This window comes from Talpa occidentalis, unplaced genomic scaffold (genome assembly GCF_014898055.3).
Source record: "Talpa occidentalis isolate TD23 unplaced genomic scaffold, MPIMG_talOcc4v2.1 talOcc4.3, whole genome shotgun sequence".
Taxonomy (NCBI): domain Eukaryota; kingdom Metazoa; phylum Chordata; class Mammalia; order Eulipotyphla; family Talpidae; genus Talpa; species Talpa occidentalis.
The window spans coordinates 24,499,430-24,571,518 of record NW_023603184.1 but is presented as its reverse complement, the minus strand read 5'-3'; the positions used below and the strand labels follow the sequence as shown (position 1 = coordinate 24,571,518).

The 72,089-nt window shown below is 36.2% G+C and overlaps 6 protein-coding genes and 1 pseudogene across 6 annotated transcripts in view; all 7 read right to left on the bottom strand.

Moving 5' to 3' along the window:
• The window catches only part of LOC119254562 (olfactory receptor 491-like), a 933-nt gene extending 672 nt beyond the window's left edge, over window positions 1-261 (bottom strand). Inside the window, exon 1 of the mRNA XM_037521673.1 lies at window positions 1-261. This exon is cut by the window's left edge and continues 672 nt beyond it. Within this exon, the coding sequence (XP_037377570.1) occupies window positions 1-261 (261 nt within the window).
• Window positions 262-9,795: 9,534 nt separating this feature from the next.
• LOC119254561 (olfactory receptor 491-like) lies at window positions 9,796-10,735 on the bottom strand (annotated as a pseudogene).
• Window positions 10,736-21,277: 10,542 nt separating this feature from the next.
• Window positions 21,278-22,051, bottom strand: LOC119254560 (olfactory receptor 491-like). Its single transcript, XM_037521672.2, has one exon. It carries the CDS (start codon window positions 22,034-22,036, stop codon window positions 21,278-21,280), a length of 759 nt encoding a protein of 252 aa, XP_037377569.1. The 5' UTR covers window positions 22,037-22,051.
• A 10,007-nt stretch (window positions 22,052-32,058) lies between these two features.
• On the bottom strand, window positions 32,059-32,991 carry LOC119254559 (olfactory receptor 491-like). The gene has a single exon (XM_037521671.1). It carries the CDS (start codon window positions 32,989-32,991, stop codon window positions 32,059-32,061), a length of 933 nt encoding a protein of 310 aa, XP_037377568.1.
• Window positions 32,992-45,050: 12,059 nt separating this feature from the next.
• LOC119254928 (olfactory receptor 491-like) lies at window positions 45,051-46,005 on the bottom strand. Its single transcript, XM_037521964.2, has one exon. It carries the CDS (start codon window positions 45,981-45,983, stop codon window positions 45,051-45,053), a length of 933 nt encoding a protein of 310 aa, XP_037377861.1. The 5' UTR covers window positions 45,984-46,005.
• A 6,758-nt stretch (window positions 46,006-52,763) lies between these two features.
• On the bottom strand, window positions 52,764-53,696 carry LOC119254558 (olfactory receptor 491-like). The gene has a single exon (XM_037521670.1). The coding sequence runs from the start codon at window positions 53,694-53,696 to the stop codon at window positions 52,764-52,766; it is 933 nt and encodes a 310-aa protein (XP_037377567.1).
• Window positions 53,697-61,927: 8,231 nt separating this feature from the next.
• Window positions 61,928-62,860, bottom strand: LOC119254557 (olfactory receptor 491-like). Its single transcript, XM_037521669.1, has one exon. It carries the CDS (start codon window positions 62,858-62,860, stop codon window positions 61,928-61,930), a length of 933 nt encoding a protein of 310 aa, XP_037377566.1.
• Window positions 62,861-72,089: the final 9,229 nt, after the last annotated feature.

The following is a 72,089-nucleotide window of genomic DNA, read 5'->3' as shown; positions in this document are numbered from 1 at the left end:
TCCAAGGAATCCTGTAAGCATTAAAGGTGTGACTGACGTGGAAAACCCAAGATCTACAAAAGCCAAATGGCTGAGGAAGAGGTACATAGGTGTGTGGAGCTGGGAACAGGTTCTTATTAATGCGATTATGCTAATGTTGCCTACCAAAGTACCAGTATAGATTGCTAGAAATAACACAAATAAAATGGCAGAAATTGCAGGGTCCTTTGTTAACCCCAAGAGGATGAACTCTGTCACACCAGTGTGGTTTCCCACCTCCATCTCTGTGAATGATGCCTGTTGAAGGAAATGCGAATATTATTTAGTCCATGCTTATGAACAATGTGCTGTTTTCTTTGTTTATTCAGACTCCTTGTTACCATTCCCAGCCTATAAATATGTGCTCTACAGGACTTTTGTTTGTTTCTTCTTTGCAAGAGAACACGCTGATTCACCCTCACTGGGATTTTGCTTATAACTTTTTCTCCATCTCTCAACCTTGACATTCAGACAGATCTTGCTCGAAGTCCAGATATATCACTTTGTTTATTGGAAGTCTCAGTTGAAAATCCAACTAATATCTCAAATTAGTGTTCTCCATATCTGGTCATTTTGTTCTTCATTCTCTCTCTCTCTCTCTCTCTCTCTCTCTTTCTTCTCTCTCTCTCTATATATAAATATATATATTTATATATAAATATATATACAAATATATATATATATATTACCCCTCCAACCTTTCTTCTTGTCCACTTATAGATCACAGTGTTACTGCCAAAGTAAAAAGTATATCATGTCAAATTGGGTTTGTTATGTTTTCACTTCCTTCTCACTATGTCACAATAAACCTAGACTCTTTAGGACCATACACTGTGCTAAGTATATATCTTACATGTATTATATCACATATATGTGATTCTTTGCTTGTCCCTGAGAATATTTTCATCCCACATCTGTACTTATCCAACCTTCCCGAACTATTTAGAGTCACCTCAGTATTCTCTACCCTCTCTGGCCTTTGATTTGCTCTGTCTCCTGCTTGGCTATCTCCCACCTCCCACCATCACTATCTTGTGTTACTTCTCCTCATCTATCAAGATTCATTTGTATCCAAGACTCCTATCATTGTATTGACCTCACCTATTAAAGATAGCAGAATTGTTTTTTCTGGTTATGACTTCTGTTATTTGCTTGTTTTTGTTTCATTCTTCCTAACTTGTTCATTTTCTCAATTACTCTGAGTTTTGTATGTTTGACAGACAATCATGCTTAGGTATGAAATGGGCTAAAAAAGCAACATGTTGAGAAGTGAATGCATGATTATTTCAATGGCCTCAAATAACCCAGTCCTGGGGCTTTCTTAGAACAAGGGGTTATGTCTCAGACTATGAAGCTATCAGCAACCACTGAAGCAGGAGTTTGATCCCAGACCAGGGAGCTACACACATGGTGCAGCAGACCTCTCCTTTCTCTCCCGCTGCTCACCTCAGCAGTATATTTCAGTCAATTTGTCACCCTGGCACCGACTCCATCTCTGTGAATCATCTGACCTCCCACAACTCTGGCTTACACCTCAGCCGTTGTATAATTAAAATAAAGCTTAAAAAATAACCCAGTCCTTACAGAGATAAGACATTGAAGACAGTAGAGTCAGATGAAGATGGAAAACACCCTGTGATTTTACTTCTCTGTGGTACATAATGAAACAAATGATTGAATGACCCAAATAAAACAAAAATAAAATTTGAAGCTATAAGATCAAATTAGTGGTTGCCAAGAGAAGGAAGAAAGGGTCGGAATTAAGCTAAAAGATGGCATTTGCTTGGTGAAAGATAGTTAGACCTCTGCAGAGATTATAATAGTATATACAGATTTATAATCATCCACATGGGAAACTTACATGATATTATACTGCAATGTTACATCAATAAAAATATTTATAAAATTAATATAAGTAATATCTTTTTTCTTAACAAATATATAAATATGTTTGAGAAAACACTGGAACGTTCCAAATAAGCATTTGTCTCAAGTCAGGCCACTAACAATATCACAAAATTAACTATTTATTACTGGGTAATTTATTACTGGGTGATTTATTTTCCTTTGTGTATATTTTAATACAGCTTTTAAAACATTTAGATAACTTTTAATTATCACAGTATAATTCCTAAAAACAGAATTTTTGAGATCTGCAAATAAGTCATTCTGTAGCAGACCTTATTTTAAATTAACACACTAAGAGTCAGAAAAAGAGGGTGGAAATTGTATGGGGAATATAACCAAGATGAAAATGCATACATTGTGCAAAATGAAAAATGATGTAAAAAATATTTTTAAAAATTAAAAAAAAATTAATTCACTGGTTTTGATATTTCACTGTTCACAACTTTACACAGTTAAAACTACTGATTTTGCAAATTGGAAAAACATTTGGGGGACAATAAAAGAAACGATGGTATACTTTTAAGATAATGTCATTCCTAGACTTTTTCTTAAGGCAATAATACAAAAGAAGTGTAGTCTGTGGCTCTAAGTAAGATAATCTCCCTGATTTGTTATAATGAAAGTACTAAGTGCTCGCTGTTTCTCATTGTTTTGTTGAGTTCATACCTTCTCCATGTTTGTCCATAGAGTGGTGTCCAACGCAGAGTTCCAGTGATTTCAGGCCGTTCTAAGAAAACAGAATCAGTTGCAGATAATAAGCTCAAAGAAATTACCACAGTCAATAAAATGATTTCAAGGCCTAAAAAGACTCTGAAAATTAGGAAATAAAGTTGCATTTATCAGAGTGATTAAATAGAAGCATGAAAATATTACTAAAATATCTCATTCAAATATTATAAAATCAAAAACACAAATCAGACTTATTTTAGTGACCTAGAAATTTCACTTGTAAACATCATTTCTTTGTATCTACTTCAGCTAAGTAACAACCCTTCAACCCCTGCAGGTAAATTCTACAAATTTGCAGATCTTTTTTGGTATGCATTTAATTTTTTTTCCACATGTAATTAACATCTGAGGGAAGATTCACAATGTTTTAACTGAGCAATACCTCATTATTGATTTTGAGATTTTAGTTTTGGACACTTATAAGTAGAATGCGGTCATACTGCATATTTCGTTTTGTAATTTAAATTTTCAATTAACATCAATAATTATTCCCAATCTCCTGAGCAATCTTTTTAACTGTAATGAAGGATAGAATATAGTTGAAACTCTTAGCATGCTAATCTATCTCTGACTAATTTTTATTACATCTGCCTATATTTGCTTCCTTACAGATTTTGTATTTTGAAGACTCATGTTGGGGGAGAAAAAGAGAAGAAGATAGAATCAGGTTTACATGAATCTGAGATTTTCTGCTCAGTGTTACAGATGCTAATTTTTTGTAAACACAATTTTGTACAAGCAACATTATTTCAGGTCTGAATGTTTTAAGAATCTACTTTGATGAATAGCAGCATAAAACATCTTCAAAATATTTAAAAGCCTAAAAATTAAAAATTTCATGGCAAGAATAATATATGCCAACTGATGATTCCCTTCCCTTCCTCTTGCTGGCCATTAAGGGTTATTTCCAGAGCTCTTCCCTTTGGTGTCCCCTTCATGCTTGACCACTGGGGCAGGGAATCTGATCTCAAATATTCTTTCTCTCAATGCCTGGGTCTTTTTGGATAATAAATAGGACTATGACTCTCATCTAGAAGCATGATGAGGCGGCTCCTTACTGATTTCCTTCTCATACTGTCAGTACCGAAGCTTGCCAGTGGCTTTGGCTCCTGCCGACCATCCATACCGCCCCTGGGACCCTGAGCAGCCTTGGTGGGTGCCCAGAGGGACCGTTCTGCAGGGCATAGGGCATTTCTTGTGGAGGCCACAGTTTTCACAGGGGTCAAGAGATAATATTGGTGACAAATATTTTCAATTTCTCATGGAATAAAAAGGTAAATTATTTAAACACAATCCGTATATTTAAACTCACCGTTCAGAGTCAGAACAGTGTTGTTGAATTCAGTTGTTCCTGAATTCCAAAGAGAACCTTATAAATCAGATCTTCCCTGTTAGTTTTTTAGGGTGCTGTGTGCTGCATACTTGGCATTGAAAACCATGGAAGGCCCCTCTTGGTCAAGAACAGTTACATGCTGTGAGAATATGGGTGGGTGTCTGTGTGTGGTGGATGGAAAATAGGACTTTATAGGACATGACAAGTCTCCTAGGCCTGTTGTTTTTGCCCTTTGAGGAAAGGGTTTTGGGCTCATACAGAAATGACTTCTTGAGCCAGGTAACTCATTAAGCAGGTTGCCTCCCCAAAGGAGCATCTATATGCTATGGTACATTTGCAATCCCTTCCCTCTTGTTATTGAAATGAAGTTGTTGGTTTCTCAGAAAAATCTACCATTGAGAATAATTTGTAACTTGGTAGACTAGGATGAAGTCCAAGTAATTTTCAATTCAAATGACCTTTGATATAAATTAAAGAACATTATAATGAAGGGAAAAAATAGCAAGCAAAGAAATTATTTGATTTAGTGATTGATGAAGTGATTTTACCTAGTGGTTATGTAGTTGTAGAAAAATTAAAGATGATTTTAATAGTGAAATTCATTATACACATTATTGTTCCTTTCATAAATATCAAAATTTTATCCCTTTCCCTCAACAGAACAATTAGAAAAAGCTCTCCGAAGCATCTAGACACATTTCATTGAGGCAGCACATTAAATCTCCTTCCTTTTCATGTCTCTAAGGCTTACTATTGGGATGTATCATTCTTAAGTTCTTTTGAATAGTTCTGGTAAGAAGAGGCATCTCCAGGTGATTTGTTCTGTGCAACCATCATTTTTTATCCTTAATTTCTATTCAGGGTTGAACTCTTCTACTTCTTTCTCATCCTTGTCCCATGCCCCTTCTGAAATTGTGTGCTCCCATGTGGATCTGCCTTCAACCTCAACCACAAAATATTTCTCTGCAATGTATAGCTTCCCAAATTCATCCATTTCATAAAATACTTAAATTATTATAAAGAAGGAAAGAGGTTTCCAACATGAAATAAAAAGAAAGTTTCCCAAATCCAAAACTGTGTCAGCACACCTGAAACTTGCTCAAATCATTCTACAAGATTAAACTAATTTATTGTTCTATGTGGAAAGTGGAGTGACCAGCACTCCATAAGACCTGAGAAGCTGAGAGAAAGCCCATCTTTCATTTCATCACTGATTTATTCAGGCTGTCAAACAATAAAGTTAGTCCCTCCTCAATCCTGGTAATACCATGTGTACCATTGGGAGAACAGTAAAGCCATGGCTGTATGTAGTAGATAAATATAATCAAATTGTACATTTTAAATGGATGTGCTCATTATATTGAAGTTTGTTATACTTCAGAGAAGGTTTTTAAAAGCTCAAATCCAGCAGTTGGGACATATAGTATCATATTTATAGCCTAGAATTATTTCCTACAGCTTATAATTTTTATTTCATCTTTTATGAAATTTCAGCTTCCTGGGTAACAAATTTTCTCAAGTTGGTTTATCTGAAAATTTCTTTATTTTATAATTAATAGAAAATTTTACAGTTTAAAGAATCTTCATTGAATGTTTCTTTTCCCTTATACAAACTTGAATAATCCAATCCATGATTTCTGAAGAGAAACCAGCCTTTAATGATATCAATGGTTCCTGTGTCCAAAAGCAGTTATTTTTCTCTTGTTTTTAAAATTTACTTTTCAACATTTTCCTATTATGTTCACAGCTGTGTGTGTGTGTGAGAGAGAGTGTGTGTGTGTGTGTGTATTCTCTGGCACATTTTACACACACACACACCCCCAATATAATTATTTTATTTTATTGAACATTTTTTAATGTTTTATTTTCTATTTCCTTGTTGCTTATAAATGGTTTTGTTTTCATCAAACTTGCTAGAGATGTCTTTAATTCTGAAAATATATCTGCACTTTCTTATTTTCTACATAGCTATTGATTACCTAATGTGCATCTTGCCTTACCATAGTGACTTGATAGGGACATCATATCAGGAAAAATGGCAATACTGAAAAGAGGCATTTCTTTCTTCTCAGACACAAAGGAAATTTTTTTTGAAATTTCAAACATAAGTAGGTTTTTCCTAGATCAAGTGTGTTTTCTTCAAACTAGAGAAGAAAGACATTTGCTAAGTTTTTTTTAAAATCTTAAATGGAATTTGAAAATTATGTCTATTCTGAATTTACTTATTATCATGTTAATCTACTAGTTTTACAGGCCCAGTAAGCAAACTTTAAAGTTTTTACTCAACCAATAAGCATTTTGTGGGAGACACAGGAAAATAGGATTTTTTTTTACCTACAGAACAGGCCAGAATAGTATCTCAAGGTGGACAAAAGGACAGCCCAGTCCCCCACAGCAGGAAGGCAGTAGAGACATACCAATGATCTCAACACTGGAGCAAAGGTCCCGGCAGCTGCTTGCTGAGAGACCAGGGGCAGCCCCCCACAGCCAGCCACAGTGGGTTGATATGTTTTAATAAAAAGCTTTTAGTCTCATATAGTCATGCTATATCCATTTCCTGTAAACTTAACAAGTGTGAGTGAACTTTGAATACCATATTTAGAAATACCTTTTTTATTTTTCTTAAAAAGAGCCAAGGGCAAAACTAGTGTCGGGGACCCTGGCCTCCTTCTCAAATAGTTAACTGGAAAAGCTTGAAACATTTCTCCCTCCAATTGCTTTTGATGAAACATTTTTCTATGAGTGGCTCGAAATCTACTGGAGACAGTAGTCTTGCTTCTGGGTCTCGGTCGCACCCATACTGTGGTGGGGACTCAAGAAGGGAAGGAGGCCAAGCACTGGGTGAGTTACAGATGGCTGCTTTGGGCTTGTGAAGACGTTTTCATCTAGTGACTGAACAGTTGATTTACACAAATTCCGTGATTCAAAATGAGAGACAGGCATTGCCTCTGAATCTCTCTGTGTCTACCAAGATTTTTCCAAATTTTTAAATTTAAGATTCCTTATTGAGGAATGTTGTCACAATAGGTCTTAATTGCCTTCAGAAATTGAGTGAGCTCTTTATCGGACACATATCCCAGGATCAGTAGAAGAGCTCTAAGTTGTTTCTTATAATTGCTCTGAGGGGGAGTGAGAGTGTTATCTATGTTTTAAGAGAAAATGGAAAGACTCAACTGAAAACTTCACAGACTCTGGGTCTGCAGACCTTTTACCAGACAGTTAAATTGTTTTCATTTTGTCCCATTGTTACCCTGAGAGTTCCCAAGTGCCCTGTGCAAATCATTTTTATTTATTTATTTATTTATTTATTTATTTGCACTAGTTTTATTTATTTATTTATTTATTTTTTATTTTAACATTTGTCATTTTTTACATTTTTTTAAATAATAAATTTTATTTTTATATTCCCCATACAATTGCAACCCCGCCATTCTGACCCCAATCCCTCCCCTCCCGCCTCCCACCCCGCAAAAAGTGTCTCTGGTTCATAGTTTTTTGTTGATTTTGATTTTCACTTTCTTATAGTTATTCATTTTCCTGGTCCCTTATTTAAGTTATCTAGATTCCTGCTATGAGTGAGACCATCCGGGATTTTTCTTTTTCTTTCTGGCTTATTTCGCTGAGCATGATCCCTTCCAGCGCCATCCATGTTGCTGCAAATTACATGTGTTTATCTTTTTTGAATGCTGAGTAATATTCCATGGTATATATGTACCACATCTTCTTGATCCAGTCATCTATTTTTGGGCATTTGGACTGTTTCCAAAGCTTAGCTATTGTAAATAGTGCTGCTATAAACATAAGGGTGCAGGTGTTCTTTGGAACTGATGTTTCTGTGTCCTTTGGGTAAATATCTAGGAGTAGAATTGCTGGATCATATGGAAGCTCTATGTTTAGTAGGTCTAGAAATCTCCACACAGCTCTCCATAGTGGTTGGACCAGTTTGCACTCCCACCAACAGTGCAGGAGAGTTCCTTTTTCTCCACACCCTCGCAAACATTTGTTGTTGCTAGTTTTTTTTAATATGTGCCATTCTCATTGGTGTAAGATGGTATCTCATGGTAGCATTTTTTACATTTTTTTAGACAATATTTGCTTCCTCACACCCCCTCAGATTGAGTCCCCATAGAATTTCCTTCCTCACTGCACTCACAGTGCAACTCATTTTTTTTAAAGATTTATTTATTTATTTATACAAGATCCAGGGTTCAGACCAGTTGTGTGGGAGGGTGAGAGTATTCACCAGAGACAGAGCAGGGAACAGAACAAGCAGACTGACGAAATACACTGCTGAGAGGAGCAGCTGGCGTGACAAGAGAGGTCTGCCGCGCCATGTGGGACCCTCCCCGGCCAGCTGGGATCCAACCGGTGCTGCAGAAGCTGCAGACAGATTCACAGCACCGCACTCAACCACCTGCGCACCAGGGGAGGCCCGGTGCAAGTCTTTTTTATTGAACAAACCGCCTCCTCCCCTCCTTGTTAGTTATTATACAATGAATCATTCTCTTAGTATTTAGCCTTGTCGGGGCACACATTCACTGACAAAGTTCTGCTTTATCAGGTATATTCTACTCCCTCTCTACTCTTGCCTGTTTCTCAGGCTTAGCTTTGCTGACACAAGAAAGGACATCGTGGTCTGGTCACAGGCCAGTCTTCCAGCCTGTGTTGACTAGTCTCCCAGTCAGACCCTGACATTCTCCCTGTCTCAGCACTTCAATCCTTAGGGGTCTCCAACATCCTTTCTGGTACATGATGATGATGTAAATAAGACTAGGTCATTACCCAATTAGAAATCTTAGTACAATATTGATAAGATTTCTAGTTTTTAATGGATTTTTAAATCCAGACTACGGTAGTAGGCTTATGATTAAGAGAGTAAGAGAATAATGTTGTGCTTGGAACATAAAGATACACTTTCTTATTCTTCTTCAACATGAAGACACACAGTGATGAATAATGACAAGCGGATAATTTGTTTTTATTATGTGTGTAACTATGTATAGACATCCCATCAAATCATGTGAGTGTGGTTTCCAGAGCTGATTTCCTAAAAGATGGGAAAGAGTTCAAGTTACCCAGGTTTTATTTTTCCTTGTTTTAGAATCATCACTAGCTAGACCTATGGTGGGTAGCATTTATTCAAAATAGCAGAAAGTAAAATATTGGGCTTCATACCCTATTCAAATGCTCTAGATCAGTAACCTGTGTACTTATGAACAGATCTCTGAATAAACGACGGTGAGTCCCTAAGACTCTGTATTCTATTCTGTCAATCAAGGGATATTTATACTTGATGATGGGTTTGGTGCTACAAATGAATGGAGAATCACAGTGGTTTTGTGTCCAGACTTTAATATTCAAAAACTGGCCTTACAGCTTCTTATCTGCATGATTTTGGGTAACTACTTAATGTCTCTGTGTTCCAGGTGATTGATCCATAATATAGAGATAATAACATGACTTCAAAGAATATTTCTAAGAAATAAAACACTTAATATATGAGATGTGTTTAGAATAGTGCCTTAGAATAGTATAGTTTTCTATGCAATTCTAAAAAAATACTATCTAGGTATCTACTGTTCTAAATACATTATTTTGCATGGTGAGAGAGATCTACTGTTTGGTAAATAGAGTGTTTGGCACCTACAGGTGTTTAAAAATATTTATAGTTATTATCACCACTATCACTGAATCCAAGAATCTATCCATTGGTTTATAAGTGTCTAAAAGAGAGAATTAGAAGAACTACGATTTTCATAAAAGCAATAAGCTTTTGGAAGGTCCTTACTGCAATACAAAGATGGATACTAAGAATATATTCTAACAGTTGCCTTTCTCAAATCCTCCTTGACATCTTTGTTCCTCAGGCTGTAAATCGGGGATTCAACATGGGGATCACCACTGTATAGAACACAGATATGATTTTGTTCTGGATAGATGTGTAAGCAGATTTGGGCAAGACATATATGAAGGTAATGGTTCCATAGTAGAGAGTGACGGCTGTGAGGTGGGAGGTGCAGGTGGATAAGGCCTTGTGCTGTTGTTCTGTGGAGCGCATCTTCAGGATGGTGGTGAGAATGAAGATGTAAGAGAGAGAGAGAGAGAGACGACTACTACAGTAGTCACGATGACAAATGCAACAAAGATGGAAGAGATAATTTGAATGATGGAGACATCGGAACAGGAAAGTTTCACTAAAGGGGCGAAATCATAGAAAAAGTCATCTACCTCATTTGGGCCACAGAAAGACAGACTCTCTGAGCAAGCAGTAAATGTCCCACCAATTTTAAATCCACAAAAGTAGGAAGCTCCCACTAAGAGTTTGAAGTCTCTGGGAGACATTTTAGTGGGGTAGAGCAGAGGGGAGCAGATGGCCATGTAGCAATCACAGGCCATGGCAGCCAGCAGGAAGCACTCAGCTGTACCAAAAGAGACCACAAAACAAAGCTGGGCTTCACAGCTAGCATGAGGGAGTGTCATTCCATATCTAAGGAATCCTGTAAGCATTAAAGGTGTGACTGAAGAGGAAAACCCAAGATCTACAAAAGCCAAGTGGCTGAGGAAGAGGTACATGGGTGTGTGGAGCTGGGAACAGGTTCTTATTAATATGATTATGCTGATGTTGCCTACCAAAGTAACAGAATAGAATGTTAGAAATAGCACAAATAAGACAGCACAAAGCGTAGGGTCCTTTGTTAAGCCCACGAGGATGAATTCTGTCACCCAGGTGTGGCTTCCAACCTCCCTCTCTGTGAATGATGCCTGTTGAGGGAAATGTGAATATTTATTTATTCCATGCTTATGAAACACTTTGCTATTTTCTTTGGTTATTTCTCAGACTCATTTCTTCCACTCCCAGCCTGTAAATATTTGCTCTACAAGACTATTGTTTGTTTCTTTTTTGCAAGAGAACAGGCTGTTTCACCCTCACTGGGATTTTGCTTAGAAATTTCCTCCATCTCTCAACCTTGACATTTAGACAGATCTTGCTCAAAGTCCAGCTACATAGGTTACATACCTTATTGGAAGTTTCCATTGAAAATGAAACTAGTATCTCAAAGTAGTGTCTTCATATCTGGTCATTGTGCTCTTCACTGTCTCTCTCTATATGTATATTTACCCACCCTCAAACTTTCTTCTTGTCCACTTATAGATCATAATGTAATGGCCAAAGTAATTGCTTGCTAAAGTAAAAAGTATACCCTGTCAAATTGGTTCTCCTATATTTTTCCTTCCTTCTCACTACTTCGCAATAAACCTAGACTTTTCAGTACCATACACACTGCTAAGATTACCATTTTATATGTACATATATGTGATTCTTTGCTTGTCCCTGAGAATATTTTCATCCAAAATTTGTATTAACCCAAACTTTTAGAACTATTTAGAGTCACCTCAGTGTTCTCTACCCTCTCTGGCCTTTGGTTTTCTCTGTCTCCTGCTTGGCTGTGTCCCACCTCCCACCGTCATTATCTTGTGTTACTTCGCCTCATCTATCAGGATTCATTTCTATCCAAGACTCCTATCAGTTGTATTTACCTCACCTATTGAAGATATCAGAATTGTCATTGTTTATTCTGGGTTATGGCTTCTGTGGTTTGCTTGTTTATGTTTCACTCTTCCAACTTGTTCATATTCTCATTTACTCTGTGTTTTGTATATATGATAGATAGCTCATCCTTAGGTATGAAATAGGCTAAAAACCCAACATGTTGAGAAGTGAATGCATGATTAGTTTAATGGTTTCAAAAAACCCAGTCCAGGGGCCTCCCTGGTGGAGCAAGGGGTTAAGTCTCAGCACTATGAAGTTATTGGCAGTCACTGCAGTACAAGTTTGATCCCAGGCCAGGGAGCTGACCCACATGGTGCAGCAGATCTTTCCTGTCTTGCACTCTGCAACCCTCAGCAGTGTATTTCAGTCAATCTGTCTATTCTGCCCCCAACTCTGTCTCAGTGAAATATCTCATCCCTCCAGGTCTGGCCTATACCCCAGCCCTTGTATGCTTGAATAAATAAAATAAATCTTAAAAAATATACAGTCCTTGTATAGATAAGACAATGAAGACAGTAGAGTCAAATGAAAACAACAAACACCATGTGATTTTACTTCTCTTTGGTACATAATGAAACAAACAAATGATCTAAATTAAACAAAAATAAAATTTGAAGCTATAAGATCAAATTAGTGGTTACCAAGAGAAGCAAGAAAGGGTGGGAAATTAAGCTACAAGGTGTCATTTGCTTGGTGAAAGATGGATTTAGACATTCAGCAGAGAATATAATAGTATATACAGATTTATAATCATCCACATCGGAAGTCTATGTGATGTTATACCTCAATGTTATGTCAAACTTGTTTCTTAACTAATAACATAACCATATTTGAGAAAACACTGGAATATTCCAAATAAGCATTTGTCTCAAATCAGGCCACTAACAATATCACACAATTAACTATTATCAATTGGATGATATATTTCTAGGTGATTTATTTTTCTTGTATGTATTTTAATATAGCTTTTAAAACAGATAACTTTTAATTCTGAAATGTTTATGTGTCAATATAAAATTTTATTACATTGTAATTCCTATAAACAGAATTTTTGAGATTTGCAAATAAGTCATTCTGTAGAAGACCTTAAATTAAATTAACTGACACCAATTTTGGACATTTCACTGTTCATTGCTTTATACAGTTGAAGCTAGGAATTTTGAAAACTGGATAAACATTTGGGGGACAATGCAAGAAACAATGGTATACTTTTAAGATAATCCCATTCCTAGACGTTTTTCTTAAGGTAATAATTCAAGGAAGTGTACTCTGTGCTCTAAAGTAAGATAATCTCCATGATTTGTTATAATGAAAATACCAAATGCACGCTGTTTCTCATTGTTTTGTTGAGTTCATACCTTCTCCATGTTTGGAGAGTCCCAGTGATTTCAGGCAGTTCTAAGAAAACAGAATCAATTACAAAAAGAATAAGATCAAAGAAATCACCACAGTCAATACAATGATTTCAAGGCATAAAAAGACTCTGAAAATTAGGAAATAAAATTGTATTTATCAGAGTGATTAAATAGAAGTATGAAAATATTACTAAAATATCTCATTCAAATACTGTAAAATCAAAAACTTTAATCAGACTTATTTTAGTGACCTAAAAATTTCACTTGTAAACGTCATTTCTGTTTACTTCAGCTAAATAACAAAGCTTTGATTCCTGCAGGTAAAGTCTACAAATTTGCAGATCTTTTATGGTATGCATTTAATTTTTTCCAATATATAATTAATTTCTGAGGGAGACTCACAATGTTTTAACTGAGCGATACCTCATTATTGATTTTGAGATTTTAATTTTGGGCACATGTAAGTAGAATGTAATCATACTGCATATTTCATTTTGTAATTTAAATTTTCAATTAACATCAATAATTATTCCCAGTCTCCTGAGCAATCTTTGTAATTGTAAAAATGGATAGAAAATAGTTGAAACTCCTTAACAAGATATTCATGGAGCATTATAATCTATCTGTGATTCATTTTTAATTACATCTGCCTATATTTGCTTACTTAAAGATTTTGTGTTTTTAAGACTCATGTTGGGGGAGAAAGGAAGAAGAGATAGAATCAGGTTTACATGAATCTGAGATTTTCTGTTCAGTGTTACTGATGCTAATGTTTTGGAAACACAATTTTGTGCCAGCAACATTATTTCAGGTCTGAATGTTTAAGAATCTACTTTGATGAATTGCAGCGTAAAACATCTTCAAAATATTTAAAAGTCTAAACATTAAAAATTTCATGGGAAGAATAATATGCCAACTTATGATTCCCTTCCCTTCCTCTTGCTGGCCATTAATGCTTATTTCCAGAGCTGTTCACCCTGGCATCCCATTCCAGCTTGCCTAGTGGGAAATGGAATCTGATCTCAAATATTTTTTCCTTTCAGAGCCTGCATCACTTTGGATGATGAATAGGACAACACTCATCTAGAAGGATTATGAGGTGGCTCCACCCTGATTTCCTTCTCATAGTGTCATACCAAAGCTTGCCAGTGGCTTTGGCTCCTGCAGACCATCCACAAACACACACACACACACACCCGGGAACTCCAAGCAGCCTGGGTGAGTGCCCAGAGTGATCGTTCTGCAGGACATCTCTTGTGGAGGCCACAGTTTTCACATGGGTCAGAGCTAATATTGGTGACAAATATTTTCAGTTTCTCATGGAATAAAAAGGTAAATTATTTAAACAAAGTCCATACATTTGCATTCACCATTCAGAGTAAGAATGGTTGATGCTGAATTCCAAAGAGAACCTTATAAATCAGATCTTCCCTGTTAGTTTTGTAGAGTGCTCTGAGCTGCAAGCTTGGCATTATGAACCACTAAAGGTCCCTCTTTGTCAAGGAACAGTTACATGTTGTGAGGATGCAAGTGGGTGTTTGTGTGTGGTAGGATGGAAAGTAGGACTTTATAGGACATGACAAGTCCCCTAGGCCTGTTGTTTTTGCCCTTTGAGGAAAGGGTTTTGGGCTTGTACAGAAATGCCATCTTGAGCCAGGTAACTCAGTAAGCAGGTTGCCTCCCCAAAGGAGCATCTATAGGCTGTGGTTACCTTTGCAATCCCTTCCCTCTTGCATAATGAAATGCAGTTCTTGGCTTCTCAGAAACATCTGCCATTGAGAATAATTTGTAACTTGGTAGACTAGGATGAAGTCCAAGTAATTTTCAATTAAAATGACATTTGAGTTAAAGGAGATCATTATAATTAAGGCAGAAATAGCAAGCAAGGAAATTATTTGATTTAGTGATTGATGAAGTGATTTTACCTAGTGGATGTGTAGTTATAGAAAAATTAAAGGCGATTTTTATAGTGGATTCAGTACTCAGTATTGTTCATTACATAAGTGTCGTGCTTTTTTCCCTATCCCTCAAAGAACAATTAGAAAAACACTCTTCTGAAGCATCTAAACACTCACATCCCATTGAGGCAGCACATTAAATATCCTTCCTGGTAATGTCTCTAAGGCTTCCATTCCTAAGTTCTTTTGGAAAGCTCTGGTAAGAAGAGGCTTCTCCAGGTTTTTTGTAATGTGCAACCATCATTTTCTATCCTTAATTTCGATTCAGGGTTGAACTCTTCTACTTCTTGCGCCAATCCTTGTCCAATGCCCCTTCTGAAATATTGTGCCCCTTCAATGTCAACCATCAAAATAATTTTCTGCAACATACAGATTCCCAAATTCATCATTCCTATTTAAAAGTCCTTAAATTATTATAAAGGGAGATAGAGGTTTGCAACATCAAATAAAAAGAAACAGTTTCCCAAATCCAAAACTGTGTTTGTCAGCAGATCTGAACCTTGCTCAATCCTTCTAGAACAATAAACTAACTTATTGTTCTTTGCAGACAGTGGCAGTGACCAGAGCTCCATAGACCTGAGAAGCTGAGAGGAAGCCCATCTTTTATTTAATCACTGATTTATTCAGCCTGTCAAACAACTGAAGTTAGTCCCTGCTCTTTTCAATCCTGGTAACACTATGTGTAACATCGGGAGAACAGTAAAGCCATGGCTGTATGTAGTAGATAAATATAATCAAATTGTACATTTTAAATGGATGTGCTTACTATATTGAAGTTTACTATATTTCAGGTTTTTAAAAACTCAAATCCTGCAGTTTGGACATACAGGTTCATACTTGAAAACAATAAACTTCATCATATATAATGAGTTGGTTACACAGTTATGTAATTTGTGCAAGCTCCCAAATTATAAAAAAGAAAATATAACCAATTAACAGCTAACACACACACACACACAAACACATTTGATTTCCATTATGTGCCACTCCTTCATATACATCAAATTTTAAGCCTAGAGTTATTTCCTACGGCTGATAACTTTACTTCTTCTTTTATGAAAGTTCAGCTTCCTGGGTAACAATTTTTCTCAAGTTGGTTTATCTGAAAATTTCTTTAGCTTTTTATAATTCATGGAAAATTTTAGAGTTTTTTTTTTTTTTAACATTACCCTTTAAAAAAAAAAAAAAGATTTATTTATTTATTTATACAAGCACTGTGTACAGTCACAAGCACGGGAGGGTGAGAGAATTCACCAAAGCCAGAGTGGGGAACAGAGCAGGCAGACTGACGAAATACACTGCTGAGGGGAGCAGCAGGCACCGCAGGAGAGTTCTGAGTGCCATGTGGGACCCTCTTCAGGGCCGGGGATCAAACTGGCGCTGCAGAGTCGGCGGGCAGCTTCGCAGCCCCGCGCTCATCCGCTGCGCCACCAGTGGAGGCCCTGAAAATTTTCGAGTTTTAAAAATCTTGATTGAATGTTTATTTTCCCTTGTACATGTCTGAAAAATTCATTCCATGATTTCTGAAGAGGAACCAGCCTTTAATGATATCACTGCTTCCTGGTCCCAAAGCAGTTATTTTTCTCTATTTCTTAAGGCTTACTTTTTCAACATTTTCCTATTATGTTCACAACTGTGTGTGTGAGTGTGCATGTGTGAGTGTGTGTGTGTGTGTGTGTGTTCTCTGGGACATTTCACACCCTCCCCCCTGCAATTATTTTATTTTATTTTAAATTGTTTTTAAAGTTTCATTTTCTATTCATTGTTGCTAATATAAAGAAAAATAATCGAATTTTATGTTGGTTTTGTTTTCATCAAACTTGCTAGAGATGTCTTTAATTCTGAAAATATTCCTGTACTTTCTTATTTTCTACATCAATAGTTTTCTTTTCCTATGGCACTGTAATATAGCCTTATGCCCATCTTACCTTACTCTAGTGACTGGATACTGCCACCATACCAGGAAAAATAGCAATACTGATAAGAGGCATCTCTTATTCTCAGACACAAAGGAAAATTTTTTTGAAATTTCAAACACAGACATGCTCTTCCTACATCAATCTGTTTTCTTCTCACTAGAGAAGAAAGATTTTTGGCGAAGATTTTTAAAATCTTACATGGATATTGAAAATTATGTCCATTCTGAATTTATTTATTATCATGTCAATCTACAAGTGTTTGGAATTTAGTTTATTGATTTTCTATATTAAATACATATTACATCCAGAATGAACCCAACTTTCTCTTAAAGAAGTGTCCTTTTCATATACAATTTCCTTCACTATTTGAGGAGCAAATCCCTTTCAAATCTTTCATAAGTATAAATGGCTTAAAGTGAAGAAACAATTACCATAAACAAACAAACAAACAAAGTAAATAGATAAAAGTTTTAGAGCTATCATTGGTGTACAGTGTTGTTTCTCATAGAGGTGTAGGATGTCCCCCCAGGCACTGTTCCCAGGTCCAAGGTGCTCCTCCCCCACTATGTTCTCTCCTCCCGCTATGGCCCTTTCCATCTGGAAGACTCAGTTCCAAAGTTAGATGTCCTGTTTTCTTCTGTTTCTCTATATTCCACATCTAAGTGGCACCATCCATTATATGTCTTTCTCCTGACTCGCTTTGCTTAGCATAATTCCTTCCAGTCCCATCAAAGTTATTACAAAGGCAAGAGTACATCTTTACTGATACTGAGTAGTATTCCTTTGTTTATTTATACCAGACAATGGAACAATTTATACCAAACAATTTATACCAAAATTCCAAATCCAATCATCTGTTTGGGGTGCTTAGGTCATCCACAGGTGGCTATTATAAATAGTGCAGTGAACGTAGGGAGTGCAGATAGATCTTCAAATGAGAGTCCAGGTACATACCAAGGACTGAAGTTGCCAAGTCATATGGTAGCTTCACTTGTAATATTTTGAGAAACCTCCATACTGCTCTCCACAGGGGCTGGACCAGTCTCCATTCCCACCAACAGTGTAAAGTGGTTCCTCTTTCTCTACAGCCTCGCAGCACCTGTTGTTTCTGGTCATTTGAGATGGGCCATTCTGATAGGTGTGAGATGGTATCTCATGTTTTGATTTGTATTTCCCTGATGATAAGTGAGGATGAATATTTTTTTTCATGTGCCTGATGGCCATGCATGTCTTCTTTGGAGAAGGGCTTTTTTTTTAGCTGTCCTGCCCATTATTAGATTGCCTTTCTTGTTTTCTTTTTGTTGAGTTGTATGAGCTTTTTGTGCATCTTTATTATCAGGCCCTTGTCAGATGTTTGATGTGCAAACATCTTCTGTCATTCAGTAGGTGCCTCATCTGTTAGTTACATCCACTTTCACAGGGCATCTCGCCCCTCCCTCCTCTCTATCACTAATGACAGGCAACTGATTTGACCTGGATTTGTCTGTATAAAACACAAATCATACTCCTGCCAGCTTTGAAGACTGCCTTGGAGGGGCTTGGAGTGGTTCTGGTTTTTCCTTAAGACCATACTCTGGAGCTGGACTACATGAGTTTAAACCTTTGCTTCGCCCTTATTTGATCTGTATGACCTAGGACAACTTAACTAATCTTTGGCAATATTTTTAGACTCTTCAGTGGCACTATTTTTTATAAATCCTGACTAAGAACTCTGATTGTTAATGACACATGAATGGCAATGATTAGATAAAAATGTCTTCCTACAAATGAAGATTTCTACAAATGGATATTAACCATTATGCTAGATGGAATGGCTTGTTTTTGACATGTGTTTAAATATGGATTGAATTCCAGGAAATCATGTGATTGTGGTGCTCAGTACTGTTTTCCTATAACATAGAATCAGTCCACATTTTTCAACTTGATACTTATTTGGGGTTTCACAAGGTAGACTTCTTGGGCTTAGAGTATAATTGCTTGATTACCCAGCTCAAATTCTCTATACCAGTAGGTGCACTGACATCATTAGACGGTGACATTACACTAGGGACAAAATATCTGAAATCAGAGAACTTGATTCCTCTATATTCAGAATATTTGAGTACATATCACTCAAAACAAACTATTGCATCTACCCAAGACTCAGTATTCTTATCTATAGATTGTGGTTGTTTTTTTAATAACAGTATCATGCTATTGTTGTGAAAATTAAATAGAACAACACACTAATTTTCGATGTGAATGTCTGCTTTCAAACAATGGTCCCACAACTTCCTAGCTGCATGATTTGGGCAACATTCTATCTTTAGCTATACGCAATTCATTTATAAACTTTTTTTTTTTTTAAGAATAAGTCAGTTATATATATATAGTGTACTAGAATAGGATCTGGAATGGATTAAGTTCACATTACTATTTGGTAAATAAATAAAAGCGTGATTTATTTGCAAAGATCCTGATAAATCTTACTCCAGAGAAACACAAAGAACTTCTGGAATGGAAAGTTGTCTGCAGATGGGTATAAGAGTCAGGATCACTAGGCATCTAATTCCATCTCTGTACGCAAAACTGTCCTTTCATTTGAAGATATCAGGCAGTAGGGAGTAATATCAGTAAACAGAAACAAAGAAATGTCCACTTAACAGTGCACTTAACAATTCGAAACATAGTCGGCAGACAGAGTTTACTCTTAATGTCATTAATTGTTATTGTTTTATTTTTAACCCACGTTGCACTAAGGACATAAGTTGAGGGTAATAATTTATTTTTTATAGAAGTCTGTTATTTTATGTGTCATGTCTAAAAAATAGGGTTTTCTTTTGTATTTTTATTTTTCTTGTGTAATCTTTAGTGGTTCTAGTTTTAATAACTTTTCATAAAAATTTGATTCCTGGAGAGTTGGGATAAAATGATTTTTCACTCTATATAATGGACATAAGCATGGGTACCCTTGGGATCCATTACATGCATCTGGTGTCTACAGTGAAGGAAGTCTTGTGGGACTGAGTCCTTAAATATGTGAAGTCTGAACTACCTGAGTTCATTATTGTCATACATAAATTAAAATGGACATCCAGTTGTGATTCAGACAGTTAGAAAAAACTGGCTTTCCAATCAATTGCTATGGGAAAAAACAAAACGTATTTTTGTCAGAATCATAAATGTAGAAAATGTTTTCTTTTACCCATTCTGTAGTAATTTCCATGATTTCATTTATTTTTGTTATTTTCAATCTTTGTTTTGTACTTTCCAGTAAAATTTGCATAATATCATAGATACACTACATTTTTACTTAAAAGTAATTTTTTTCCATTCTTTAAAATTTTCCATTTTATCTCCCAGTCTTCACTTCTCTCATTCCTTGGCACTGAGATAAGCACTTTTATGATAAAGATCTTTCTTTCAAAGGCTCTAAGTAGGTGTTCTAGTAAAGCTTGAGTTGGGCTTTCTGGTACATGATGATGATGTAAATAAGACTTGGTCATTATCCAATTATAAATTTTAGTACAATATTGATAAGATTTCTAGGTTTTTAATGGATTTTTAAATCGAAGCTATGGTAGTAGGTTTATGGGCAAGAGATTAAATGTTGTGCTTAGAACATAAAGATACCCTTTCTACTTCTGCCCCAAAATGAAGACTCATAGCGATGAATAATGACAAGTGGATAATTTGTCTTTATTATGTGTGTAACTATGTATAGACATCCCATCAAATCATGTGAGTGTGGTTTCCAGATCTGAATTTCTAAAAGACAGAAAGAGTTCAGGTTTCCCAGGTTTTATTTTCCTTGTTTTAGAATCATCACTAGCTAGACCTATGGTGGGTAGCATTTATTCAAAACAGTAGAAAGTAAAATATTAGGCTTTTGGCCCTATCAAATGCTCTGGATCTGTAATCTGTGGACGTACATGCACATATCTCTGAATAAACTACAAAATTCCCTAAGATGCTGTATTCCATTCTGTCAATCAAGGGATATTTATACTACAATTTCATGGAAATGCTGTGACAATTAAATGCAGAACCACAGTGGTTTTGTGTCCAGACTTTAACATTAAACCACTGGTCAAACAGCTTCTTACCTTCATGATTTTGGTTAACTTCTTAATTTCTCTGTGTTCCAGGTGATTGATCTATTATATGAAGATAATAATGACTTCATAGAATAATTCTAAGAAATAAAACACTTAATATATGAGATGTGTTTAGAATAGTGCCTTACAATACTATACCTTTCTATGTAATACTAAGAAAATTACTATCTGCATAGCTACTGTTGTAAGTAATAAGTACTTTACATGGTAAGTGAGATTTATTGTTTGGTAAGTAGAGTGTTTGGCACCTATAGGTGTTTAAAAATATTGTTCATTATTACCACCGCTATCACTGAATCCAAGAATCTACCCATTGATTAGTACTTAAAAGAGTGAATTAGAAGAACTATGATTTTAATAAAAGGAGTTAGCTTTTGGTAGGTCCTAACTGCAATAAAAAGATGGATACTAAGAATATATTCTGACAGTTGCCTTTCTCAAAGCCTCCTTGACATCTTTGTTCCTCAGACTGTAAATCAGGGGATTCAACATGGGAATTACTACTGTATAGAACACAGATACGATTTTGTTCTGGTGTGTTGTGTAGACAGATTTGGGCAAGACATATATGAAGGTAATGGTTCCGTAGTAGAGAGTTACAGCTGTGAGGTGTGAGGTGCAGGTGGATAAGGCCTTGTGTCGTCCTTCTGTGGAGCGCATCTTCAGGATGGTGGTGAGGATGAAGATGTAAGAGAGAGAGATGATTAATACTGTAGACACAATGACTAATCCAGCAAAGATGGAGGAGATAATTTGTGTGATGGAGACATCAGAACAAGAAAGTTTCACTAGAGGGGCAAAATCACAGAAAAAGTGGTCTACCTTATTTGGGCCACAAAAAGACAGAATTGCTGCCAAGACAGTATATGTCCCACCATTCCCAAACCCACAAAAGTAGGAAGCTCCCACTAAGAGGTTACAGACTCTGGGGGACATCTTGGTGGGATAGAGCAGGGGAGAACAGATGGCCATGTAGCGATCATAGGCCATGACAGCCAGAAGGAAGCACTCAGTTGTACCAAATGAGATCACAGAACAAAGCTGGGCTTCACAGCCAGCGACAGGGAGCGTCATTCCATATCCAAGGAATCCTGTAAGCATTAAAGGTGTGACTGAAGAGGAAAACCCAAGATCTACAAAAGCCAAATGGCTGAGGAAGAGGTACATGGGTGTGTGGAGCTGGGAACAGGTTCTTATTAATGTGATTATGCTGATGTTGCCTACCAAAGTACCAGTATAGATTGCTAGAAATATCACAAATAAGATGGCACAAATCGCAGGGTCCTTTGTTAACCCCAATAGGATGAACTCTGTCACACCAGTGTGGTTCCCAACCTCCGTCTCTGTGAATGACGCCTGTTGAGGGAGATAGGAATATTATTTAGTCCATGCTCATGGAACAGTTTGCTGTTTTCTTTGGTTATTCAGACTCCTTTCTTCTGCTTTCAGCCTGTAAACATGTGTTCTACAGGACTTTTGTTTGTTTCTTCTTTGCAAGAGAACAGACTGATTCACCCTCACTGGATTTTGCTTATAACTTTTTCTCCATCTCTCAACCTTAACATTTAGACACATCTTGCTCAAAGTCCATATATATAGTTTACATTGCTTACTGGAAGTCTCAGTTGAAAATCCAACTAATATCTCAATAATATCTCAAATTAGTGTTCTCCATATCTGGTCATTTTGCTCTTCATTTTCTCTCTCTCTCTCTCTCTCTCTCTCTCTCTCTCTATATATATATATATATATATATATATACACACACACACATATATATATACACACATATATATAATATAAATATGTATATATAAATATATATGTATATTTTTTACCCCTCCAACCTTCCTTCTTGTCCACTTATAGGTCACAATGTAACTGCCAAAGTAAAAAGTATATCATGTCATATTGGGTTTGTTATGTTTTTCACTTCCTTCTCACTATGTCACAATAAACCTAGACTCTTTAGGACCATACACTGTGCTAAGTATATATCTTATATGTATTATATCACATATATGTGATTCTTTCTTTGTCCCTGAGAATATTTTCATCCGACATCTGTGCTTACCAATCTTCCCTATCTGTTTAGAGTCACCTCAGTGTTCTCTACCCTCTCTGGCCTTTGATTTGCTCTGTCTCCTGCTTGGCTATCTCCCACCTCCCACCATCACTATTTTTGTGTTACTTCTCCTCATCTATCAAGATTCATTTGTATCCAAGACTCCTATCACTGTATGGACCGCACCTATTGAAGATATCAGAATTGTCATTGTTTATTCCGGTTATGATTTCTGTTGTTTGCTGTTTCTGTTTCACTCTTCCTAACTTGCTCATATTCTCAATTGCTCTGTGTTTTGTATGTTTGACAGATAGTCATGCTTAGGTATGAAACAGGCTAAAAAAGTAACATGTTGAGAAGTGAATGCATGATTATTTCAATGGTTTCAAATAATCCAGTCCTGGGGCTTCAAATAATCCAGTCCTGGGGCTTCCCATGGAACAAAGGGTTATGTCTCAGCACTATGAAGCTATCAGCAGCCACTGAAGCGGGAGTCTGATCCCAGGCCAGGGAGCTACACACATGGTGCAGCAGTCCTCTCCTGTCTGTCCCACTGCTCCCCTCAGTAGTGTATTTCAGTCAATTTGTCTCTCTGGCCCCTACTTGTCTCTGTGAATCCTCTCACCTCCCCATGACTCTGGCTTACACTGCAGCCCTTGTATAAATAAAATAAAGCTTAAGAAAAAAAAAAAACAGTCCTTGTAGAGATAAGACAATGAAGATAGTAGAGTCAGATGAAGATGGCAAACACCCTGTGATTTTACTTCTCTGTGGTACATAATGAAACAAAAGATTGAATGACCTAAATAAAACAAAAATAAACTTTGAAGCTGTAATATCAAATTAGTGGTTACCAAGAGAAGCAGAAAGGGTGGGAAAATAAGCTACAAGGTGTCATTTTCTTGGTCAAAGATGGAGTGAGACCTTCAGCAGAGAATATAATAGTATATACAGATTTATAATCATCCACCTGGGAAGCTTACATGATGTTATACTGCAATGTTACATCAATAAAAATGTTTGTAAAATTTATATAAGTAATATCTTTTTTCTTAACAAATAACATAACCATGTTTGAGAAAACACTGGAACATTCCAAATAAGCATTTGTCTCATATCAGGCCACTAACAATATGACAAACTATTATCATCTGGGTAATTTATTTCTGGGTGATTTACTTTCCTTAGTATATTTTTTAATATAACTTTTAAAACATTTAGATAACTTTTAACTATCACATTATAATTCCTAAAAACAGAATTTTTGAGATCTGCAAATAAGTCATTCTGTAGCAGACCTTACTTTAAATTAACTCACTTAGGGTCAGAAAAAGGGGGTGGGAATTGTATGTAGAATATAACCAAGATGAAAATGCATACATTGTGCAAAAATGAAAAATGATGTAAAAAATATTTTTAAAAATTTTTTTAAATTAATTCACTTGTTTTGACATTACACTGTTCATAACTTTATACAGTTAAAACTAGTAAATTTGCAAATTGGATAAACATTTGGGGACATAGCAAGAAAAAATGGTATACTTTTAAGATAATGTCATTCCTAGACTTTTTCTTAAGGCAATAATACAAAACAAGTATAGTCTGTGCTCCAAGTAAGATAATCTCCATGATTTGTTATAATGAAAATACCAAGTGCTCCCTGTTTCTCATTGTTTTGTTGAGTTCATACCTTCTCCATGTTTGGCCATAGAGTGGTGTCCAAGGCAGAGTTCCAGTGATTTCAGGCTGTTCTAAGAAAAAAGAATCAATTGCAAATAATAAGGGCAAAGAAATTACCACAGCCAATACAATGATTTCAAGGCAAAAAAGTCTCTGAAAATTGGGAAATGAAGTTGTATTTACCAGAGTGATTAAATAGAAGTATGAAAATACTACTAAAACATCTCATTCAAATATTATAAAATCAAAAACATAAATCAGGCTTATTTTAGTGACCTAAAAATTTCACTTGTAAATTTCTTTTTATCTACTTCAGCTAAGTAATAACTCCTCAAACCCTGCAGGTAAATTCGACAAATTTGCAGATCTTTTTTGGTATGCATTTAATTTTTTTTCCACATGTAATTAACATCTGAGGGAAGATTCACAATATTTTAACTGAGCAATACCTCATTACTTATTTTGAGATTTTAGTTTTGGGCACATGTAAGTAGAATGTGGTCATACTGCATATTTCATTTTGTAATTTAAATTTTCAATTAACATCAATAATTATTCCCAATCTCCTGAGCAATCTTTATAACTGTAATGATAGATAGAATAAAGTTGAAACTCCTTAGCATGCTAATCTATCTCTGACTAATTTTTAATTACATCTGCCTATATTTGCTTCCTTACAGATTTTGTATTTTTAAGACTCATGTTGGGGGAGAAAGGGAGAAAATAGAATCAGGTTTACATGAATCTGAGATTTTCTGCTCAGTGTTACTGGTGCTAATGTTTTGGAAACACAATTTTGTGCAAGCAACGTTATTTCAGGTCTGAATGTTTTAAGAATCTACTTTGATGAATAGCAGCATAAAACATCTTCAAAATATTTAAAAGCCTAAAAATTAAAAATTTCATGACAAGAATAATACACCAGCTGATGATTCCCTTCCCTTCCTCTTGCTGGCCATTAAGGGTTATTTCCAGAGTCTTCCCTTTGGCATCCCATTCATGCTTGACCACTGGGGCAGGGAATCTGATCTCAAATATTCTTTCTCTCAGTGCCTGGGTCTCTTTGGATAACAAATAGGACTATGACTCTCATACAGTAGGATGATGAGTTGGTTCCTTCCTGATTTCCTTCTCATAGTGTCAGTATCGAAGCTAGCTAGTGGCTTTGGCTCCTGCAGAACATGTATAACAACTCTGGGACACTGAGCAGCCTTGGTGGGTGCCCAGAGTGACCATTCTGCAGGGCATCTCTTGTGGAGGCCACAATTTTCACAGGGGTCAAGAGTTAATATTGGTGACAAATATTTTCAATATCTCATGGAATAAAAAGGTAAATTATTAAAATAAAATCCATACATTTGCACTCACCGCTCAGAGTAAGAACAGTTGATGCTGACTTCCAAAGAGAACCTTATAAATAAGATTTTCCCTGTTAGCTTTGTAGGGTGCTGTGTGCTGCATACTTGGCATTATGAACCATTGAAGGCCCCTCTTGGTCAAGGAAGTGTTACATGCTGTGAGAATGTGGGTGGGTGTCTGTGTGTGGTGGGATGGAAAGTAGGACTTTATAGGACATGACGTGTCCCCTAGGCCTGTTGTTTTTGCCCTTTGAGGAAAGGGTTTGGGGCTTGTTGTACAGAAATGACTTCTTGAGCCAGGTAACTCATTAAGACCAGGTTGCCTCCCCAAAGGAGTATGTATATGCTATGGTTACCTTCGTAATCCCTTCCCTCTTGCTTAATGAAATGCAAATCTGGTTTCTCAGAAACATCTGCCATTGAGAATTATTTGTAACTTGGTAGACTAGGATGAAGTCCAAGTAATTTTCAATTAAAATGACCTTTGAGTTAAATTAAAGGAGATCATTATAATTAAGGAAGAAATAGCAAGGAAGGAAAACATTAGATTTAGTGATTGACGAAGTGATTTTACCTAGTCATTGTGTGGTTATAGAAAAAATAAAGGTGATTTTTATAATGGGATTCACTACACTCAGTATTGTTCATTATGTGTTGAACTTTTTTCCCTATCCCTCAAAGGACAATTAGAAAAAACTCTTCTGAAGCATCTAAACACTCACATCCCATTGAGGTAGCACATTAAATATCCTTCTTGTTCATGTCTCTAAGGCTTATCCTTATCCCTTATCCTTAATTTCTATTCAGGATTGACCACTTCTACTTCTTGCACCAATCCTTGTCCCATGCCCCTTCTGAAATCATATTGCTGTCATTTGGACTCACCTTCAACATCAACCAGCAAAATAATTTTCTGCAACATACAGATTCCCAAATTCATCAGTCCTATTGAAAAGTCCTTAAATTATTATAAAGGGAGATAGAGGTTTGCAGCATCAAATAAAAAGAAACAGTTTCCCAAATCCAAAACTGTTCAGATCTGTCAGCAGATCTGAACCTTGCTCAATCCTTCTAGAACAATAAACTAACTTATTGTTCTTTAAGACAGTGGCAGTGAGCATTGCTCTATAGACCTGAGAAGCTGAGAGGAAGCCCATCTTTCATTTAATCACTGATTTATTCAGCCTGTCAAACAACTGAAGTTAGTCCCTGCTCTCTAACACATAAAGCACTTTTTAATCTTGGTAATACCATGTGTATCATTGGGAGAACAGTAAAGCCATGGCTGTATGTAGTAGATAAATATAATTAAACTGTACATTTTAAATGTGCATGTGCTCATTATATTGAAGTTTATTATACTGCAGGTTTTTAAAAACTCAAATCCTGCAGTTTGGACATACAGGTTCATACTTGAAAACAATATACTTCATCGTATATAATGAGTTGGTTACACAATTATGTGATTTGTGCAAGCTCCCAAACTATAAAAAGAAAATATTACCAATTACCAGCTAACACACACAAACTCATTTTGATTTCCATTATATGTCCCTCCTTTATATACATCAAATTTTAAGCATAAAATTATTTCTTACAGCTGATAATTTTTACCTCTTTTATGAAAGTTCAGATTCCTGGGTAACAAATTTTCTTGAGTTGGTTTATCTGAAAATTTTTTTATCTTTTTATAATTGATGGAAAATTTTACAGTTTTAAAAATCTCGATTGAATGTTTTTCCCTTGTACAAGTCCGAATAATTCATTCCATGTTTTCTGAAGAGAAACCAACTCTTAATGATATCACTGCTTCCTGTGCCCAACGCAGCTATTTTTCTCTTGTTTTTAAGGTTTACTTTTCAACATTTTCCTATTATGTTCACAAGTGTGTGTGTGTGTGTGTGTGTGTGTGTGTGTGTGTGTGTGTGTTCTCTGGGACATTTTACACCCTCCTTCCCCCTGCAATTATTTTATTTTATTGTAAATTATTTTTAAAGTTTTATTTTCTATTTCGTTGTTGCTGATATAAAGAAAAATAATTGAATTTTTTGTTGGTGCCTTTAATTCTGAAAATATTCCTGTACTTTCTTATTTTCTACATGAATAGTTTTTTTTTTTTCCTATGGCACTGTAATATAGCCTTATGCCCATCTTACCTTACGCTAGTGACTGGATAGTGCCACCACACCAGGAAAAATAGCAATACTGGTAAGAGGCATCTCTTTCTTCTTAGACACAAAGGAAAATTTTTTGAAATTTCAAACATAAATATGCTCTTCCTACATCAGTCTGTTTTCTTCTCACTAGAGAAGAAAGATTTTTGGCGAAGATTTTTAAAATCTTACATGGATATTGAAAATTATGTCCATTCTGAATTTATTATCATGTTAATCTACAAGTGTTTGGAATTTAGTTTATTGATTTTCTATATTAAATACATATTACATCCAGAATAAACCCAACTTTCTCTTAAAGAAGTGTCATTTTCATATACAATTTCCTTCACTATTTGAAGGAGAGAATCCCTTTCAAATCATTCATAAGTATAAATGGCTTAAAGAAATAATTAACATAAACAAACAAACAAATAAAGTAAATAGATAAAAAATTTAAAGCTATCATTGGTTTGCAGTGTTGTTTCTCATAGAGGTGTAGGATGTCCCCCCAGACACTATTCCCACAACACATCCACACCAGACACCCCTTGGCCTCTATCATAGTCCACTTTGTTCTCTCTTTCCCTGAGCCCCTTTCCATCTGGAAGACTCAGTTCCACAATTGGATGTCCTGCTTTATTTTGTTTCTCTATATTCCACATTTAAGTGGCACCATCCATGGTATGTCTTTCTCCTGACTCACTTTGTTTAGCATAATCCCTTCCAGTCCCATCAAAGTTATTACAAAGGCAAGAGTACATCTTTACTTATACTGAGTAGTATTCCTTTGTTTATTTATACCAAACAATGGAACAATTTATACCAAACAATTTATACCAAAATTCCAAATCCAATCATCTATTTGGGGTGCTTAGGTCGTCCACGGGTGGCTAGTGCTGCTGTAAACACAGGGAGTGCAGATAGACCTTCAAATGAGAGTCCAGGTACATACCAAGGACTGAAGTTGCCAAGTCATATGGTAGCTTCACTTGTAATATTTTGAGAAACCTCCATACTGCTCTCCACAGGGGCTGGACCAGTCTCCATTCCCACCAACAGTGTAAAGTGGTTCCTCTTTCTCTACAGCCTCACAGCACCTGTTGTTTCTGGTCATTTGAGATGGGCCATTCTGATAGGTGTGAGATGGTATCTCATGTTTTGATTTGTATTTCCCTGAAGATAAGTGATGATGAACATTTTTTCATGTGCTTGATGGCCATGCATATCTTCTTTGGAGAAGGGCTTTTTTTTTTTAGCTGTCCTGCCCATTATTAGATTGCCTTTCTTGTTTTCTTTTTGTTGAGTTGTATGAGCTTTTTGTGCATCTTTATTATCAGGTTCTTGTCAGATGTTTGATGTGCAAACATCTTCTGTCATTCAGTAGGTGCCTCATCTGTTAGTTACATCCACTTTCACAGGGCATCTCACCCCTTCCTCCTCTCTATCACTAATGACAGGCAACTGATTTGACCTGGATTTGTCTGTATAAAACACAAATCATACTCCTGCCAGCTTTGAAGACTGCCTTGGAGGGGCTTGGAGTGGTTCTGGTTTTTCCTTAAGACCATACTCTGGAGCTGGACTACATGGGTTTAAACCTTTTCTTCGCCCTTATTTGATCTGTATGACCTAGAACAACTTAACTAATCTTTGGCAATATTTTTAGACTCTTCAGTGGCACTATTTTTTATAAATCCTGACTAAGAACTCTGATTGTTAATGACACATGAATGGCAATGATTAGATAAAAATGTCTTCATACAAATGAAGATATCTACAAATGGATATTAACCATTATGCCAGATGGAATGGTTTGTTTTTAACATGTGTTTAAATATGGATTGAATTCCAGGAAATCATGTGATTGTGGTGCTCAGACCTGCTTTCCTATAACATGGAATGAGTCCACATTTTTCAACTTGATACTTATTTGGGGTTTCACAAGTTGGACTTCTTGGGCTTGGAGTATAAATGCTTGATTACCCAGCTCAGATTCTCTATACCAGTAGGTGCACTGACGTCATTAGATGGTGACATTACACTAGGGACTAAATATCTGAAATCAGAGAACTTGATTCCTCTACATTCAGAATATTTGAGTACATATCACTCAAAACAAAGTATTGAGGTTACTATTAACATCATTAATTATTATTGTTTTATTATTAACCCACAATGCACTAAGGACAGAAGTTGAGATTAATAATTTATTTTTGTAGCAGTTTGTTATTTTATGTGTCATGTCTAAAAAACATTTTTTTGTATTTTTGTTTTTCTCTTTTAATCTTTTAGTGGTTCTAGTTTTATAAACTTTTCGTAGAAATTTGATTCATATAGAGTTGGCATAAAATGTTTTTTCACTGTATATTGGATGTAAGTTTGGGCACCCTTGGGATCCATTACATGCATTTGGTGTCTAGAGTGAAGGAAGTCTTGTGGGACTGAGTCCTTAAATATGTGAAGTCTGAACTACCTCAGTTCATTATTGTCATATATAAATTAAAATGGACATCCAGTTGTATTCAGACAGTTAGAAAATATTGACTTTCCAATCAATTGCTATGGGAAAAAACAAAATGTATTTTTGTCAGAATCATAAATATAGGAATTGTTTTCTTTTACCAATTATGTAGTAATTTCCATATTTTCATTTATTTTTGTTATTTTCAATCTTTGTTTTGTAAATTACAATGAAAGTTTCATAATATCATAGATACATTATATTTTTACTTAAAATATTTTTTTTCCATTTTTTAAAATTTTCCATTTTATCTCCGAGTCCACTTCACTCATTCCTTGGCACTGAGACAAGCACTTTTATGATAAATCTTTCTTTCAAAGGCTCTAAGTAGGTGTTCTATTAAAACATTCAGTTGGGCTTTCTGATACACAATGATGATGTAAATAAGACCTGGTCATTACCCAATTAGAAATTTTAGTACAATATTGATAGTATTTCTAGTTTTTTAATGGATTTTAAATCCAGACTGTGGTAGTGGGCTTATGAGCAAGAGATTAAATGCTGTGCTTAGAACTTAAAGATACCCTTTTCCAATTCTGCCCCAAAATGAAGACACATAGTGATGAATAATGACAAGTGGATAATTTGTCTTTATTATGTGCATAACTATGTATAGACATCCTATCAAATCATGTGAGTATGGTTTCCAGACATGATTTCCTAAAAGACGGAAACAGTTCAGGTTTCCCAGGTTTTATTTTTCCTTGTTTTAGAATCATCACTAGCTAGACCTATGGTGGGTAGCATTTATTCTATACAGTAAAAAGTAAAATATTAGGCTTTAGGCCCTATTCAAATACTCTAGATCAATAACCTGTGGACGTGCATGCACATATCTCTGAATAAACTACAGAATTCCCTAAGACGCTATATTCCTTTCTATCAATCAAGGGATATTTATATTACTATTCCATGGAAATGCTGTGAAAATTAAATGGTTTTGTGTCCAGACTTTAACATTAAACAACTGGTCAAACAGCTTCTTACCTTCAGGATTTTGGCTAACTTCTTAATTTCTCTGTGTTCCAGGTGATTGAGCTATTATATGAAGATAATAATGACTTCATAGAATAATTCTAAGAAATAAAACACTTAATATATGAGATGTGTTTAGAATAGTGCCTTACAATACTATACCTTTCTATGTAATACTAAGAAAATTACTATCTACATAGCTACTTTTCTAAGTAATAAGTACTTTGCATGGTAAGTGAGATTTATTGTTTGGTAAATAGAGTATTTGGCACCTACAGATGTTAAAAATATTGTTAATTATTACAAACACTATCACTGAATCCAAGAATCTACCCATTGGTTTATTAGTGTCTAAAGAGTGAATTAGAAGAACTATGATTTTAATAAAAGGAGTAAGTTTTTAGTAGGTCCTAACTGCAATAAAAAGATGGATGCTAAGAATATATTCTGACAGTTGCCTTTCTCCAGGCCTCCTTGACATCTTTGTTCCTCAGACTGTAAATCAGGGGGTTCAACATGGGGATCATTACTGTATAGAACACGGATATGATTTTGTTCTGGTGTGTTGTGTAAGCAGATTTGGGCAAGACATATATGAAGGTAACGGTTCCAAAGAAGAGAGTGACTGCTGTGAGGTGCGAGGTGCAGGTGGATAAGGCCTTGTGTCGTCCTTCTGTGGAGCGCATCTTCAGGACGGTGGTGAGGATGAAGATGTAAGAGAGAGAGATGACTAATACTGTAGTCACAATGACAAATGCAGCAAGGATGGAGGAGATAATTTGTATGATGGAGACATCAGAACAAGAAAGTTTCACTAGAGGGGCAAAATCACAGAAAAAATGGTCTACCTCATTTGGGCCACAAAAAGACAGAATCACTGCCAAGACAGTATATGCCCCACCATTCCCAAACCCACCAAAGTAGGAAGCTCCCACTAAGAGGTTGCAGACTCTGGGCGACATCTTGGTGGGGTAGAGCAGGGGAGAGCAGATGGCCATGTAGCGATCATAGGCCATGGCAGCCAACAGGTAGCAATCAGTTGTACCAAATGAGATCACAGAACAAAGCTGGGCTTCACAGCCAGCGACAGGGAGCATCATTCCATATCCAAGGAATCCTGTAAGCATTAAAGGTGTGACTGAAGAGGAAAACCCAAGATCTACAAAAGCCAAATGGCTGATGAAGAGATACATGGGTGTATGGAGCTGGGAACAGGTTCTTATTAATGTGATTATGCTGATGTTGCCTACCAACGTAACAGTATAGATTGCTAGAAATATCACAAACAAAATGGCACAAATTGCAGGGTCCTTTGTTAACCCCAATAGGATGAACTCTGTCACGCCAGTGTTGTTCCCAACCTCCATCTCTGTGAATGATGCCTGTTGAGGGAAATGCAAATATTATTTAGTCCATGCTTACAGAACAATTTGTTGTTTTCTTTGGTTATTCAGACTCCTTGCTTCTGCTCCCAGCCTGAAAACATTGCTCTACAGGACTTTTGTTTGTTTCTTCTTTGCAAGAGAACAGACTGATTCACCCTCACTGAGATTTTGCTTATATCTTTTTCTCCATCTCTCAACCTTGACAGTTAGACAGATCTTGCTCAAAGTCCAGATATATAGTTTACATTACTTATTGGAAGTCTCAGTTGAAAATCCAACTAATATCTCAAATTAGTGTTCTCCATATCTGGTCATTTTGCCCTTCATTTTATATATATCTGTATCTATATCTATATTTATATCTGCATCTGTATCTGTATCTATATATATATATCCCTCCAACCTTTCTAGATCACAATGTAACTGCCAAAGTAAAAAGTATATCATGTCATATTGGGTTTGTTATGTTTTTCACTTCCTTCTCACTATGTCACAATAAACCTAGACTCTTTAGGACCATATCCTGTGCTAAGTATATATCTTATATGTATTATATCACATATATGTGATTCTTTGCTTGTCCCTGAGAATATTTTCATCCAACATCTGTACTTACCAATCTTCCCTATCTGTTTAGAGTCACCTCAGTGTTCTCTACCCTCTCTGACCTTTGATTTGCTCTGTCTCCTGCTTGGCTATCTCCCACCTCCCACCATCACTATCTTGTGTTACTTCTCCTCATCTATCAAGATTCATTTGTATCCAAGACTCCTATCACTGTATGGACCTCACCTATTGAAGATATCAGAATTGCCGTTGTTTATTCCGGTTATGATTTCTGTTGTTTGCTGTTTCTGTTTCACTCTTCCTAACTTGTTCATATTCTCAATTGCTCTGTGTTTTGTATGTTTGACAGATAGTCATGCTTAGGTACGAAACAGGCTGAAAAAGCAACATGTTGAGACGTGAATGCATGATTATTTCAATGGTCTCAAATAATCCATTCCTGAGGCTTTCCTTAGAACAATGGGCTATGTCTCAGCACTATGAACCTATCAGCAGCCACTGAAGCAGGGTTTTGATCCCAGGCCAGGGAGCTACACACATGGTACAGCAGACCTCTCCTGTCTCTCCCGCTACTCCCCTCTGTAGTGTATTTCAGTCAATTTGTCTGTTCTGGCCCCTACTCATCTCTTTGAATCCTCACATCTCCCACAACTCCGGCTTACACTGCAGCCCTTGTATAAATAAAATAAAGCTTAAGAAAAAAAAAAACAGTCCTTGTGAGATAAGACAATGAAGATAATAGAGTCAGATGAAGATGTCAAACACCCTGTGATTTTACTTTTCTGTAGTACATAATAACAAACGATTGAATGACCTAACTAAAACAAAAATAAACTTTGAAGCTATAAGATCAAATTAGTGGTTACCAAGAGAAGGAAGAAAGGGTGGGAAATTAAGCTACAAGGTGTCATTTGCTTGGTGAAATATGGAGTTGGACCTTCAGCAGAGAACATAATAGTATACACAAATTTATAATCATCCACATGGGAAGCTTACATGATGTTATACTGCAATGTTACATCATAAAGATGTTTATAAAATTAATCTAAGTAATTTTTTTTCTTAATAACATAACCATGTTTGAGGAAACACTGGAACATTCCAAGTAAGCATTTGTCTCAAGTCAGGCCACTAACAATATCACACAATTAACTATTATCTCTTGGGTGATTTATTTCAGGTGATTTATTTTCCTTTGTATATATTTTAATATAGCTTTTAAAACATTTAGATAACTTTTAATCTAGAACTTTTATGTGTCAATATAAAATTTTGTCACATTATAATTCCTAAAAACAGAATTTTGAGACCTGCATATAAGTGACTCTGTAGCAGACCTTAAGTTAAATTAACTCACACTAATTTTGGACATTTCACTGTTCATAACTTTATACAGTTAAAACTAGTCATTTTGCAAATTGGATAAACATTTGGGGGACAATGCAAGAAACAATGGTATACTTTTAAGATAATGTCATTCCTAGACATTTTTCTTAAGGCAATAATACAAAGCAAGTGTAGTCTGTGCTCCAAGTAAGATAATCTCCATGATATGTTATAACGAAAATACCAAGTGCTCGCTGTTTCTCATTGTTTTGTTGAGTTCATACCTTCTCCATGTTTGGCCATAGAGTGGTGTCCAATGCTGAGTTCCAGTGATTTCAGGCAGTTCTAGAAAACAGAATCAATTACAAAAAGAATAAGGTCAAAGAAATCACCACAGTCAATGCAATGATTTCAAGGCATAAAAAGACTCTGAAAATTAGGAAATGAAGTTGTATTTATCAGAGTGATTAAATAGAAGCATGAAAATATTACTAAAATATCTCATTCAAATATTATAAAATCAAAAGCATAAATCAGACTTATTTTAGTGACCTAAAAATTTCACTTGTAAACATCATTTCTTTCTATCTACTTCAGCTAAGTAACAACCCCTCAACCCCTGCAGGTAAATTCTACAAATTTGCAGATCTTTTTTGGTATGCATTTAATTTTTTTCCACATGTAATTAACATCTGAGGGAAGGTTCACAATGTTTTAACTGAGCAATACCTCATTATTGATTTGGAGATTTTAGTTTTGGGCACATGTAAGTAGAATGCAGTCATACTGCATATTTCATTTTGTAATTTAAATTTTCAATTAACATCAATAATTATTCCCAATCTCTTGAGAAATCTTTATAACTGTAATGAAGGATAGAATATGGTTGAAACTCTTAGCATGCTAATCTATCTCTGATTAATTTTTAATTACGTCTGCCTATATTTGCTTCCTTACAGATTTTGTATTTTTAAGACTCATTTTGGGGGAGAAAGGGAGAAGATAGAATCAGGTTTACATGATTCTGAGATTTTCTGCTCAGTGTTACTGATGCTCGTGTTTTGGAAACAATTTTGTGCAAGCAACGTTATTTCAGGTCTGAATGTTTTAAGAATCTACTTTGATGAATAGCAGCATAAAACATCTTCAAAATATTTAAAAGCCTAAAAATTAAAAATTTCATGGGAAGAATAATATGCCAACTGATGATTCCCTTCCCTTCCTCTTGTTGGCCATTAAGGGTTATTTCCAGAGTTCTTCCCTTTGGCATCCCATTCATGCTTGATACTGGGGCAGGGAATCTGATCTCAAATATTCTTTCTTTCAGTGCCTGGGTCTCTTTGGATAATAAATAGGACTATGACTCTCATACAGTAGGATGATGAGGTGGCTCCTTCCTGATTTCCTTCTCATAGTGTCAGTATCGAAGCTTGCCAGTGGCTTTGGCTCCTGCAGACCATCCACACCTCCCTTGGAACCCTGAGCAGCCTGGTTTGGGTGCCCAGGTGACCGTTCTGCAGGGCATCTCTTGTGGAGGCCTCAGTTTTCACAGGGTTCAAGAGTTGATATTGGTGACAGGGTATTTTCAATTTCTCATGAAATAAAAAGGTAAATTATTTAAACAAAATCCATAAATTTTGCACTCACCGCTCAGAGTTAGATTAGTCAATGCTGAATTCCAAAGAGAACCTTATAAATCAGATCTTCCCTGTTAGTTTTGTAGGTTGCTGTGCCCTGCGTACTTGGCATTATGAACCTTTGACGGCCCCTCTTGGTCAAGGAACAGTTACATGCTGTGAGGATGCAAGTGGGTGTCTGTGTGTGGTGGGATGGAGAATAGGACTTTATAGGACATGACAAGTCCCCTAGGCCTGTTGTTTTTGCCCTTTTGAGAAAAGGGCTTTTAGGCTTATAGTGCAGAAATGACTTCTTGAGCCAGGTAACTCATTAAGACCAAGTTGCCTCCCCAGAGGAGCATCTATATACTATGGTTACCCTTGTAATCCCTTCCCTCTTGCTTAATGAAATGCAGTTCTTGGTTTCTCAGAAACATCTACCATTGAGAATAATTTGTAACTGGATAGACTAGGAGGAAGTCAAAGTAGTATTCAATTCAAATGACCTTTGAGTTAAATTAAAGGAGAACATTATCATGAAGAAGTAAATACTAATCAAGTAAATTATTTGATTTAGTGATTGATAAAGTGATTTGACCTAGTGGCTATATAGCTATAGAAAAAAATTAAAGGTGATTTTTATAACGGAGTTCAGTATACACAGTATTGTTCCTCATATATGTGTCTTGAAATTTTTTCCCCATCCCTCAGCAGAACAATTAAAAGAAACTCTTCTGAAGCATCTAAACATGCAGATTCCTTTGAGGCAGCACATTAAATATCTTTCCTTTTCATGAATCTAAAGCTGACCATTGGGATCTCTCATTCTTTGAGTTCTTTCGACAAATCTGATAAGAAGCTGCTTTCCAAGTGATTTATTATATGCAACCATCATTTTCCAACTTCGAGGTCTATTCAAGGGTGAATGCTTCTTCTTGCATTGTTCATTGTCCTATGCCCCTTTTGAAAATCCGTACTCCCATGTGGAATATGTCCTTTACCCTGAAACCTTCAAAATATTTTTTCTGCAATATACAGCTTCCCAAATTCATCAGTCCTATTTAAAATTACTTAAATTATTACAAAGGAGCATAGTGGCTTGGAACATCAGATTAAAGAAAGTTGCCCAAATCCAGAGCTGTTTTTTCAGCAAATTGAAACCTTGTTCAATCCTTCTACAAATTTAAACTAATATATTGTTCTTTTGGGAAATGGCAGTGACCAGTGTGCCCTAAGATCTGAGAAGCTGAAAGGAAGTCCATCTTTCATTTAATTACTGATTTATTCAACCTGCCAACTGAATTTAATCTCTGCTCTCCAGCACATAAAGCACCCTTCAATCATGGGTAGCACTATATGTTGTCATTGGGACTATAGTAATAGTCCCTAGAATTATTTCCTACAGCCTATAATTTAATGTCATCTTTTATGGAAGCTTAGCTTCCCTGGTAACAAATTTTCTCAGTTGGTTTATCCCAAAATTTCTTCATTTCTCATAATCAATAGACGATTTTACAGTTTTAACAGTCTTCATTGAATGTTTATTTTCCCTTTTACAACTTTGAATAATTCATTCCATTAGATTCTGGCCACCATGTGTTCTTCTTCTTTTTTTTAAATTCCAAAAGAAACACTTGTTTATTGAAGATAATTTGGAAAAAGTGCACAAGTATATAAAAAGAAATTAAATCCACCCATTACATTATCCTTTCATCCCAAATAACCATGTCAAACATATTCACGTGTTTCTTCCCAAGACAATATATGTACAAAGTACTGATATATTTTCACAACATTGTATATAATTTTTAGCAAGAGTAGAATAATCTACTCTTGTATGTTGGTAATTTATTTATTTTATTTGTATATATTTTACATCATTCTTCATTTTTGTACAATGTATGCTTTCTCCTCTCAGGTGTAGTTCCCATAAAATTTCCATCACTAATTCACCCATGCACCATCACCATAGTCCCTTGTGCTCTTCCTTCCTCTGTTTTGATCCCTCTTCCTCCCCCTCCCCTGTGGAGTATCTCTGATTTATAGTTACCTGTTAATTTTGAGTTTTATTTACTATAATTATTTCTTTTTTCTGATACCTCTTTTGGTTTCCCTATATTCCTCTGTAAGTGAAACCAGCTCATATTTTTTCTTTTTCCTTCTGACTTATTTCACTAAGCATAATTCTTTCCAGTTCCATCCATGTTGCTGAGAAAGGCATGAGTTTATCTTTTTTGACTGCTGAGTAATATTCCATTGTGTATATATACCACACCTTCTCAATCCAGTCATCTATCTTTGGATATTTGGGTTGTTTTCATATCTTAACTGTTTTAAATAGTGCTGCAATAAACATAGGGTTTCAGGTATAGTTTTGAGTTAATGTTTTTGTGTTTGAGAATGGCACATATTAAAAAAGTTGGCATCAATAAATGTTGGTGAGGATGTGGAGAAAAAGGAACTCTCCTATACTGCTGGTGGGACTGTAAACTGGTCCAACCACTACTGAAGCTGTGTGGAAGTTTCTCAAACTAATAAAAATGGAGTTACCATATGGCCCAGCAAGTCCACTCCTAGGAATCTGGCCCCATGATTTCCAAATAGAAACCAGTCATTAATCATGTCACTGCTCCCTGTGTACAATGCAATTATTTTTCTCTTGTTCTTAGGATTTACTTTTCAACATTTTGCTATTATGGTTACAACTCTGTGTGTGTGTGTGTGTGTGTGTGTGTATGTGTGTTCACCTTGCTTGCATTAACTGCATTTTGGTTTTTGTAACTTAATTTTTAAAATTTTCTTCCAGGCTTGTGACGTTTCACTAACTCTTTAAATATCTCTGTAATCTTTCATTCTCTTTTCTTCTCTGGGACATTCCATGCCCACTCCCCTATGCATAAACACTATGTCCTATTATTAATTTTTTAAAGTTTCATTTTCTATTTGCTTGTTGCTAATATAAAGAAAAATAATTCAATTTTATATTGGTTTTGTGTTCATCAACTTGCTAGAGATGTCTTTAATTCTGAAAATTGTCAATAACCAAAGCGCATGCGCAAGCCACATGAAGTGCATGCGCAGACCAAAGCGCATGCGCAAGTCACGTAAAGCACATGCGCAGACCAAAGCGCATGCGCAAGTCAAGAAAAGCGCATGCTCAGACTTTCATATATATATCCCTGCCCCCTCGGTAATAAAGCGTGAGTTCCTGCAGCCATCCATGTGAGTAGAAGCGTTTTTCATCCCCAGCCCCTCCGCCATGTTCCTGAACGCCGTTGGCCTGCGGGACGGCCGACAAGTGGCGCCCAATGGGGGGGGCACGAGTACGAGGGATCCTCTGAGGGACCGATCTATCAGTAAGGTAAGGATTAGGTAAGTGATCGGCATCATGGGCAATACCATGTCCAAGGGCCAACTTGTTAGAGCCCTACAACTTCTGCTTAAACATTATGGAACTCCCATTAAGGTTCAGACCTTTCATAATCTAGTCTCAGTCCTCGCAAATACCAGCAAATGGTTCTTTCAGCAGGACACTGTCTCAGTATGAAACTGGGAAAAGGTCAAAGTAGACTTCCTTCTTCACAGGGACCTTTATGGACCCCAAACTGTTCCCCCCGTATTCTTTCTGTGTGGCAACTAGTCTATGATACCCTTAGTGATGGGGGAGCAGCTGCTTGTGAACTAGTGGCTGAGGCATTGAGCTCTGCGGCTCAATCCGAAAGCGAAACTATGCCCGCCACATGCTCGGCCACGGCAAGCTCAGCCACGGAAACCCCCCCTTCTCAATTCTCAAATCCAGGGGGAAATTCCTCTTCAGACGAGGGGTATGTGGAGGACAATCAGACTATCCACCTCCCTATGATAGACCACCCCCATCAACCAAAAATCGGCGGTATCCCTCCCTTCCCACTCTACTTCCGGGAGCTTGTGCAGTCCCTCACTTCTGCTCTTTCAAAATCCACCTCCTCAAGCCTTTCTCAAACATCCCGCGAGGAAAACACCTAGGAGTTTCTCTTTACATATTATTTCTGTAGTTAATATTCCTCTATTTATATTATCATAGCTGTAAAAGGTTATCTACATACTTAAATTAATATAATAAATTTCACCATAATCTAAAAAAGTCTGTTCACTTGTATTTGATAAAGTATCTTAAAAAATAGGCAAAAAGTGTTTTCACCTAGCCGCCATATAGATTAGTTCTCTGCATGCCTCTGCTACTTATTTCATCCCAGTGTGCTCATTTTTTTTCTTCTTTTCTAAATGTAAGTTAAAAAATAAACTAGCAGAGCCACAAAATTTTAACATGATAAAAAAATATTTAGAGGGTGATAGTCCCCAGTGATACTTTAAGTAAAATTCAACCAAACCTTACACCTTAAACAATGCTATTCCAGAGAACTTCCGTATTAACCACCGTGTTCACATAGTACTGATTACTGTCCACTCTAATCCTGTAGTGTATAATCAACGTTTTAATGTGTTCCATGCATTCGTTTAGTTTGAACCCTCTCAACAACCCATAAGGTAGGTAATAATCCCATTTTATGTATGAGTCAGACTGAGATAAGCTACACAAAAACACCACTGTTAAGTAGCAGAGCCAAAATTTAACCTCAAAATCCCAACCACAATACAAACTTTTATTTAAATAAGGAAAAAAGACTACTGTACAATATTACTCTTCAGGTACAGCCTGTAGAGCCATGGCCTTGAATTACTTAACTCTACAGAAGTGCTTCAGAAATTCTTAGGTTTAAAGATAATACCATCTGAATACCTTTGCTTGAACCGAACAACGAAATCTGGGTCTAGTAAATGGATCCCTCTTGATTCTAGAAAGGGGGGTATTCTCCCATCATTCTTGTCTACCAATTCCACCACTGGACTCCTTTCTATAGTGTCTTTCAATCTAACATTCAACAATCAATCCTCCCTCAATTGTAGCTGTCACCTTTCCTCTTGTTGGTCTAAAACCCTCAGCAATTCCTTCGTTGTCATGCGTTTCCCTAAGGTCGTTATTATGCCTGTCAATGTGTCTGAGTCTACTTCTCAGGTAATCATCCGAAATCGACAAGCAGGTCTGGCATTGGTTGTTGGCGCCTTGATCTCCGTCTTCTCGACGCTGACAGCTGGGTCCACGGTGGTCAGCGGCCTAGCTCTATCCAACTCCGTACTCAATGCAGATACCATCAACCTTCTCTCAGAAAGAGTCTCCAGCACCTTTCTCACACAAAATTCCATCAATAACCATCTCTCAGTAGGACTACTCCAGTTGAATCAACAAGTTTCCTTAATACAGGAAGAAATCAATTTACTGACTTTAACTGCTCATATCCCCTGTATGCCTACCTACGCCTTCACCTGCATTACCCCTGCTGTTGTATCCAACTACTCCTCCCAAGTTCATTCCCTTAATGACTACCTGCACGGCCCATGGAACCAACCTTTCTTAAATTTACTGTCCAATTGGCTAATCAAATCCTCACTATTAATCCCAATCAAGCCCTCTCCTGGCTCTCCAAAGCTTGGGGATTGGTCAAATCCTTAGGTGGAGTGGTCTCTCTCCTCAGTCTAATTTTCCTCTGTCTAGGGGTCATTTTTGTCATCTTGTGGCATCAATGGAACAGACGCAAAAACTTACGAGTAGCGCTTAAACATGTGTGCTATTCCCCATTACAGCCTTCTCAGGACCCAATGTCTGGATAAACATTGTGCTAGACCACTTGTAGGCCAATGACGGGTAAGATGGTGGTGTGCCCCATAGCAACCTAAGACAGCACCGTCACCTTATCCGGAATCCAGGTGGCGGACAGCCATGACGGGTAAGCATGGGTGCATACCTGCCACAACCTAAGACAGGCCCTTGTGTGTCCGCTGTCAATAACAGACGCAAAACTTAACTTTGGCAATACCGCCTTGGCCATGCTGCTTTCTGGCTGACAGAGGGACCTGAGGTAGTGTTCGCTTCCGCCAACCGAAAGAACTACAAATCTAATGCAATCTTAACAGAAAGGTGCAAGGTCCATGGAAAGCGCATGCGCAGAAAGTAAAACCGGGGGAGCTGTCAATAACCAAAGCGCATGCGCAAGCCACATGAAGTGCATGCGCAGACCAAAGCGCATGCGCAAGTCAAGAAAAGCGCATGCTCAGACTTTCATATATATATCCCTGCCCCCTCGGTAATAAAGCGTGAGTTCCTGCAGCCATCCATGTGAGTAGAAGCGTTTTTCATCCCCAGCCCCTCCTCCATGTTCCTGAACCCTGTCAGCCTGCGGGACGGACCGACAGAAAATATATCTGTACTTCCTTATTTTCTACATAAATAGTATCTATGGCACTTTATTAACGTCTTTCCATCTTACCTTAATGTAGTGACTTAATAGTGCCATCATACCAAGGAAAATAGAAATACTGCTAAGAGGCATCTCTTTCTTCTCAGACATGAAGGGAAACTTTTTGATGTTTCAAACAGAAATAGGTTTTCTCTCAATCAAGTGTGTTTTCTTCTCTCTACTTTTGCTAAGATTTTTATTATCTTAAATGGATGTTGAGATTAAGGTATTTTCTGAACTTATTTATTATCATGTAAATCTACTAGTTTTAGAACTTAGTTTATTGATTTTTCTATGTTAAATACATATTTCATTCCCAGTATGAACCCAAATTTCTTTTATTCTTTTCATAGACAATTTCCAGGACTCTTTGAAGGAGGTAATTCCATTCAAACTTTTCATAAGCAAAATGGCTTAAAGTGAAGAGGCAATTGCCATAAATAGATAAATAGATGAACATTCTTAGAGATATCATTGATTCACAGTGTTGTTTCTCATGTAGAGTTATAAGATGGTCCCCTTCAGGCACTGTTGCCACACCATATCCACCACTAAAAACCCATAGGACTCCATCATGGAGCATCCAATGTGTTTCTTCCCCACTTGGTTCTCTCCTTTTCCCTTCCCCCTACCCCTCTGGAAGATTCAGTTCTACAATTAGATGTCTGGGGTTTGTTATTTCTTTCATTTAATCTGACCCTTTCTTTTGTTCCTCTATATTTCACATGAAGTGGCAGCATCCAATATATGTCTTTCTCCTTCTGAATGATTTTGCTTGGCATAATTCCTTCCAGGTCCATCATTGTGGTGAAAGCAAGAGAACACACTTTCTATAGCTTAGTAGTATTCCATTGTGTGTTTATACCACATTTCCTAATCCACTCATCTGTTTTTGGGTGCTTAGGCTGTTCATAGCTTGGCTATTGTAAATAGTGCTGTGATGAACATAGGGAGTGCAGATAGACCTTCAAATTAGAGTCCAGGTAGATACCAAGGATTAAAATTGCCAAGTCATGTGGTAGCTTCATTTGTAATATTTTGAGATACTGCCATACCATTTTCTACAAGACTGGACCACTCTACATTTCCACGAACAGTGCAAGATGGCTTTTTTCTCTGCACCCTAGTGTGTATTTTTAGAGTTTTTAATGAGTCCTAATTTTTTATAAATCTACTATGAAACTGTGATTGTTAATGACACACTAACGGCAATCATTAGATAAAACTAACTTCCTACAAATGAAGATTATGACAAATGAATATTAACCCATTATGCCAAAAGGAATGGCTTGTTTTTCAACATGTATTTGAATATGGATTGAATTCCAGGAAATCATGTGACTATCGTATTCAGACATTTCCTATAACAGATTTACTATCTGTTATATAACAGAATACTATCATATTCAGATTTCCTATAACATGGAAATCAGTCCAGATTTTTCAACTTGATCCTTATTTGGGATTTTCACATGTTGAACTTCTTGGGCTTAGAGTTTATTCAAAATATTGGTACAAATGCTTGATTACCCAACTTAAATTCTCTAAATTAGTAGCAGTACTGAAGTCATTAGACTGTGACATTGCAGTATAGACTAAATATCTGAAATCAAAGGACTTCATTCCTCTATAATTGGAATATTTGAGTACATATCACTCCAGACAAACTATTGGATCTCCCCCATATTCAGTTTTCTTATCTGTAAGTTAGATAGTTTTATAATAGCACTATCATGCTATTGTTGTAAAAATGAAATAAGACAACATACTAATTTTGGAACCAGAATGACTGGATTCAAACACTGACCCACACCTTTCTAGCTGTAGGATTTGGGTAACATCTTATCTTTGTGCACACATGATTCATTTATGAACATATAATAACTAGTTCATTTTTTTGAGGAATATGTAAGTTAATATATATAATATGCTTACAGTAAAGCTTGGTATGTAGTAAGTTCAAATTAGTATTTGGTAACTAAATAAAAAATGTGTTTGGCACAGATAGATTTTCAAAAATAGTTATAAACATTACTATCATTATCACTGATTTCAAGATGTCTACCAATTGGTTTACAATGTCTAAAAGTGAGAGGTATAAGAACTATGATTTTAATATAAGCAGTCAGTTAAGCAACATTTGGTAGTTGTAAGTGTGAGAATAATAACAGATTATCTGCAATGCTAAGAATGGATCTTAATGATATATTCTGACAGTTGCCTTTCTCAGAGCCTCCTTGACATCTTTGTTTCTCAGACTGTAAATCAGGGGATTCAACATGGGGATCACTACTGTGTAGAACACAGATATGATTTTGTTCTGGTCAGTTGAGTAGCTAGATTTGGGCAAGACATATATAAAGCTAATGGTTCCATAGTAGAGAGTGACGGCTGTGAGGTGGGAGGTGCAGGTGGAGAAGGCCTTGTGTCGTCCTTCTGTGGAGCGCATCTTCAGGATGGTGATGAGGATGAAGATGTAAGAGAGGGAGATGACAAACATGGTAAAAACAATGATGGATCCAGAAGAGATGGAAGGGATAATTTGAATAATGGAGACATTGGAACAAGAAAGTTTCAATAAAGGGGCAAAATCACAGAAAAAGTGGTTTATCTCATTTGGACCACAGAAATACAGCTTCAATAAGCAACTACCAAACGTCCAAGAATTCACACACCCACCAACATAGGAAAATCCTACTAAGAGGATACAGACTCTGGGGGACATGTGGGTAGAATAGAGCAGTGGAGAGCAGATAGCAACATAGCGATCATAGGCCATGGCAGCCAGCAGAAAGCACTCGGTTGTACCAAACAAGACCCCAAAACAGAATTGGGCTTCACAGCCAGCAGCAGGGAGGACTATTCTATGTCTAAGAAATCCTATAAGCATTATGGGTGTGATAGATGCAGAAAACCCAAGGTCTACAAAAGCTAAGTGGCTAAGGAAGAGATACATGGGTGTGTGGAGTTGGGAACAGGTTCTTATCAATGTGATTATGCTGATGTTGCCTACCAAAGTAACAGCATAAATTGCTAGAAATATCACAAAGAGGATAACACAAAGCATAGGATCCTTTGTTAACCCCAAGAGGATGAACTCTGTCACACCGCTATGGTTTCCAACCTCCATCTCCTCTGTGAATTATTCCTGTTGAAAAAAATATGAATCTTCACTTGTTTTATGCTTTTCCCCACACATTCCTAGTTGTCTTTTGTTACTCCTCAGATTCATTTACAGTAATTCCTTTTTCTACCCAACCTGTCAAATATGTGCTGTATATGATTTTTGTTTCTTCTTTGTACAAAAGGGAAAATCAACCTGCTGCATGGAATTGAAGTTACATTCCTTTATTTTTTGAAAAAATTCTTTTAAATATTCTTCAACCTTGACTGCTTAGTGTATCTTTCTTGGAAGGTCCAGATCTATTGTTTAGCTACCTGTTGGCACTCTCCATTGGAAACAAATACCTCAACAAACAATACCTCAATATCCAGAAATAACTCCATACCCCAAAACACTTCAAATTCCATTTCCATTTTACCAAACACCTTATTCTCTTTAATCACTCTCCTATTAGCATCTTAAACATTAAAAATGATAAATTATTTAATATTTCCAATGGTGGGAGTAAATCTTTGAATTAATTCTAAAATCTAATAAATCATAGATCTAATAGCAACTCACTAAAGAACATGTTATATCTCTTCATCAATTGAACTTCATTAAGTGCACTTAAGGTACTCTAGTGAAAAGTAGCTTACTACTATGGGTTTTAGCTCTATCATCAGAAAATCTGTTTTTAATCTTATAAGTTGATTCTAATCCATGTAATAGTGCAACCATCTTCTTTCTACATAGATACTTGAAAATCTTATGACAGCTAGCATGCTTCCCCAGCTTCCCCTTTTTTTAATGTAAGCACCCATAGTTAATTTGATGGTTCCATTTGTAGGTTATTTTTCAGATTCCTTTGTGAACCTCCAAACAAACACTGATGTAAAGAATAGGGCCAAACACTATACAACATTTGAGTTCTTTGTTCTGATTCAAGCAGGATTCTGTTTTCATTAAGCACAACTGTGAGCACTGTTTACTCTGACAGTATGTCATGGAGACTGGAGATAGATAGAAAGTGCCATTCTTGGGACTCCCACTGGCTAGCTCTTTTAACTGGCAAATGACAATATCTGACTTTGACTTTTCTATTGTAAATGAAATGTTTATCCTTATATGCAGCATATAATGAGATCTTAAAAATGTTATCTGCAAAATGCCCAAAATGTATGACCATGCCTCAAAGCTAAGGAATTATTTGTTATTAGTAAAAATGGAGTACTGTTTGGTTCATTACATAAGTATGATATAGTATATAAGTATTTATAATAGTGTAAGTAACTATATTACATAATACTATATGTTATAAGTATAACATAATTTCTGTTTTACAACTAACTGAAAAATTTCAACACAAATCTAAAATGAGCCAAAAAAACAGTATCTTTTGCATTTTTAGTTCTGAACTTTGCCATTCATTTTTATAATATGCCTACTGATTTTCATTCCTTCCTTTCCTTCTCTAACCACCTGGATTCCTACCATAAGCTTGATTTTGGCAGCTCATTCATAATTGCCCACGTGGGGGAGGAACTCTGACCCTCAAAATATTCTTCCTCTCAATCATAGGGCACTTTAGATGATCAAAAACACTTTGAGCCTCTTCCAATCTTAACTGGGTGGTTTCCTCCCTATTCCCTTTTGGTATTTCAAGGTACACAAATTTATGCAGCTTTGGCTCATGTAGACCATGCACATTGGCCCTGGGAATCCTGGACAACCTGTTTTGGGTGCCCAGAGTGACCATTTTGCAAGGCATTTCTTATTGATACCATTGAGATCAAGGGTTAAAATGGTCAGGCTGTCTATTATATTCAATTTCTCATTGAGAAATTAAATGTAAATTCATTAATCCAAAGCCATGAATATTACACTCACCATTGAAAGTTGGAATTGTTGATGTTGAATTCCAAAGCGATTTTTGTTATAAAGTGGAACTTCTCTGTCAGTTTAATGGGTTGTTGTGGACTGAGTACTGCATAAAATGACTCATATAATACTCCCCTCAGCCAAGGAACATAGTTACATGCATGCTGTCAGGATGGGCGTGGGTGTCTTTGTGTGTGTAGTGGGATGGAAAGGATGGCTCTAATAGAAAATGACAAATTCCCTAGGGCTGCTATTGTTTGCCCCTTTGAGGAAAAGTTTCTTGAGTTTGCTATGCAGCAATGACTTATGGAGCCAAGTGACTCATTAAAGCCAGGTTGTCTTCCCAAAGGGGACTCTACTTCCATGGTGTCCTTTGGCATTCCTTTTCCCTTGTTTAATGGAAACAAAGGAGTGATCTTGATTTCCTTGAAACATCCAACATTCAGAACAATTAGACCATGTACTAGTTGTGGCCAGCAGGATGATGTCAGACAATTTCTAATGAAAACAATATTTGAGTCAAATTGAAAAAGGTAATTAGATAGGAGTAGATAAAAATTAATGGCATTTTTATGATTTTTTTTCTGGAAGTTAGTATATACAGACAAAAAAGAAGTGTGGTGGTAGCACACTTACAGATTTTAAACCATACTGTAAAGCTATAATAATTCATACCACATAGTACTGGAGCAAAAAAAGATATACAGACCAAAAGAATAGAATTGAGATCTCAGAATTAACTCACACATATATGAATGGATAATCTATGACAAAAGAGTAGAGAATATACATTGGAATGAGAAAGCCTCTTCAAAAGTGATGTTGGGAAAACTGGACAGCCACAAGCAAAAAAATGAAACTATACCTCTATCTCATACCAAACACAAAAATTGACACTAAGTGAATAAAAAGATTTGAATGCAAGACTTAAAATCATGAAATACAACAGAGGAAAACATGTAAAAATTCAAGACATAAGCTCAGTGATTCCTTTTAGATTTGGCCCCAACAGCCAGGAAAACAAAAGACCATATAAATAATTGACTACATCAAACAAACAAACAAAAAAGTTCTACACAATGAATGAAACTATAACTAAAATGAAAAAAAAAAAAAAAAACAAAACAGCCTACTGAATGGGAAAAAATAGTTCCATACCATACATCTAACAGAGAGTGATATCAAAGATCTACAAAAAGGTCACACAACTCAACAAAAGGAAAACAAATAATCCAATCAAAAAATGGGCAAATAGCTAATAAGCATTTATTTGAAGAAGACATATAGATGTTCAATAAAAATGCAAATAAGGGCTTCCTTAGTGGCACAGGCAGTTGAGCTCAGTGTTATGAAGCTGTCCACAGCCTCTGCAGCATGGGTTGGATCCTGACCGGCCGGGGAGATACCCACGTGGCGCAGCAGATCTCTCTTGTCTTGCCCACTACTCCCCTCAGCAGTGTATTTCAGTCATTCTGCCTGTTCTTCTCCCCACTCTTCCTGTTCTGTTCCCCACTCTGTCTCTGGTGAATCCTCTTACCCTCCTGCACCTTTGGCCTGTACCCCAGTTCTTCTACGCATGAATAAATAAATCTTTAAAAAAAAAGAAATATAAAGAAAACCACAATGAGATATCACCTCACACTGTGAGAATGGCCCATATCAAAAAGCCCAGAAACAACAAATGTTGGCATAGATGAAGAGAAAAATAAAGCATCTTACACTGTTGGTGAGAATGTAAATAGGTCCAGTTCCTGTGGAAAGCACTATGGGGGGGTTCTCAAAGATTAACAAAGGATCTACCATATGATCTAGCATTTCCACTCCTAGGAATCTACCCAAAGGACAAAAGAAAACCTAATTCAAAAGAAAACCTGCACTCCTATTTTTATTGCAGTACTATGTACAATAGCTAACATAAGGAAACAACCCAAATGTGTCAAAACAGATGAGTGGACAAGAAGATGAGGTATGTATGCACAATGGAGAACTACTCAGTGATCAGAAAATATAAACTCATGCCATTTGGGGCAACATGGATGGAGCTGGAAGGGAATATGCTAAATGATAAAAGCCAGAAAAAGATAAGTATCGGATAGTGTCACTTAAATGTGGAATAACGGGAATCCAAATAAAGGGTCAAAGACAAACCTTAAAACCCACTCTTGAAAGCTGACCACAGAATTGAGGCACACAAGGAGAAAGGGGAAGGATGAGAACAGGGTGCAGAGGGAGTACAATGTATGATGGTGGAGGAATCTGGGCATGTTGGTGTTGGGTGCACTGGGGTGGCTACACCTGAATCGGGAGATCCTATACTTCCAAAATACTAACAATGATATAAACCAATCATCTTTAAATACAATTTTTTTTCAATTAACAGAATAAAATTAGTAAAGAAATTATGACAATTGACAGATATGAAAGCATTCACATGTAGCAAGAAACATAAAATCAAAAAAAAGTCACAAAATATTTTCATTATTTCACTAGGCTGAATTGTGATTGATCATGTTTCCACATGGCAATTTTGTAGCATTTTTCTACAAGGAGAATAACAAGAGAACTAAAAAAAATTGCTAAAAAAAATTACTAGCCTTTTTGGACAGTGGCAATTACCAGTACTTTGTAAGCTGTGAAAAGTTGAGAGTAAACCATCTTTCATTTAATCACTGATTTATTCAACTTATCAACTAAACTGAGTTTCTGCTCCTCAAAACACAAAACCAAACCAAATGAACTTCAACCCAATTGGACATTCTCACACAATATCACAGTATAGCTTTGAAAGCATGCAGAAGCTGCTCCAGGAGAATGAATGACTAAGTTTGCATCTAAGAACCTGTTGGGGAAGGGAGCTTAAATGGTAGGTCTGGATGCTAACAGATAATTTATTGGCAAGGATCCTGATAAATCTTACTTCAGGGACAAGCACAAAGAACTTGTGGAATGTAACGTCATCTGGAAATGGGCACAAATCAGTGTCACCAGGAATTTAATTCCACCTCTGTACACAAAACTGTGTCTTCATTTGAGGACATCAGGCAGCAGGGAGAAGTCCATGGAGTAATATCAGCAAACAGAAACAAAGATAAGTCCACTTTATTCAAAACATTGTCTGCAGACTATATTACTGTTAATATTATTATTTATTATTGTTATATTATAATCCATGATGAGATACAGACAGTAGTTGAGGGTAATAATTTATTCATTTTTATAGCAGTCTGTTATTTTATGTGTCTTGACTAAAAAATACTGGGTCTTTTTTTGTATTTTAGTTTTTCTCATTTAGATTTTTAGTAGTTCTAGTTTTAGTATCCTTCTAAAAAGATACTTTTGATTCATGAGGATTTGGATAAAATGATTTTTCACTGTATATTGGACAGAAGCATGAGCACCCTTGGGATCCATTATCTGCAATTAGTGTCTACAGTGAGGGAAGTCTTGTGGGACTGAGTCCTTAAACCTGTGAAGTCTGAGATACCTCAGTTTACTATTGTCATATATAAATTAAAATGGACATCCATTTGAGGTTCACACAGTTAGAAAATCCCAATTATTGCTATAGGAAAAAAAAAACATGTATTTGTGCCAGAAGTAAAAATATAGTAAAAGTTTCTTTAACCCATTAGGTAGAAATTGCCATACTTTAATTTATTTTGTTATTTTCAATCTTTGTTTTGTGTTTTCCACTTAAAATTTGTGATAATAATACTCTGTATTTTTACTTAACAACAATATCAGTTTTTCCATTTTGTTATTTTTCTCTTTTATATCCCCGTCTTCATTTCTCTCATGCCGTACGTAGCACTGAGACAAGGATATGACAAAGGTTTTTCTTTCAAAGGTTCTAAGCATGTGTTCTTGTAATGCTTCGAGTTGGGCTTCAGAAATTCTCTCCTTACTCTTTTTGGTCCATGGTGATGATGTGAGATTAGGATATCACCCAATAAGTAATTTCAGTAAAATTTTAACAAAATTTCCAGTTTTTTAGTGGATCTTAAAAAAGGTTATGGAACTATGCTTACGAATAAGACATGAAATGCAGTGCTTAGAATTTAAAGATACCCATTTTCATTCACCCCTAAAATGAAGATACATAGTGATACATAGTAACTAGTGGCTACTTTAAGTATGCCCTTAAACATGGCTAGACATAACATAAAATCAGGTGATTGTGGTTTCCTACCCTGATTTCACCAAAATGGGAAACAGTTCAGTTTTCCCATGATCATCCTAAGTCATAACATAGAGCTATCATGGGTATCATTTGTCAAAAAAATACGTAGAGTGTAAAATCTAGTCTTTAGTACCCTACTCAAACCTTCTATCATCAACAATCTGTAGACTTATATCCACCTAGCTCTGAAAAAAAAACTATCAAATCTCCCTAACTGTATTTTAATCTGCAAATTAAGGAAATTTATATACTCAATCATCAAAATGCTGTGACAATTAAATGGAGAAACACTTTTGTGCTTCCTGTATGCATGATTTTTGGAAATCCTAATGTCTCAGTGCTTGAAGTGATTGATTGGTAATATAGAAATAATAGTATGAGTTTATAGAATATTGGTGAGAAATAAAGCACTTAATGAATGAAATGTGTTTAGAATAGTGCCTCAGAATAGGATAACTTTCTATGCAATGCTAAATAAATTACTTTTAAGAAACCTGCTGTTTTAAGTAATAAGTACTTAGTAAAGGAGGCACAAAATATTGTTTGGTAAATTAAGAGTGTTTGGCACCTATAGGTATTCAAAATATGTGATAATTACTACCATCACTATGACTGAATCAAGCTATTTATCTATTGCTTTGTCAGTGTCTAAAAGTGAGAATTTGAAAAACTATGATTTTAATTTTATATAAGCAATCAGTGAAGCAGCATTTGATAGGCCTTAGCTGCAATAGGAGGAATAGATACTAAGAATATCTTCTGACAGTTGCCTTTCTCAGAGCCTCCTTGACATCTTTGTTTCTCAGACTATAAATCAGGGGATTCAACATGGGAATGAGCACTGTGTAGAACACAGATATGACTTTGTTCTGGTGTGTTGTGTAGACAGATTTGGGCAAGACATATATGAAGGTAATGGTTGCATAATAGAGAGTGACAGCTGTGAGGTGGGAGGTGCAGGTGGAGAAGGCCTTGTGTCGTCCTTCTGTGGAGCGCATCTTCAGGATGGTGGTGAGGATGAAGATGTAAGAGAGAGAGATGACAAACACGGTAACCACTATGATGGATCCAGCAGAGATAGAAGAGACAATTTGAATAATGGAGACTTTGGAACAGGAAAGTTTCACTAAAGGGGCAAAATCACAGAAAAAGTGGTCTATCTCATTTGGGCCACAGAAAGACAGGCTCGCTGAGCAACCAGTAAATGTCCCACCATTCACACACCCACCAAAGTAGGAAGCTCCCACTAAGAGGTTGCAGACTCTGGGGGACATCTTGGTGGGGTAGAGCAGGGGAGAACAGATGGCCATGTAGCGATCATAGGCCATGACAGCCAGAAGGAAGCACTCAGTTGTACCAAATGAGACCACAGAACAAAGCTGGGCTTCGCAGCCAGTAACAGGGAGTGTCATTCCATTTCTAAGGAATCCTGTAAGCATTATAGGTGTGACTGAAGAGGAAAATCCAAGATCTACGAAAGCCAAATGGCTGAGGAAGAGGTACATGGGTGTGTGGAGCTGGGAACAGGATCTTATTAATGTGATTATGCTGATGTTGCCTACCAAAGTAACAATATATATAGGTAGAAATAGCACAAATAAAATGGCAGAAATCGCAGGGTCCTTTGTTAACCCCAATAGGATGAACTCTGTCACGCCAGTGTGGTTTCCAACCTCCATCTCTGTGAATGATGCCTGTTGAGGGAAATGTGAATATTTATTTATTCAATGTTTGTGAAACTTTTTGCTGTTTTTTAATGATTATTTCTCAGACTCATTTCTTTTACCCAGGCTATAAACCTGTGCTCGACAGGAAATTTGTTCCTTTCCTCTTTGCAAAAATGCAGGCTGATTCACCCTCACTGTGATTTTGGAGATAGTCTTTTCTTTATCTCTCCACTTTGACATCTAGATTGATCTCTCTCAAAGTCCAGATTTCCACTTGGAAATTCCACAAATATGTTTTCTCCGTATCTGGTCATTTTCCTCTTCTTTGCCTGCATGTATATGTACTTTCCACTCTTTCTTCTTAGAGATCCCATTATCTCTGCCAAAGTGATTTTTTGCCAAGTGAAAAAGAATATCAAGTCAAATGGATTCTTTTAATTTTTTACTTCCTCTCACTACTTCACGATGAAGCCTAGCCTCTTTAGACCCATACATTCTATACCTTCTCATAAACCTTATACCACATATATGTGATTCTTTGCTTGTCCCTGAGAATATTTTCATCCAACATGTTTACTTATCCAACTTTCCTGTACAATTTAGTGTCACCTCAATGTTCTCTACCCTCTCCGGCATTTGATTTTCCCTGTCTCCTACTTGCCTCACTCCCCCCTCCCACCATCATCACCCTGTGTGACTTTTCCTCATCTATCAAGATTCATTTCTACACAAAACTTTCTCTGAGTTCTAATGGTTAATGAAAAACCCTGCCTTTGCTTGACATCATCTTTTCCAGATCTCAGAAGTGTCATTGTTTATTCTGGGTAATGGTTGCTGTGGTTTGCTTGCTTGTGTGTCACTATTCCTTACTAGTTTCTCAGTTACTCTGTGTTTCATCTCGTATGACAGATAACTCATGCTTAGGAATGAAATGGGCTAAAAAAACATGTTACAAAGTGAATACGTGATTAGTGTAATGAATAGGCTGTGGAAAACCAAACTTCAAAGATGCAGGGCTTGTAGAGATAAGACAATGGAGACAGAAGTGTCACATGAAGAAAGACAAACACCATGTGATTTAACTTCTCTGTGGTATATAATTAAACAAACAATTGAGTGATCAAAATAAAACAAAAATTAACTTTAAGCTATAAGATAAAATTAGTGGTTACCAGAAGAGAAAGAAGAAGGGTATGGGAAATTCAGGTACAAGGTGTCAGAGAATATAGTAGTGTATACAGATTTATAATCATGCACATTGGAAGCTTACATGATTTTATACTGCAATGTTCAGTAAAAAAGAAAGTCTATAAAGTTAACATAAGTAAAGTAATATCTTGTTTTTTAACCAATATTACATAGCCATGTTGGAATAAATACTAGCATACTGAAAATGATTATTTGTCTCAAATAAGGCTATTATCAGACACTTCAACTCTTAGCAGCTGGGACTTCTATTCCAAAATTTTTTTCCTTTGTATATATTTTATAATAACTTTGAAAACTTTGTAGATAACTTTTATTTTAAAGCTTTGTAGATAACTTTTATTTTAAAACTTTGTAGATAACTAGGATTTTATTTTGCATACCAATATAATTTTATCACATTATAATTCTTAAAAACATAATTTTTGAGCTCTGTGCATAATTCATTCAGTGGCTTAGACCTTAATTTAATTATCAGTGGCATATTTTAAAGATAATCCTGTTTCTAGATATTTTTCTTAAGGCAGTTATTCAAAAGAAGTGTGGTCTGTGTTCTAAAGTAACATTATCTCCATGATTGCAATAATGAAAACACCAACTGCTATTAGTTTCTCATTGTTTTGTTGAGTTCATATCTTCTCCATGGTTTGTCATAGAGTTGTGTTAAAGGCAGAGTTCCAGTAATTTCAGACAGCTCTAAGATAATATAATCAATTACAAATAATAAAGGCAGACAAAGAGAAATCACCACAGCCCAATACAGTGATTTCAGGGCATAAAAAGACTCCAATAAAGCTGTAGTTATCAGAATGATAAAATAGAAATATGAAAATATTACTAATATATCTCATTCAAATATTATAAAATCAAAAACATTAATCATATATTTTAGTGACTAAGATTTTCACTTATAAACATTATTTCATTATTTCAGCTAAGTAACAATCCCTGAAGTCTATGAATTTATAAATTTTTTATGGCATGCATTTAATTTTTTTAACCATAATTAGTAATTAAGGGAAGAATCACACCTTTTTAGCTTTATCATTGCCTCATAATTGATTCTGATATTTTAATTTGTAGCATATGTAAGTACAATGTACAGTCATATTCCTTTTTTAATTTTGTAATTTAAATTTTCAGTTAATATGATCAATAAATATTTCCCAATCTCGCGAGCAATCTTTATAATTGCAATGATGCTTAGAAAATGGGTGTAACTCCTTAAATTATATTCATGGAACTTCATAATTGATCTATGATTAATTTTTTTTAAGATTCTATTGTTTTTATTTTTTTAAAGATTTATTTATTTATTTATACAAGTACTGGGTACAGTCAGAAGCATGGAGGGTGAGAGAATTCACCAGAGCCAAAGTGAGAACAGAACAGGCAGACTGATGAAATACACTGCTGAGAGGAGCAGCGGGCACAGCAGGAGAGGTCTGCGCACCATGTGGGACCCTCGCCAGTGGCCGGGGATTGAACCAGCGCTGCAGAGGCTGCGGGCAGCTTGGCAGCCCAGCGCTCAACCGCAGTGCCACCGGGGAGGCCCTAAGATTAATTTTTAATTATATCTACCTATACTTGCTTCCTTGTGTTTTTTTATTTTTAAGAATAATGTTGGGGAGAAGAGGAGAAAAAAATAAAATCAGCTTAGCATGATACTGAGATTTTCTGCTCAGTGTCACTGATTCTAATTTTTATAGAGACACAATTTTCTATAGGTAAAATTATTTTAGTTCTTAAGCTTTTAAACATCTACTCTAAATGATAAATATCAGCATAGAACACCTTCAAAATATTTAAAAGCCTTGAAAATAAAAAATTTCATGGAAAGTAAATATGCCAATTGAGTCTTCCCTTTTCTTCCTCTTCACTGGGCACCAAGGCTTATTTCCTGAGCTCTTCATTGTGGCATCCCATTAATGCTTGCCCACGTTGGGCAGGGATTCTGACTCACAAAATATTCTTTTCTTCAGTGCTTGGGTCACTTTGGGTGATGAAAGAGGACGGAGGACTCTGATTCTCATCCAATATGATTATTAGGTGGATCCTCCCTAATTTCCTTCTCATAGTTTACTGTACCCAAGCTTTGGGAATCCTGGGCAACCTGTTTTGGGTGCCCAGAGTGACCATTTTGCAGGGCATCTCTTATTGATGCCATTGAGACCAAGAGTTAAAGTGGTCAGAGTTTCTATTATTTTCAATTTCTCATCGAAGAAATTAAAAGCAAATTTATTTAAGCAAAATCCATGAATATTGCACTCACCATGCAGAGCCAGAATTGTTGATACTGAATTCCAAAGAGATTTTTATTATAAAGCAGAATTTCTCTGATAGTTTAATGGGTTGTGGTGGACTGAGTACTTCACAATATGACCCATCGAGTGCTCCCCACGGCCAAGGAACATAGTTACATGCATGCTGTCAGGATGGGCGTGGGTGTCTTTTTGTGTGTAGTGGGATGGAAAGGATGGCTCTAGTAGAAAATGACAAATTCCCTAGGGCTGCTATTGTTTGCCCTTTTGAGGAAAAGTTTCTTGCGTTTGCTGTGCAGCAATGACTTATGGAGCCAGGTGACTCATTAAGGCCAGGTTGTCTTCCCAAAGGGGACTCTACATTCCATGGTGTCCTTTGGCATTCCTTCTTCCTTGTTTAAAGAAAATGAAGGAGAGGTTTTGGTCTCCTAGAAACATCCAACATTCAGAGCAATTAAACCATGTACTAATTATGGTCAGCAGGATGATGTCAGTCATTTTTTAATGAAAACAATACTTGTGTCAAATTGAAAAAGGGAATTAGATTTGAGGAGCAAAATTATTTCTTTAACTTAGTGATTGTATAGGAGTAGATAAAAATTAATGACATTTTTATGATTTTTTCCTGGAAGTTAGTATATACAGACAAAAAAGAAGAGTGGTGGTATCACATTTGCAAATTTCAAACTGTACTAAAAAGCTATAATAATTCACGCAGCATAGTACTGGAACAGAAACAGATACACAGACCAATGGAATAGAATTGAGAAACTAGAAATTAACACACACATATATGAATGGTTGATGTATGACAAAGGAGCCAAAAATATACATTGGAATGAGGAAAGCCTCTTCAATGAATGGTGTTGGGAAACCTGAACAGCCACAGGCAAAAAAATGAAACCAGACCCCTATCTCACACCAAACACAAAAATCAACAATAAGTGGATAAAAGATTTGAATGCAAGACCTAAAAACATAAAATGCAATGAAAGAAAACATACATAAAATAATCAAGACATAAGCTTCAGTGATGCCTTTTTGGATTTTTCCCCCAAAGGCCGGCATAACAAAAGACAACATAAATAATTGACCACATCAAACTAAAAAGCATCTACACATTGAAGGAATCTATAACTAAAATGAAAAAAAAAAAAAAACCCAGCCTACTGAATGGAAAAAATAGTTGCATACCATACATCTGACAAGGGAGTGATATCAAAGATCTACAAAGAGCTCATACAACTCAACAAAAGGAAAACAAATAAACCAATCAAAAAATGGGCAAAGAGCTAATAAGCATAATCTGAAGAAGACCTACAGATGCTCAATAGGCACACACACAAAAAGTATTCGTTATCACTCGTCATCAGGAAATGCAAATAAAACCACAATGAGATATCACCTCACATTGTGAGAACGGCCTATCTCAAATCTCAGAAAGTCCAGAAACAACAAATGCTGGCATTGGTGAGGAGAAAAGGAACTCTCTTACACTGTTGGTGAGAATGTAGACTGCTCCAACTCCTGTGGAAAGAAACATGAAGGTTTCTCAAAAGATTAAAAAAAGATCGATCTTATAATCTACCTAAAGAACATACAGCCACTAATTCAAAAGAAACTCTGCACTCCTATGTTTATTGAAGCAATCTGTACAATAGCTAAAATATGAAAACAACTTAAATGTGTCAAAACAGATGAATGGATCAAGATGTGGTATATATAAACAATAGAGAGCTACTCATTGATCATAGAAAATACACTCCTGCCATTTGTGGCAACATGGATGGAGCTGGAAGGGAATATGTTAAGTGATAAAACCAGAAGGAGAAAGATAAGTATCAGATAGTGTCATTTATATAGAGAATAATGGAAATCCAAACAAAGGATCAGACAAAGAACAACTTTAAAACCAGCGCTTGATAGAACTGAGGAGGAAGGAGACGGATGAGACAGGGTGTGGAGGGAGCACAATGGACTATGGTGGAGGACTATGGGTATGTTAGTGTTGGGGGCATTGGGATTACTACACCTGAATTGGGAGATCCTATACTTCCAAAATAATAACAACAATGTAAACTAATCATCTTTCAGTAAAATTTTCTCAATTAACAAAATAAAATTAATAAATTATGACAATTGACACTTATTAAAACATCCACATGTAGTGAGAAACATTATAAAATCCAGAAAAAGTCACAAAATATTTTCATTATTTTACTACAGTGTGCACATTTTTTTAGGGTGAATTGTCATTTATCATGTCTTCACATGGCAATTTTGTATCATTTTTCTACAAGGAGAATAACAAGAATACTAAAAAAAAAAAAAATACCAGTCTTTTTGGACAGTGGCAATTACCAATACCTGTAGGCCCTGAAAAACTGAGGGTAAACCATCTTTCATTTAATCATTGATTTATTCAACTTATCAACTAAACTGAGTCCTGGCTCCCCAAAACATAAAACAAAGCCAAACAAACGTCAACCCAATCAGACTTTCTCACACAGTATCCCAGTATAGCTTTGAAAGCATGTAGAAGCTGCTCCAGCAGAGAGGAGAATGAATGACTAACTTTGCATTTAAGGACCTTTTCAGGGAAGGGAGCTTAAATGAAAGGTCTAGATGCTAACAAATGATTTATTTGCAAGGATCCTGATAAATCTTACTCCAGGGACAAGCACAAAGAACTTGTGGAATGGAACCTCATCTGGAGATGGGCACAATAATCAGTGTCACCAGGGATCTAATTCCACCTCTGTACACAAAACTGTGTCTTCATCTGAGGACATCAGGCAGTAGGAAGAAGTCCATGAAATAATATCAGTAAACAGCAACAAAGAAAAGTCCACTGTTATTCAAAACACGGTCTGCAGACTATATTACAGTTAATATCATTAATTATTATTATTATTACATTACAACCCATGATGAGATACAGACAGTAGTAATTGAGGGTAATAATTTATTCATTTTTATAGCAGCCTGTTATTTTATGTGTCTTAACACTAAAAAATCCTGGGCCTGTTTTTTTGGTATTTTAGTTTTTCTCATTTAGATGTTTAGTAGTTCTAGTTTTAGTATCTTTCTAAAAACTTTTGATTCATGAGGGTTGGGATAAAATGATTTTTCACTATATATTGGATGGGATCCATTACATACAATTGGTGTCTACAGTGGGAGAAGTCTTGTGGGATGGAGTCCTTTACTATGAAGTCTGAACTACCTCAGTTCATTAATGTCCTCTGTAAATTAAAATGGACATCCAGTTGAGGTCCAGATATTTGGAAAATATTGGCTTTCCAATTAATTGCTATAGGAAAAAGACCACATTTTGTGTCAGAAGCAAAAATATAGAGAAAGTTTCTTTTGCCCATTATGTAGTAATTGCCGTGCTTTAATTTATTTTTGTTATTTTCAATCTTTGTTTTGTATTTCCCACTTAAAATTTGCAATAATATTATATATATTCTATATTTTTACTTAACAACAATATAAGTTTTTCCATTTTGTTATTTTTCCCTTTAATCTCTCAATCTTCATTTCTCTCATGCCATGGCACTGAGACAAAGATTTTCATGATAAAGGTCTTTCTTTCAAAGGCTTTAAGCAGGTGCTTTTGTAATGCTTAGAGCTGGGCCTCAGAAATTCTCTCCTTACCATTTTTGGTCCATTGTACTGATGTAAATGTGGGTAGATCATTACAATAAGTACTTTTAGTGCAATTTTTACAGGATTTATATTTTTAACAGATTTTATTCTTTATAAAGCAGACAATGGAAATCTGGTTATACATTAAATGCAGTACTTAGAATTTAGAGATGCCCTTTGTAATTCCCGCCCCCAAATAAAGATAGTTATACATAATGATAAGTGGATAAATTGTTTTTAGTATGTGTTTAAATATGGATAGTCTCCCCAACAAATCATGTGAGTGTGGTTTCCAAACCTGATTTCCTAAAAGATGGGAATCAGTTCAGCTTTCCCGTGGTCATCCTTGTTTTAGAAGCATCACAACCTAGAACTATCGTGGGTACAATTTTTTTCAAAACACTGGTATAAAGTAAAATCTGGTCTTTGTTACCCTATTCATATACCCTAGATCAGTAACTTGTGGACTTGCATCCTCATATCTCTGAGGAAAAAAAAAAAAACCTATTAAATCTCTCTAAGACTCTGTATTCTAATCTGTAAATCAAAGGAAATTTATACTACTCGATCATCAAAATGCTGTGACAATTAAATGGAGAAACACAGTTGTTTTGTATCTAGACTATAAGATTCAAACACTGGTCTTACAATTTCCTATCACCATGATTTTGGGTAACTTCTAATGTCGTTGTGCTCCAGGTGATTGACCTGTAATGTAGAGATAATAGTATGAATTAATAGAATATTTGTAAGAAATAAAGCACTTAATATGAAATGTGCTTAGAATAGTGCCTTAAAATCATATGACTTCCTCTGTAATACTAAGAAAATTACAGTCTAGATATCTACTGTTCTTAGTAATAAGTACTTAGCATAGTAAAGTCCAAATTATTGTTTGGTGAATAAACATAGCATTTAGCACCTATAGGTGTTCAAAATTAGCGATAATTTTTACCATCACTATCACTGAATCAAGGTATATTTACCCATTGTTTTGTAAGTGTCTAAAAGTGAGAATTAATAGAAACATGATTTTAAGTAGCCAGTTAAGCAAAATTTGGTAGTCCTAACTGTGATATTGACAACAAAAACTTTACAGGTCTACTGCAATTGGAGGAATGGATACTAAGAATATCTTCTGATAGTTGCCTTTTTCAGAGCCTCCTTGACATCTTTGTTTCTCAGACTGTAAATGAGGGGATTCAACATGGGGACCAGCAGTGTGTAGAACAGAGATATCACTTTGTTCTGATCAGTTGAGTAGCTGGATTTGGGCAAGACGTATATGATAGTAATGGTTCCATAGTAGAGAGTGACGGCTGTGAGGTGGGAGGTGCAGGTGGAGAAGGCCTTGTGTCGTCCTTCTGTGGAGCGCATCTTCAGAATGGTGTTGAGGATGAAGACATAAGAAAGAACCATGACAAACACTGTAACCATAAGGATGGATCCGGAAGTGATGGAAGGGATAATTTGAATAATGGAGACATCAGAACAGGAAAGTTTCACTAAAGGGGCAAAATCACAGAAAAAGTGGTCTATCTCATTTGGGCCACAAAAAGACAGCTTCAGTAAACAGCTGCCAAATGACCAAGAATTCAAACACCCACCTATGTAGGAAACTCCCACTAAGAGGCTACAGAGGCAAGAAGACATGTAGGTGGAGTAGAGCAGGGGCAAGCAGATGGCCACATAGCGATCATAGGCCATGGCAGCCAGCAGAAAGCAATCAACTGACCCAAACATGACCATAGAACAAAGCTGGACCTCACAGCCAGCCACAGGGAGGGCCATTCTATGTCTGAGTAACCCTATAAGCATGACAGGCATGACTGATGTGGAGCACCCAATGTCAACAAAAGCCAAATGACTGAGGAAGAAGTACATTGGGGTGTGCAGCTGGGAACATGTTCTTATTAATATGATTATGCTGATATTGCCTGCTAACATAACAATATAGACTGCTAGAAATATTACAAATAAGATAACACAAAGTATAGGATCCTTTGTTAACCCCAAGAGGATGAACTCTGTCACGCTGGTGTGGTTTCCACCCTCCATCTCCTCTGTGAATTGCTCCTGTTGAAAGAAATGCAAATATTCATTTGTTTTATGCTCTTTTTCTACACATCGCTGCCTTTATCTGGTTGTTTCTCAGACCCATCCACAGTGATTTCTTTCTCTGACCAGCCTGTAAATACAAAATTATACAGGATTTATTTTTAATTTTTTTCAATGATTCATTTTACTTATTTATGCATACAAGTGCTGGGGTGTAGGCCAGAGGTGCGGGAGGTGAGAGGATTCACCAGAGACAGAGGGGGGAGCAGAACAGGCAGATTGACTGAAAAACACTGCTGAGGGGAGCAGCAGGCAGGACAAGAGTGGTCTGCTGTGCCATGCGGGTTAGCTCCCTGGCCAGGGATTGAACTCATGTTACAGTGGCTGTGGTTAGCTTCTTAGTGCTGAGACTTAACCCCTTGTGCCACCAGGGAGGCCCTATACAGGATTTTTTAAATCTCTTTCTTCTTTGCACAAAAGGACACTGATTCAATCTCCAGCCCTGTGATTTTAGTTATATTCTTTTATTTATATAATATTTATTTTAGAACATTCGCCATCCTTGACTCATAGAAAGATCTTTCTCTCAAGATCTCAATTTATAGTTTTTATTACCTATTGGGAGTCACCAGTTGGAAATCCCACTCATATCTCACACTAAGTCTCCTCCATACTCTATTCCTCCTAATCTTGGATCACTCTCTTATTTGTTATCTGTGGAATGACACCACCCCCCACGCAATCTCTCAGGTAGGAATTGTGGGAGTCATCCCAGCCTTCTTCCTAGTGGTATCATATCTAATGAAATCCTACTGATTCCATCTACAGTTTAGCTCCCAGTTCTGTTTCTTCATATCGTCACTGCCAATCTTAGTGTCCTTACGTTAGTGTATGCCCTGGTCATTTTTCTGCTTCATTTTTAAAAATCTGTTTACTCTCTGCCTTACCTCTTGTTGTTCACAATACATCTTCCTAAGTGATCTCTTGCCGTGGTAAAAATAGATGATGCTAAGGGATCCTTTTAAGTCCCTGAGTATCTATGCTTTCCCTTTCTAGGGCTTTTCTTTCTAACATTGCACTGATCCAATCATCCTGAGCTGTTTAGAGACCTTTAAATGCACCCTATTCTGTTCTAATTGATTCTATTCTTGCCTGTTCCACTTTTTTTTTTTTCCTCCTGGTTGGATGGCTTCCATCTCCCATTTTCATTAACCTGGGTGGTTTCTACTCATCTTTCAAGATTAATTTTGCCCAAAAGCATTATCTGACTTGTTAAGAGTTCGTCAGGTAACCTTCCTTTGTGTTGTTTTGAAGACATATAGATTGTCACTGTTCACTCTGGGTCATGTTTTTCTGCTTTCTTGCTGACATTTCACTTTCCCCATTTAGTACGTATTCTTCTCAACAACTGTATACTTTACTCCCTACTCCAGTATCTCGTGCTTGGGAATAAAATTAGCCAAAGAAGAATTCGTTTAATGAATTAATACCTGACTAGTATAATGAACAGCAGTGCAAATCAGAGATGAATAGTTTAGGTTTCCTGTCCAGAAAAACCAGGTCTGGTAGAGACAAGGCAATGAAGATATTATCAGTGCATAGAAATCTGTAATAGTAGTATAAATAAGGTAATAGCTTATTTTGTTTCTAAACAAAGATTATATAACCATATTGGAAAAAAGTACTTGAAAATTTGAAAGAAACATATCTCCCAAATCTGACTCCTATCACATATGTCAACTATTACAAATTTAGTAACATCTTTCCAGGAATTTTTCCCTTTGTATATACTTAATATAGCATTTTTAACATTGTAGATAAATTTAATACTGTTATTTTTACTTTGCATTTTGTAAGAATTTTATCACAGTATAGTTCCTCACAAACATAATCATTGATACTGTACAACGTTGCATTGAGTTACTAGACCTTAATTCAATTATTCATTAGTTTTTGACAATTAACTGTGCAAGCATTTTACTATCACAATATTAATACCACATATTGGATTAAACACCAGAGAGATATCCTCACCAACTATGTAATATCACCAACTATGATACATTTCTAAAATAATTTTATTCCTATGTATATTTCTTAAGATAATAATTCAAAAGCAGTATATTTTATATTCTAAGTTAAGTGTATCTTCATGATTTGGAGTAATGGAAATATTAGAGTGCTCAGTGTTTACTACACTTTCAGTGTTTACACTTTCATTAAAGAGCCTAGCACTTTCTCCATGCTTTCCCACTGAGTTGTGTGTTTTGAGGGTGTCTTGAAAATTAATGGCATACAATACAAGAAGGCCCAGAGAGAGCACTGCAGTCCAAGACAGTGATTTCAGGGAGTACTCAAGATTCACTGAAAATTATAAAAGTCATACTAATCAGAACGAGAAAGCAAAAGTCTGAAAACAATATTTAAACATTTCTTTCAAATATTATAAAATTTCACTTATGCATATATTTTCTTTCCATTAAGTAAATAACAATCCCTTTAGGTAAGTTCTATAGATTTACAAACTCTTTTGGCATGCATTTCTTTTAATTTTTACATATAATTAACAGCTAAAGAGTCACCTACAAATCTTTAATCTTAGTGCCTCACAATCCATTTTGATTTATGCTAATTTTGGGACATCTGTACATGGTATTTACATATTGTGATCCTATTGTATATTCCATTTTATAATTTACATTTTCACTTAATGGTATCATACAATATTTCCCAATTTTCTGAGTAGTCTTTATAACAGAAATGCTGAAAAGATGGATGGCATATATGTAAAACTCCTTACTATAGTATTCATGGAGATTCAAAATCTACATATAATTACTTTCTGAACATATCTCCTTACACAGGATTCCATAGCATGTTTGTGCTTTTAGAGGCTTGTTACATGATACTGAGATTTTCTGCCCAATGTTATTGATTCTCATTATCATAAAAACACAACTCTCTGATAGCAACATTAGTTGAGATCTTCAAGTTTCAAACACCATGAATACTAAATTTCAGTACAAAATGTCTTCAAATATAATCTTAAAAAATTCTGTCTTACTTTAGAATAAGAAAGTATTTAGTATTTCCAACAGTGAGACATAGCTCTTTGAGTTCATTGTTAATTTGAGTCATTGGTTCTCAGTAACCAATACTTGAGAACCTGCAGCTCATTAGGAATGCATTTTGGTCTCTTCCTTCATTGATCTTCATAATACATATAAGTCACTCTTGTGACAAGCAGCTTACTACTACTGGCTTTAACTCTATTATCAGATAAACTTTTTAAGCTTATGAGTTGATGCCCGTGAGTGTCATGGTGCAATCACTTTTCTTTCTGGTCTGAGAATGAGATCAAGCACTGAACAGTATTTGCTCTTTGCCTTCTGCCTCAAGTAGAATTCAGTGGGGCCGCCCCTGTTTTCACTATGAACAATACATGAGCTTCAGTGCTGACCCTGTGTGAGACTGGAGACAGAAGACTCAGGTCGGAGGCCTCACACTAGCCAATTCTTTTAACCTGTCATGGCAAAAATCTCTCTAATTCTCACTTTTTCCTTTGTAAAAAGGGAATGATTGTCCCTATGATGTACCTTTGTTGTGAGATTTAAGGCAATGCTCCTTGAAAAATATTCAAACATGTTTGGTTGTGCATAAGAGCTAAGGAAATATTTTTTGTTAAGTACAAATGAAATGTTGGTAGGTTTTCATTATATAATGTAAGTGTAATGCAATACATAAATATAAGTATATATAATATATAACCTCCTATGTTATCATATAAACATAATTTAAATTTTATTTCAATACGTATCAGAAAAATTAGACAACAAATCTAAAGTAAGGCAGGAAGTACAGTATCTAATGCATTCTTAGTTCTGAACTATTCCATTCAGATACATAATATACTGATTCTTTCCTTCCCTTCCTCTCCACTAGCCACCTGAGTTTTTCCATAACTCTTGATTTTGGCTTCTTAGTCACGCTTCTCCTCTAGGGTCCAGGATTCTGACTCTCAAATATTCCTCTCTATGTATGGGGCACTTTTGATGATCAATAACACTGTGGCCTCTTCCAGTCTGAGTACCAGGTGGTTTTCTCCTCATTCTCTTTCCCTACTTCTAGGTACAAAGTTTATCAGTGGCTTCGGTTCATTGAGACCATACACACTGCCCCTGGGAATCCTGGGCAGCCTGGTTTGGAGCCCAGAGTTCTGCAGGGCATCTATTGTTGATGCCACAGTTCCCAAGGAGATAAGAGTTAAAGTGGGTGAGAGAGTATTTTATTTTCAATTTCTAATTGAACACATAAAAGTATAAATTAGTTTTTAAAATCCATGAATATTGCACTCACTATTCAAAGCCAGAATGTTGATATTTAATTCCAAAGAGAGCTTTCTAAAGCTGGTCTTCTCTGTTAGTTTAATGGGTTGTTGTGGACTGAGCACTTCTTGATATGACCCATTGAATGCTCCTCACCGCCAAGGAACATAGTTACATGCATGCTGTCAGGATGGGCATGTGTGTCTTTGTGTGTGTAATGGGACGGAAAGGATGGCTCTAGTAGAAAATGGCAAATTCCCTAGGGGTGATATTGTTGTTCCTTTGAGGAAAAGTTTCTTGGGTTTGCTGTGCAGCAATGACTTGTAGAGTCAGGTGACTCATTAAAGCCAGGTTGTCTTCCCAAAGGGGAATCTATTCCATGGTGTCCTCTGGCTTTCCTTGCTTTCCTAGGAATATTCAGCATTCAGAACAATTAGCTCATGTACTAATTGTGGTCAGAAGATGACAGCAGGCACTTTCTAATTAAAATAAACTTTGAGTTACATTGAAAAAGGACACTAAATTGAAGGAGAAAACAATAAGCAGGGAAATGATTACTTTGACTTAGTGATTATCTAGGTATACAAAACTGATAAGATTTTTTTATAATTTTCTGGAGTTTAGTATATTGGGATTGCACAATATAGGCATCTTGAACTCTTTTCTCCCCATCCCTTAACAGAACAATTCTGAGGCATCTACACTCTCATATTCCATTGAGGAAACATCTAATACCCAAGAACATTCAATATCCTACCTCCTTTCACCTGTGTATGAGACTTACCATAGGTATCCTTCATTCCTACTGCTCTTTTGACAAGCTGAGGTTAGCCAAATCATCGCAAGGTGATTTATTTTGCTATAAAAAATTAATCATTTTCCACCCTGAAGTTCTACTGAGGACTGAACTCCTTTACTTTGTGCACCAGTCTTTTGTCCCATACCCTTCTAGGAATGTCTGCCCTCCCATGTGGGAAAATGTTCTTCATCCTAAAACCATAACACTATTTTTTGGAAATATATAAACCTCCCCAACTCATTAGTCTTATTTAGAAGTACTTAAATTGTTATGAAGAGGAAAAGAGGATTGCAACACCAAAATAAGAGGGAGCAGTCCTCAAATCTCCAAACCCATGTTTGTCAGCAGGTCCAGATCCTGTTCAATCTATCTACAACATTCAGTTAAATTATTAGTCTTTTGGACAATGCAGGAACCAGTCCTTCATAAATACTGGGAAGTTGAGAGTAAACCCATTTTCTTTTAATCACTGATCTATTCAACCATCAATTAAACTGAGTCTTTGCTCCTCAAAATACAAAAACCAAACCAAACAAACTTCAGCCAGAATAGGTATTATCACATAGTATCATCAGTATTACTTTGAAAATATGTAGAAACTGCTTCAAAAATATAAAATGACTAACTTTGTGTGTAAGGGAATTTGCAGGGATGGGAATGTAAATAGAAGGTACAACTGCAAAAATAAAAAAATATATTTGTATTGATAATGATGAAACTTAGACCAGAGACTTGCACAAAGAACTGTTGGAATGGGAGCCTCCCCAGGTGGCACAGACACAGCCGGTTGAGCACCGTGCTGTGAAGCTGTCCGCAGCCTTTGTAGTGACTGTTTGATCCTGGTCGGCAGGCGAAAATCCCACGCTGCGGCACACCTCTCCTGTCGTGCCCACTGCTCCCCTCAGCAGTCTACTTCATCAGTCTGCCTGTTCTGTTCCCTGCTCTGTCTTTGGTGAATCCTCTCAGCCTCCCACACATCTGGCCTGAACCACAGTTCTTGTATAAATAAATAAATAATTCTTTAAAAAAAAGAAATGTTGGAATGGAAAGTTGGCTGGAGGTGAGAAACAGAGGCAATGGGACCAGTGATCTAGTTTCATCTCCGTAGACAGTCTCTAGCTGGGTTGTCAGGTCACCGGGAGAGATGCACTGAGTAACATATAAATAAGCAAAACCAGAGTATAGTCTGTGGGTTGCTGCTAATTGGCAAACCTTGTGTTTTTTTAACCCCTGATGCAATAAGGACTCTCATTGAGGGTAACCATTTACATGCTTTTTTAGCTTTTTTTTTTTTTTTTTTTTTTTTTTTTATAAATTTTATTGTTATATTCCCCATACAATTGCCGCCCCCCATTCTGACCCCAATCCCTCCCCTCCCGCCCCCGCCCCCCTAAAAGTGTCTCTGGTTCATAGTTTTTTGTTGATTTTGATTTTCACTTTCTTATAGTTTTTCATTTTCCTGGTCCATTATTTAAGTTTTCTAGATTCCTGCTATGAGTGAGACCATCCGGTATTTTTCTTTTTCTTTTTGGCTTATTTCGCTGAGCATGATCCCTTCCAGCGCCATCCATGTTGCAGCAAATTGCATGTGTTTATCTTTTTTGAATGCTGAGTAATATTCCATGGTATATATGTACCACATCTTCTTGATCCAGTCATCTATTTTTGGGCATTTGGGTTGTTTCCAAAGCTTAGCTATTGTAAACAGTGCTGCTATAAACATAGGGGTGCAGGTGTTCTTTGGAATTGATGTTTCTGTGTCCTTTGGGTAAATACCTAGGAGTGGAATTGCTGGGTCATATGGAAGCTCTATGTTTAGTAGGTCCAGAAATCTCCACACAGCTTTCCACAGTGGTTGGACCAGTTTGCACTCCCACCAACAGTGCAGAAGAGTTCCTTTTTCTCCACACCCTCGCCAACATTTGTTGTTGCTAGTTTTTTTAATATGTGCCATTCTCACTGGTGTGAGATGGTATCTCATGGTAGTTTTGATTTGCATTTCCCTGATGACAAGTGATGTTGAACATTTTTTCATATGCCTGTTGGCCATTTGCATTTCCTCTTCAGAGAAGTTTCTTTTAAGCTCTTCTGCCCATTTTTTGACTGGATTATTTTCTTTGTTGTTGTTGAGTCTCATCAGCTCTTTGCAGATTTTTGTGATCAGTCCTTTATCATTAGTGTTGGGTGCAAAAATGTTCTCCCAGTTGGTGGGTTTCTCTTTGTTTTTGTTATTGTCTCTTTTGCTGTGCAAAAGCTCTTTAATTTGATATAGTCCCAGCTGTTTATCTTTGCCTTCACTATCACTGCTTTGGGTGATGTGTCTGTAAAGATGTCTTTGATGTGCAAATCACGTAGTGTTTCGCCTATATTTCCTTCTATATATTTTATGGTTTCAGGTCTTATGTCTAGTTCTTTAATCCATTTTGAGTTGATTTTTGTGTATGGTGTGAGGTGGTGGTCAAGCTTCATTCTTTTGCATGTAGCGACCCAGTTTTCCCAGCACCATTTATTGAACAAACTTTCCTTGCTCCAATGCATAGTCTTTAATCCTTTGTCAAAGATTAGTTGACCATAAATCTGTGGGTTTATTTCTGGATTTTCTATTCGATTCCATTGGTCTGTATGTCTGTTCTTGTTCCAATACCATGCAGTTTTGATGATTATGGCTTTGTAGTATAGTTTGAAGTCTGGGAGTCTGATGCCTCCATTCCCTTCTTTTTTTTTCAGGAGAGCTTTGGCTATTCGGGGTTTTTTGTGATTCCATATGAATTTCATCAATAATTTTTCTATTTCTTTGAAGAATGACATTGAAATTTTGATTGGAATAGCATTGAATCTGTATATTGCTTTTGGAAGGATGGCCATTTTAATAATGTTTATTCTTCCAATCCATGAGCAGGGGATGTCTCTCCATTTCTTTGTGTCTTCTTCTATTTCTTTTAACAGTGTTTTATAGTTTTCTTTGTATAGGTCCTTTACCTCTTTTGTTAGATTTATTCCCAAATATTTGATTTTTTTTGTTTCAATAACAAAAGGGATGGTCTTTTCGATTTCTTCTTCTTCAGATTTATTGTTTGTGTATAGGAAGGCTACTGACTTTTGCGTGTTGATTTTGTATCCTGCCACTTTACTGAACTGATTGATGAGTTGAATTAGCTTTTCTGTGGAGTTTTTGGGGTTCTCTATGTATAATATCATATCGTCTGCAAATAGTGATAGTTTGACTTCTTCTTTTCCTATTTGGATTCCTTGGATGTCTTTCTCTTGTCTTATTGCCCTGGCTAGGACTTCCAGTATTATATTGAAAAGCAATGGTGAGAGTGGACATCCTTGTCTTGTTCCAGATCTTAATGGAATTGCTTTCAGCTTTTCACCATTGAGAATGATACTGGCTGTTGGCTTGTCATAGATGGCCTTTATGATGTTGAGGTATGTTCCTTGTATCCCAAGAACTTCAAGGGCTTTTATCATGAATGGGTGTTGCACTTTGTCGAAAGCTTTCTCAGCATCTATTGATATTATCATATGGTTTTTATATTTCTTTTTGTTGATGTGTTGGATAACGTTGATTGATTTTCGGATGTTAAACCATCCTTGTGCCCCTGGAATGAATCCAACTTGGTCGTGGTGAATTATCTTATGGATACATTGTTGGATTCTGATAGCTAAAATTTTATTGAGGATTTTTGCATCAGTGTTCATTAGGGAGATTGGCCTGTAGTTTTCCTTTTTTGTGTTGTCCTTGTTCGGTTTTGGTATTAGTGTAATGTTGGCTTCATAGAACGTGTTTGGTATTGTCCCTTCCTTCTCAATTTTTTGGAAGAGTTTGTGAAGGATAGGCACTAATTCGTCTCTGAATGTTTGGTAGAATTCATTTGTAAATCCATCAGGTCCTGGGCTTTTGTTTTTGGGGAGGTTTTTGATTACCATTTCAATTTCGCTAATTGTAATTGGTCTGTTTAGGTGTTCTATTTCTTCTTTATCTAGCTTTGGGTGATTGTAGAGTTGTAGGAATTTGTCCATCTCCTCTAGATTGTTAAACTTGTTTCCATATAACTGTTCATAGTAGTTACTGATTATTCTTTTGATTTCTGCTGTGTCCGTT

Excerpts from the sequence above, each read along its gene's own strand:
- LOC119254560 (XM_037521672.2), bottom strand. The coding sequence starts at position 22,036 with ATGTACCTCTTCCTCAGCCATTTGGCTTTTGTAGATCTTGGGTTTTCC.
- LOC119254559 (XM_037521671.1), bottom strand. The coding sequence starts at position 32,991 with ATGGAGGTTGGGAACAACACTGGCGTGACAGAGTTCATCCTATTGGGG.
- LOC119254928 (XM_037521964.2), bottom strand. The coding sequence starts at position 45,983 with ATGGAGGTTGGAAACCATAGCGGTGTGACAGAGTTCATCCTCTTGGGG.
- LOC119254558 (XM_037521670.1), bottom strand. The coding sequence starts at position 53,696 with ATGGAGGTTGGAAACCACACTGGCGTGACAGAGTTCATCCTATTGGGG.
- LOC119254557 (XM_037521669.1), bottom strand. The coding sequence starts at position 62,860 with ATGGAGGGTGGAAACCACACCAGCGTGACAGAGTTCATCCTCTTGGGG.